Genomic DNA, 70,904 nt, shown 5'->3' on the forward strand with positions numbered 1-70,904 from the left:
CCTCCAATCATCCGGGACCTCACCTGACAGCCATGGTTAGATGGTTAGAAACTAGCCATGGTTCTGGGAACTCAGCAAGGGAGTAGCTTTCAGGATGATAACAACAAGCTGTTAAGATACTCCGGGATGGTATGTAATTGGGAACCAATGATGAGCTCCACTTTTGCAATATGTATGAGCTAATTATCCGTATTATAAATGTACACGCAGCCAAGGAATAAACGAGATTCGCTGATCATATGTCAATGACAGGTGTGATCGTTTGCTTTTCTCCCGCCGTTCTGCAACATCGTTGTTGTTTACTGTCACTGGGTTCGTTAAACTGCTGTTCATTCTCAGATCGTTGGGTTTTTTTCATTTTTTCCCTCCTAGACCCACTCGCAATCTTACTTCCCTTCCCCTCTCGGCCGCGCCACACCGCGCTGTTAGAGAGGGGAGGTTCTTTGTTCCTTTTCTCCCTGGGTTTGTTCCCACTGTCACCGAGTGAGCTCTAGAGAGAACTCTGTGACACAAACTCATTGCAAAGTCTAAGCTAGAAGAAGCGTCACCTCAGTGTATCCCAGAAAAAGAACAGCGTTGAGATTTTAATTGGTTTTGGTTTTTTGTTTTATTGGGGGTGGGTTGTTTTTTGTTGGTTTTTTAGGGTTTATTTTTGGTTTTTTTGTCTTTTTTTTTTGGGGGGGGGGGGGGGGGGGGAGGGGTGGAGGGGTGCGAGGGGAAGGGAGAGGGAGGGGACAGTTGTTTGGTTATTTTTAATATACAATAAAGCTATGCAGTTCCGCTGTCAGTCGCCTCAGAGAGTTCCCGAAGGAGCTCAACCACATTCTGCTCAACATCGAGTTGTTCCATTGAGTGGAGCAATGGTAGTCTTGCAGATGGAGCAGTGCAGGAATTCTGACAGGATCTCCAGGTGTATCCAGTTCATCATCTGAAAGCTCCACAACCAAATTGGAAGGGACCAGTCCTCTTGTGCCATCTGTCAGCTCTCCCTGAAACCAGCCATTCTCACCCACATCTCCAAAGACATTACGCATTGTCCGGCAGTCAGAGGAAGCTCGTTTTCTGGGTCCTCATTAGGACCCTCAACAGGAATGTAGCTGTGTCGAGCTAAGAATCTTCAAACTGCTGGTGATACCTGTCCTGGAGTATGCAGGATGAAGGACAAAAGCTCTGCTCTCACATTCAGGGCCATCCTCTGACAGAAGGCAGCACTCAGGACTGTTCCCAAGGATCTCTTTCATGGCTTTCAGTTCAAGCTCCTGGTCTTCCAGATGACCTTGAAGACTTCGGGCCTCTTCAATGGCAGAATGGAACGGACTGGAGCTATTACGGAGATTCTTGTTTGACTGGGTCAGAATCTGTCTCGTTGCCTTCCCCAGCTCCATCTGCTGCTTCTGCTGCTCTCTTTTCCCTCTTGCGCGCTCTGTGAGAATGAGTTTCAGAAAGCACTACTCAGTGACAGGAAATAAGGGGAAACTTGAAAGACTTCGCAACCTAAGTCCTGGCAGTGTACTGCCAGCGGCTGATTTGGCCGTCCAGGATCCTGGCACCACAAATGCTTCATTGCCAAATGCAGCAATAAGGTGTTCTGGGGAAAGGCCAACTCACAGGTAGTCTTTGAGCACCCATATCACAGTACCAACGGCCAGCACCAGCGCAGGCAGCAGCATCGCTGAGACCGCCACCGGAATGCGGCGCTTCCGCACAGATGTGTGAGCAGCAGCCTCTGTGCTTTTGCCTGTGTTCATCCCTGGAAGAAATGAGACAATGTCCCACGTTACCTTCAGCTGCGCTACAGATAATCTCTCAGTGTGCTTCATGGACCCAAGAGGTCATTTTGTCAGTGGGTGCCTCCGTCTCTGGTGCCGAAGCACCGGAGGACAAGAAGGATTGCTTCCACCTCTCGTTGGGTATGGAGAGGCTGCACAGGCACTACCCGTGTCCTCCTCTGGGCCGAGAGCTGGGGCTGTACTCTGGGGTCTGGGCTTGGTCCGTGGGGAGAGCTACAGAGCAGAATCCCTCACGCTTTTCCCGGCATGTGTGTCCTGAGCTCCCCCTGTGGGACGCCCCCCAGGCTGAAGGTCAGGCTTCAGCCAGCACAGGGCACAGCCAGAGCCAGCCCAGGGGAGAAACACTCCTGCTTCTTTTACATGTGCTCTATGCTCACACGCTCAGGTCTGGCTGCTGACCTGGTGTGCAAGAGCTGGCAGCAAGAGCCTGCAGGCACGCAGTGACTCTGGTTCGTGACACCGTATGATCATAGGACAGAAATTACCTGGCATGCCGGTTGGTGCTGCCTGCATTCCTCTGTCCGGGACGGGCAGTGTGGGATATCCGCCTTCCTGCAGCACATCCGGGACCGGCAGTGTAGGATATCCGCCTTCCTGGAGTGCATCCCTCTCACTTTGTTGGTCCGTTCCTTTAGAAAGAAAGCAGGGCAGTAGGATTGGGATGTCACGTGCCCTCATCGAAAACTGAGCTTCTCCAATCCCGAGCTCAGGTAAAGTCCAGGCCCCCCCCCAAGTACACTGTGAGCCCCTCTGTTACCCAAGGGCATTTGGGCCCTCCCAGCTATTGGACAATGCTGACTCTCTCACACCTCTTGAGAAATCAGCTCCTGTGCAAGGCCCTCACATACTGTGCTGTCACCAGCCCATCACAGCCAGGTAGCTGCAGGCTGAAATCCAAGCTCTAACACACAGTCCAAGCCCTCAGAATTAGCATCTCCACCTCATTTCCAGCATTAGCAAAGGCAGCCAACCCTGCTCGGGATGCTCCTCCTGCCTTGAACTTGCTCAGCTGCATGGAGGGCTTTGGATGAACAGAAGCACAGCGCTTGCCACTTTGCCACTTGCTGCCATCTGGGTGCCAATGACTGCACAAAGCAGCTCTGACAAGTAATGGTTGTGCTGGGGGAGCAGCTGCCTCTGGGTCTTGGCTGGATGCAGACCATCTGGCAGCAGACCAGCTCTGGTGCTTGACAGCACCTGCAAGGTGATACATGGAACACGGCTGCAGCACGGCTCTGACCCATCCCTTCCTGCTGTGCAGGCTACAGCCTGCCCACACCTGTATATCACACCTCAGCTTCCCAGGTCCCACAGTGAACAGACTGAAGTATACCCACCACGCTCTGCCTTCTCCATTTCCTTCAGCAGTCGCTTCAGGAGACGGGATGAGCCCTGAGAGTATTTTCCTCGATTGGATTCATCCTCTTCTCTTTCCAGACCTTAACAGAATGTATGAAGTTAAATATCATGTGCATGAAGATCTGAAGATCAGCGGCGAGTCAGCCAAGTCAGTGAAGACAGAGTACTCACTGCTGGGATTCCAGCTGGGCTCCAGCACAGGAGGAAACCGATGACCGGGCAAGGCCCACACTGGGGGCACTTCTGCAACCAAAGACCCATGAAAAGTTTTAGTCACACACTACAGCATCAACTGAGTAGCAGAGCATACAGGGGACAGGGCCTGCAGACACAAGTGTGATCAGACACAGGTGAGGAGAGCTTCCGGCACATGTGGGGGCCTCCTTTTCCCTGAGTGACCTGTAGGGTCTGGCGGTGGCTGGGGAATGCCACAGCCCGAATACAAAGGTCTGGGCTCCCTCAGCTGCAGAGGGGCAGCGGTAACCTTCCCACTGAAATGTTGCAGCTCTCCGAGAGAAAAAATACTCATGGCTCATCTGTGCAAACCCTTCCGGGCACAAACAGGCTTGGAAGACCTGGAGAGGATCTCCAGTAAAATTGCACCCAGGTAAACCATGAGAGCATGAACGTTTCAGCCTCCAAGGAAACAGACACTCACAACTTACCCCTGGGTTGTCCCCCAGGCACAGGCATGAAGTCCGGATCCAAAGGAGCATCCGGAAAGGGAGCACGAAGCTCATCATCTAGAATCAAGAACAGATGAGATAAGTTCCCACTATATGCACTATATGGTGTGATCTCCTTCTCCCTCAGTAACTGGATGTGGAGAATAACTCAGGTCATGATTTCCAAAATTGCAGGGTGGACGGGATGACCCGTAGGCTGGCACCTGGCAGCGTATGCAGTGCTCTCTCCGGGCCACGTGCCACATCTCTCACAGATTACGTGGAAGAAGATGCAGCCCCCCAGGGCTTTCTTACTGGGAGGCTCTGATGGACAGCAAGGTCACACTGAGGCAATGGAGGAAAGCACACCTGTCTCTTCCCCTGGGCTGTGGACTGGGGCTCTGGCTTGGAAACTGGGGAGTGCCATGAGCCTGAAGCAGAAATGCTTATGCACGCCCAGCACGCCTCTTCTGAACTCTCCCCGGGCATCTCCCAGGACGAAGGCTGTGCTCCAGCCAGCAATTAGCAGAGCTACAGCCTGGCATGGCTGGAGCCAGCCCTGGGGAGCAGCGCAGCCACGGGCTCTTGCCCGGCTCCTGCAGTGCTGCCCATCACCCCCTACCCAGCAACACCCCCATGGAAGGCAGGCCCCAGGCAAGTGTACTACAGGGCCGTGGGGACACAGCCTGATTTCTTGCTCCCAGCGCTGCTCAGTTTGGGTCCCATCTCTACCCACTCACCTGCTCCCCGTGCTCGCCACGGAGCAGCACAGCTCTCCTGAAAACTCATGGCCACCAATAGGAGGAAGAGGACAAGGCGGGCAGGGTCCATGGCCGCCCCCACACTTGCACCACGCTTCCAACACCACCGCTGCAGCCACAGTGAGTGTCGCACTGAGCCAAGCCTGCAGCCAGGCCTTGTGAGCTCATGACGCAGCTCAGCACAGTCATAGGATGGGGCATTGTGACCTCACATCTCTGTGATTCCGGGTGGTGGCTCCCCGCAGGCTTCTGCTCTTGTGATGCACTGCACCAGGGCTGTGTGGAGCTGGTGCTTACATCATAGAAATGCAGAATCATAGAATGGCTTGGCTTGCAAGGGACAGTGAAGAACTCAGAACCCCAGCCCCACTGCCTCGGGCAGAGATGCCACCCACAGAGTCTTGCTGCCCAGAGCTCCATCCAGCCTGGCCTTGAACACCTCCAGGGATGGAGCATCCACATCTTTGCTTGGCAAACTTTTGCAGAGCTTCAACAACCCCAAGAAGGCATTATTTCCAGCCTGGTGCACCACCTCAGGCCACAGAGGTAGTGACGCAATATGCACAGGTTATCCACGCGTGTGAAACGTGCTGCAATTAAGCAAGCCAAGCGGATAAATCCTCTCCAGTGTGGAGGATGATGGCTGAAATACAAACACGGAGAAGCTGACCTTCCCACAGACCCGCCAAGTCAAGTGTCACGTGCTTACATTTTTGTTGATAGATCTGCAGTTTCATCATTTTTTGATGGCTAAGGAAATCCCCTTTCCTGCACCAAGTGTATTTCCCACGTGTAACGTGCTTCCAAGCCTGATTTTAGTAGCAGATATTGAAGGCTTGCTAGTTGGCACCTCCCATCCCCAAAGTCCCAGTGAACTCACCCACTGCTGGCAACTGGATGCTTGGTGGCGAGAGAACCATCACCTATAGGATCCCACCTGGGTTTCCAGAAACTGTTGCACCTTTGGATACATGGCGATAAATACTGTGTCCATACAACACCCTCATTGAATCAGAGCCTGCCACCTTCCCTACAACCAGGCAAAGGGCACAAAGGAAGCTGAACTGCTGAACCAGGCACCAATGGGGCTTATGTGTTTGCATCAAAAGACAAAATACCAAGCAGAGAGCATGGGAATAAGATGTTGTTTCTGAAGCAGAATTAAGATTAAAAAAATTGATTTCACAGTCTGACATCAACCCTCCTCCACCCCTCCCATTCCCCCCCCAGAGCACCCCTCCCTTCCTTCCCTCTTTGTTTAACAAAGACTTTGAATAAAATCATCATATCAATACTACAATTGCTGGCCTGCGATTATTATCACCTCTTTCGGGTTCCTGGACAGGAGAGGTGCACCCCACTGATTTCAGCGGTCCTGCCTGGGTGGTGAGGTGACTTCACAGAATCACAGAATCACAGAATTGTAGGGGTTGGAAGGGACCTCTAGAGATCATCGAGTCCAACCCCCCTGCCAAAGCAGGCTCCCTACACCATGTTGCACAGCTGGGCGTCCAGGCGGGTCTTAAATATCTCCAGAGAAGGAGACTCCACCACCTCCCTGGGCAGCCTGTTCCAGTGCTCTGTCACCCTCACTGTAAAGAAGTTCTTGTACACATTCGTGTGGAACTTCCTATGCTGTACTTTCATCCCATTACCCCTAGTCCTATCCCCACGCACTACTGAAAAGAGACCAGCCTCACCACTATGGCTCCCACAACTCAAATATTTATAGACCTGGATCAAGTCCCCTCTCAGCCTTCTTTTTTCAAGGCTAAACAGACCCAGTTCCCTAAGTCTCTCCTCATAGGGGAGATGCTCCAGGCCCTTCACCATCTTAGTGGCCCTCCACTGGACTCTTTCCAAGAGATCCCTGCCTTTTTTGTACTGGGGAGCCCAGAACTGGACACAATATTCCAGATGAGGCCTCACCAGGGCAGAGTAGAGGGGGAGGATCACCGACTTTGACCTGCTGGACATGCTCTTTTTAATGCACCCCAGTATGCCATTGGCTTTTTTGGCTACAAGGGCACACTGCTGGCTCATGGTCAATCTATCGTCCACCAGGACGCCCAGGTCCCTCTCAGCAGAGCTCCTCTCCAGCAGCTCTTCCCCCAGCCTGTACTGGTGCATGCAATTATTTCTACCCAGGTGCAAGACTCTACACTTGCTTTTGTTAAACCTCATCCGGTTTCTTACTGCCCAGCTCTCCAGCCTGTCCAAGTCTCGCTGAATGGCAGCACAGCCTTCAGGCGCGTCAGCCAATCCTCCCAACTTCGTGTCATCAGCAAACTTGCTGAGGGTGGTCACTATCCCCTCATCAAGGTCGTTGATGAAGATGTTGAACAAGACCGGACCCAGCACAGACCCCTGGGGGATGCTGCTAGTTACAGGCCTCAAGCCAGACACCGCACCGCCAACGACAACCCTCTGCACTCTGCCAGTCAGCCAATTCTCGACCCACTTCACTGTCCGCTCATCTATCCCATACTTCCTCAGCTTTGTTATAAGGATGTCATGGGGGACAGTATCAAAAGCCTTACAGAAATCAAGGTAGACTACATCTACCACCCCGCCCCCTGTCCACCCAGCTAGTGACATCTTCATAAAAGGCCACCAGGTTGGTCGAGCATGACCTCCCCTTGGTGAACCCATGCTGAGGACTGCTGATAACCTCCTTATCACCCAGTTGTCTGGAGATGGCATCCAGAACAAGCTGTTCCATCACCTTCCCTGGGACAGAGGTGAGGCTGACCGGCCTATAGTTACCCGGGTCCTCCTTCTTGCCATTTTTGAAGACTGGACTGACACTGGCCGTCCTTCAGTCTTCAGGCACCTCCCCAGTTCTCCAAGACCTCTGATAGATTACAGAGAGTGGCTCAGCAACAACCTCCGCCAGCTCTCTCAGCACTCGCGGATGCACCCCATCAGGTCCCATGGATTTATGGACCTTAATGTTTCCTAGGCACTCACAGACCACCTCTTCCCCGACTAAAGGGAAATCTCCCATTCCCCGGACTCTCTCATCAACCTCCAGGGTCTGGGATTGCTGAGGGAGAGTCCTTTCACTAAAGACAGAAGCAGATGATCCTGCGGGGTAAAAGCCCACAAAAGGCAAACCACAATTAGTACCGAGACCCTGTTGCTTTTGTTGTAGAAAATACCGCGGTTTAAATGTGATAATGATCCAGATTAGAGAAACAATAGGGTTGTGTTACCTCCGCTTTAACATGTTAACTTTACAAAATTTGTTTTTGAACCATTGCTCCCCCTCCTCGTGTGTGTAGGAACATAAGGGAAAGAGATACCTAAGAAAATCTCTTAGGATGTATATTGGCATATCAGAGGGATATTGCTGGGGAACCGGGAGGGACTCTAAGCAAGAACACCCTCATCAAATAATGTAATCATTGGTGGTTAGTATATAAGTTGGAGGACGGGTTAAAATGATCCCCAAACTAGGAAAAAGGATAGGGAAAAGATGTTTAAATATTGTGTTAGATATGGCCTAGAGATCCACTACAGGGAAAATCAATATTTGGCCAAAATATGGATCTGATGAAGGTTGGGTTTGTCAGATCTCGAATTTATATGTAAAGAACAAAACCCCTTTTCAAAGGAGGAATCAGAATATGCTGCCTGTTGGATACAAGAAATCAGCCTGTTATTAGTAAAAAGAAAAAGGCCCGGACCAGGAAGGAGAGGAATTAGAAAAAGGAACTAATCAATGGGACCCTCCTGAGAATCTCCCCCCCATATAACCCCAATGTAGCACAAAGGGAGACAGGCACTGCCCCAGTAAGAGGAAATGGTAAAGCACACAGGGACATTTCACAGAAAAGAGGGGCATGCTGGGCTCAGGAGAGAATTAAAACAATGTAAAAGGGACATAAAAATTTCTCCTTTCCCAGACACTAGCTGTACCAGCACCTCAGTGTACCCCTTATGGGAGGTCCCATTGGGACAAGGACAAATATGCTATGTAAACTCCCCACTCACTAGTGGAGAAATTAGAAATTTTAAGAAGGAAATGAAATCTTTAATTGAAGATTCTATAAGAGTAGCAGAACAATTAGATCAATTTCTGGGGCTTTCAAAACTTTGGTCCCATCAGGACCCCCTGGTAAATATAAAAGTGGGACCTGAGGGGGAAGAAGTTGTGGTTTTAGTTGATACTGGGACAGCTCGTTCATCACTGGCCCGTAAGGTGTCAGGACTCAAATTAACAAATGAGGCCTTAAAGATAACAGGGGTAGAGAGAACCGGGATGACAGTACCACTTTTTGAGAATACTGTATTAAAACTAGGGGATAAAGATGAAATTGGGAATCAAGAAAAACATGAAATAAGGCCATAAAGATAAGGGTGGAACAGCCCAAGGAACTGAATGATATGGATTGCTAAGGGAAAGTTATGTGGTATTAAGGGTGTTTGTGGAAACTGAAAAATTGTACTGTTTGATCTGTGGGTTTTGAAGGGAATGGGACAAACTGCTTTGATGGTATAAGAAAGTGTAATTGCTATTGGTATACAGAAGCATAATTGAGGGTGTGTCAAAGTGTAACTGAAGGTACAAATAATGAAATTGTGTACAAAGGAAAAAGGGTTAAAGAGAAAGTGAGTTTATGTGTGCTGGTATGAGAGCAACCCCCTGTATTGTTTCCCCCCCCCTTGCAATAACTCTTGGAGTGAGAGAGAGCCGGGTACAGAGACTGTTGCTGTAAGCAGCAAAGGGGGGAGGTGGGGAGGAGGGGGCGATGGAAGTGAGAATAGCCTTCATGTGCAGAGATGTAGGAAACCTGAAATCCCAGTGTTAGCACTGGACACCTGGAGAGAAGGAGGTGAAACTGAAATAGGATGTTAGTAGTTTTTGTAATGATGAGAGTTTGGAAAGTGAGAGAGTTTGGGACAGACACAGGTTGGAGGACTAAGGACTGGCAAGGTATAACAGGGATGTCAGGACTGAAAAGAGGTGAACGATACGAAAACAAAACAAAACTGATTGACACACAGATAGTAAGGGAATTGGTGATAATAACAGCTGTTACTGTTGTGGTGCCAGAATAGGGCCGTAGGACCCAGAGATCCCCTCAGGGAGAGGTGGGGGGAGTGGGGGCTTGAAGTGCCCAGGGAGGGCTCCGCCCCACTGAAAGGAAAGCAGTGTGCAAACTGCAACGGGAAATTGCATCTAGGGAAGCAGGATAAAGAGATTTATTTTCTGGTGGATATGGGTGCTTCTTACTACTCATAGATGGTTTTGTAACAGTAATAGAAGCTACTGCCCAACAAGAAAAGGTTTACGTTTTTTTTGGATTAATTAAATATAAACTAAGTAGGAATACAGAAATTCTTGTACCTGCCAGGTTGCTCTGGCAAGAAATTTAATAAAACTGGAGCTAAGGGTCCAACAATATTGACTGTTTAAAAACTGTAAGTCTGACATTAGCACAAATGGGGAAAAACAATGTTGTACCCCAGGAGTCACAGCAATATCAAACATGATGCACTTAGGGGTGTGGGCATCAGGGCCAAACATGAAGCCCTGAATAGAAGTTAAAAGCAAGAGATTGCCCAGTCAGGGTAAAGTGGTACCCTATAAGGATACAGAACTGTAGAAGGATAGAAGACTTTCTGGAGTTTGGACTCCAATTTTGCAAAAATTTTTGATAGCAAGTGCTGTAGTTTGGTACAACACTTGAAGGCAAGTAATAGAATTGTTGAATGCATACACTCAGTGGTGGCAAATCCATGCACTTTATTAACCCAGTTAAGGAATGAATAGGTGGAGTTTACCTTCTGGATTTGAAGGATGTTTCTTCTGCCTGCTTTCTGTATCACGGCTTTACAAGTCGGTGTGCAGGTTTGGAGGAGCTATCCCCCTTGCACCCGGCGCTGCGCAACGCTGGAATAAACATACCTGCTTTACAACCCATCTCTGGATTATAGAGTTTGATTCCGCAAGTCAGCTAAACATTTGTGGTTGGTTTTTCTTTTCCCTAAACAAAGCAACCTGTTTTCTGCACTTGCTGTGCCTTACGAAAATGCACAGAAATTAGGCAAGCCTGAGACTCACCAAACACCACATGTGACATTTTGTAAAAGGTCAGTTTTGCAGCAGAGAACCACATATAATTATACCAAGTGTGCAACTACTTTTCCCATGCAGCAGCAGGCAGCAATGAGGCTGTTCTCATAATAAAAATACCATTTGAAAAGTAGTGTAATTAAGTGTATATCATGATGTACCCAGTAGCAATGAGAGCTATATTAACAGCTTCTGGAACAAGTAGATCACTCCCATCCCCTGCAATGACTTTGCCTCCAATATCGCATGGCTGATAAATTGCAGTCTTCTGGATATGAAATATTTGCAAGCAATTTTCAAACTGCAGCTAATCAGAACCGTCTTCCATATTGTCACCAACCACTTCAGGCAGCATTGTTCCATTTTGACATCTGGCTATGAGGCATTCATGCACGGCATTCACATACATAGGTCAATAAATAGGAGGGAGGGTGATTTCAAGTACTTATGCTTCCATCAGTTTCTTCTGTGTACCTGTGCAGTAGCTGCCCATCTCACCTGGTAGGTACGAATGCTGTTTTCTACTCCAGGTCAATAAAAGCCTCCATGTTGACATCCACATGCAGATTTGTCCAGCTAACACCATGGAGAAAAGCTTCTAAAAGTCAGTTCAAGTTTTTAATGAGATTGCTGAGCATAAAACCACATGATTCCCATGATTTTTCACAGATTGTTTTCTGCAAACCTGGATCTCACAAGCCTACAAGCAAGGAGAAAGCTTATCGGCACAGCAACAAATAGTACGATTGTGGGTTTTTTTAAATACAATCAGTATATTGTTCTATCACCAGCTGCTTTTAAGGCAATTCACTCCCATCAAACTCTCAAATATTCACCCAAGTCGGCTTTCATCCATGTTTTTACCTCCTGAGCAATTGAATCTATAGGAACTATTGGACTTGGAGACAACACAAGGACATACTGCCAGCTGAGAACCTTTCAGCTAATTCATCCAACAGCATCTAAAGGTTCGAAGCTCACTGAGGGGGAGAACAGTATTTGGGATATTAGAATTCCCCCCCAAATGTATTGGGTTTATTTTTCTAAGTTTATTAATTTAAAGCTGAATTTGCACAAGTGAGCGAAAGCACCTTTCTTCCACACTGAGGAATTGGCACCATCTTCTCTCCAAAGAAAATTCTTTAAAAAGGCCCAAAAATTAAGTATACATAAATATTAATGTGTATTCATGCTCTTCTCTCTGCCAGAGTTCTGCTAAGTACACCAGTCACGTGAAAAAAGCAAGCCAGGCCATCCTGAACAAGTACAGTTATTACTGCACAATGGGTAAATAGCAATCAGTCCTAGAGATACTGTTCCTATACAGGGGAGGCAAGACAAAAATAAATAAACCCTTAACCACAATAAAATCCAAACCCAGTTTAAGAAAGCTTGTATTTATTTCAGCCTCAATGGAGTCAGTTTGAAACTGTCAGAGAGACACGGTACACCTATATACAAATTTAAGAACACAACGGAGTAACTGTTACTGTTTATTAACAACCAGTTTTAATAATACGATAAAAGTATGTCCTGAGAAAGGGGAACAAACACGCTTCTTCAAGGTTTTTTAGCTGTTCTGGATCTCAGCCGTCGCTTGATGATCAGATGATCACTTTCCTTCTTTTGTTCCTCAGATTCCTGAAGAAAACATTTCAAAAGTTACTCATCTTTTCACACAAGACTGACAAGCTCTTCTTGACCCATGCAAACATATTTCTTCCCCTAAATGGATTTCAGAATGGCATTTGCTTATTATATTTTATTCAGAAAACTATGGGATACCGAGATCATTTTAATGCAGCTTAATCACAAGGAACAAATATGGAGAATGTACAAAATCCTGTTTATCTTAAAAAAGCACACACATCTGAGGAAAGCCTGAAGGCAGCTTTCATTTTGAAATACTTGTTTTCAAAAGAGTATTATAATACTTGTTTTGTGAAACATGAAGCGTTCAGAAAACATTTTTAGCCTCAATCCCTGTAGCTATGACTTGCCCAGAATTTCAGTTCTCGGTTCAGTTCCATGTTCTCAGAACTACAGTGAGAGAAGAAATTGTCTCATCTTCTTCATCCTCTAACAAAAAAAATATAACATTTTGGTTTCTGCCCCTATCATTCGTCAAATCATCAAAAAATTCAGAGGGATATTACAGTATGGGCAAATGATCACTATGCTGAACAGAAAAAGGACTCTAATATAATTAAAAGATGCAGTTCCAAGAGAGCAAGAATGTTCTTAGCACAATAGCTGCCGACAGAGTCATGAAACTGGCACATCAGATCCTTTGCAAGTTGGCTTAGACAGGAGATCATAGTTTAAGCATACCTAAAAAGCTGTCTAAGTTGTGCTCTAGAAAAGCGTGTAGTAGAATAATCCCACTCCGACACACTGAAATTATCTATGATTCCAAATTAGAAGACATCTCCGTGATTGCTACATCACCTACTTAGTAAACTGTAAGCCAGCCAAACACAGAGATCTTTGAGGACAAACTAAAACAGAACAGCAGGAAGACCAACAAGAATGACTTGGTACCTCAGTACTTTCAACCTCCTCCTGCAAACAGATGAAACCTCCAGTCTCTTTGGACTCCTTAGTAGTTTATTTTAAGCCAAGACTACAGTATAATCGCTTACCGAAGAAGCAGGTATATCTAGAGGGCCAGAAATGACAGTGGAATACAGCTTCCTTTTGGATCGTTTTGGCTTGGTCTCTCCTTCTTCGAGACTTTCAGGTTCGTTTGATTTAGGAGAACTTACTGCTGACATCAGCTTCTTGGCTAGAAGAAATTTGTTTTGATACATAAAACTTACTGGTTTTGTGAGTCTTTAAATCACTGAATGCAAAAAAAGCTTCGTAACAAACTTGGTTTATAAATGACACATAAAATTTAAGTGAAAATACTCAGAAATTGTATTTATTCATCGAGGCTCTTTATTGCTTCTATAGCTGAAACTGTTTATAGGTTCAGGTACGGCAGCTTAAAGCACGCATTAAAATGGAGTATGAAAGACAATCATGTCTCAGAAGTCGCTGGAAGTCAGAAACTTCAGCAGGAGTTAAACAACAGGCCTAACTTTCGTGCTGACAGAAGCACAAGACAGAACCAACTTTCTCTGTATACTTGTAGGTTTTCAGAAATGTAATAATGAATCTCTGAAGAGACGAATAAATGCATTTACTTCATAAATCAAAGGACAACTTAACATGGCAGACAAGTCTAAGAACACATACATTAATAGCCTACAGCAGAAACAAGCCATTCTACAATGTCTAGAAAACATGGAATAAAACTTATTCTACACCAACCTTTAGAGTGTATAATAGAAGGAGAGCTTTGAATAAAATCTCCAACTTTTTGCAGTGTTTCATCCTTCTTTTTAGTCAGTCTTGAAGCATGTACTCGCTTTCTCAGGAAGTAGTCTTTTCCGGATTTCTGTTCAACAGAGATGTGAACATGTGAAACAAGAGCATTGTTTAAACTTCATTTTAGTTCAACGTTATTTTAAGTTGACATTTTGAGCTTTACTACTGACACCTCTGTTCATTATGCTGATGATACCACAACGGCAAGTAATGTAGACAATTTTATACCCTTTAGGGAGTTGTCAAAATCTCAGCTATTTCAAGGCATACGTTTCTTAAAGTTTCTTAATAAGGCAGTAGTTTCTTTAAAAGTAGCTCCCAAGCTGTGGAGTTGTTTCTTACATAAGCTGTTCTAATTACATAAAATAAACAAACATACAAAACAGAAGACAACAGATGGGAAAAATCTACTACTCATACTCTGACCATGCCAAGGATACTGCTATCACATGTGAACGTCTGTTTTTAATAACTGCCATGCATATTAATGATATGAACCTTAGTTTAATACAAGGGCTTCACTTACAAAAGCACACGATAATACACTAAAGCTTCTCTTCCCAACTATTCAGTGTGCAATATCCTTCCCTCCAAATCATTACACAGTACAGCCATTACACGCTCTGGGGACAGACTGACTTGCCCTTTGGTTAGCTTATGGAATTTAATAGGAAGAGCTCATAAGCATGTAAGATTCCCATTCAGGTATACACATAAGGATAAGACACTGCTTCTTTCGTGTGACCACACAATTACAGGAAGTCTCAAGCTAGCTTCAAAACTAGAACAAAAACCAACCATTTTCTCGTCACTTGCAGAGGGTGAATTAAAAGCCATGACAGATTTTGTATTTTTCGTGTTCTCACTTTTCACAAAATCCTGGGAAAATAAGACAAGTTTCAGCCATGATTCTTTTGGAAAGAACAATTGATGTCACAAAAGTGAACACTTTAAACACTTTTGCTAATAGTAGGGAAGTATTTGCTAGTGGTAACTATTCCACTGTAAATCAAATAATAAATAAGCATTCAATTATAAAAACAGGACATTAAGATATCAGTATTAGACATCTCATGATGTCTAAAATGCTGATTTATGTCTACAGGTTTCAAAGAAAATACATAATGGAGTTAAGAGAAATTCCCTTCTCTTAAACCATTATCACTGAGCTTGGCTATTAGTTTTGTTCATTAAAGCAGTTCATTGATTAAATTCTTCAACTACTTTACTGAGGTAGAAATAGCATTTTTTTAATGCTTAAATGAGATTGGTAAAAAGGCATCAGATATTTTGTTTTCTGTTGGGTCTAGGTCATACCTCATCCATGTCATCACTTCTTTTCTTTTTTGCCTTACGCATTTTCACTCCTAAAGGTATCATGCTGCCGTGCTGCTTTATCTCCGTCTTATCAGGTTGCAGAGGTGTCAGTGGGATTTCCAGCTCTGGTTTTGGGAACTGACTAGTTTTGCCATTTTCTGTGGACACTCCAGAAGAGTCGAGGACAGTTTCCAAATGCTCCTGATAGCACAGAAGAATTTTAAGTGCAAGTGTTAAGGTAGCCATGAGATTAAAAAGCTATAAAGCATCTGGAAAAGGATATGTAAGCATTCGATTTTCCTGCTGTAAGAACACTTGTAACAGAAGGAGTCTATTTCAGTTACAGCAGAGTTTTACCCTTCTTTCCTAGAACTTGTTACATTTAAAATTATTTCCAATCTATGATCACAAAAAAGTTCTCCATGTTAAACTGAGCCTGATACTTTACAAGTCATTTTTTCTCAAGGGCACAGACAACTACACTTTTTTTTAATAGAGAATGGTGGTAGAACTGACACGATTTTCTTCATCTCAACTCTGCTGCGTCAGAACTGGGCAGGAACAGGAGCATTTGATTCAAGTGTTCAATTAACTTCCAGCTTAATCTTAGGGAATTTGCCCTTCCTCTTCTACACTAGAGATGTTATTTACATAAGTAAGGTCCAGCTGGCAAGGTGCAAGCCCAGTACAAGTCATTAAAGAACTCCATTGCTATCTTTTCCCTGGAGAGAATACAGACATTCAAGCAATGACACCGTACTTAAGCTGAAGGCTATCATGTACCTGCTCATGGTCAAATGGCAGCAAATGCACAGCTAAGTGACAGGGAAATGTCAGTATGCATTTCCCCAGCAGCACTTACTGTCCACAATCCACCCAATCCTGTTTTTCTCAACAGGAACAACAAAGTCAGAACTGAGATCACCTGGACTCCTCCCTCTCTATGGCAGGAATTCAGCTAGCATATCAAAAATGAGTTCAGATGCTGGTTGAACACATGGAAGACAGGCTGCTGGGGGCATCAGAAAATGGTAGATGGCTGCTTCTACTGCTGCTAGTAACTAGCAAACTCCAGTGTCCCAAACACAGACTAGCAGCTTTTACTACTTACACTGTTCCGACCCCCTGAGGGGAGTCTTCTTCCTCTCCAAAAGTTACCAAAGATTGTAGAAAGACAAAAAGTAGTCAGAGCCACTTTATCAGGCTCTGCTAAGAATCTGAATGGAGTATCACCACCCACTGTATTTCCAAGAATTAAGTTGGTTAATAAATACTTTGTTTTTAAAATATATGTAACTGCTATTTTATGAAAGTTAGCAATTAAAAACTTATATAGGAATGATTAACATCATCTGCTAACAAAACAATGTCCAGAAATCCTGCAGAGGAAGAAAATAAGTTCATTTTGCTGTGCCCGTTTCAGTGGCTCCATGAATTTTTTCCAAGTAACTTATCTAATCATGAGCCACTTCATAAGCATTAACATGAGGAGAGTTTTCAACAGCACCTGACAAAAATTCATCACACAATTGTTTCAACAGCTTTTATTCCTATCAAAGGCTATAAAAACAGGTGATCTGATCACCTTGAAAGGGATAAATAAATTAAAACTTGGGAATTGTTTAGAGAACATGAGATCTTTTCCTACTCATTCCTTATCAAAAGCAATACAATCACAACATTTTCAGATCTGAAGTTTCATACTAACCTCAGATTCATTTAATGAAGTGAGGCTCCTAGTACATCGATGTGACAAATAATTGTCTTCAGCTTTGCATCTTAATGGAATACTTTCTCCAGTTTTAGTTTTGCTTTGTTGTTTCCTAGGCTGTAAATATTTAAAAGGAGTAAAGATTAGGCTATGCATTAGACCTCCAAAATATCTCGAGTTTTCTAAAGTTACAGTGTAAAACCTCAAGCTCAGACGCCACATGAACACGTAAGCTGAAACACAGCACAAGTGTGGGAAGGTAGTAACATCTATTCATTGTGTGATCTTCAGATACACCCTACTGGGTCTCACTAACAGTCTCAGGCAGTATTCTGCCTCCAAAAGAGAGAAAGCGAGACATTATTTAGGGACAAAATCTGTAACGCTGGTCGTTTTGTCATCCATTCCCCCCATACTCTGCACGCTCACAGCTGCTATGTTAGAACACCAAAGGCTAAACCTCTGCCTAATCTTCAGCATCCACATACGAATACATGGAAAACTGCATGGAAAAGTTCCATAATGTACACAGAGAGATGGTGTTCTAGTAAATAAAATATTTTTGAGAAGATGAGAGCTCATGTTTGAGTGGAAGACAAAAAGAACCAACAAGTACTCATCACTGAATATGTAGTTAAAGGACTGTGTGCTAAGAAAAATGATTCTAGCTCCAGTATCTCCTAGGAAAACAGAAGAACAAAAAGGGGTTAACAAGATGTTAAGTACTGACTTTCTATAAATATAATCATACCTTTTCATTTACAGAGTCATTCCTTCTACTTTGTCTTTCTTCAAGTAAAGGTATTTCTGTCAAACACTGAGGGCTACTGTGGTTAATGCGTTGTTTTAATTCCTTTATAAAGTCATCTTTGTCAGCCAGATCTTTTCTTAACTCTTCTATCACAGTTGCATTATCCTAATAAACAGTAAAAACTGCTGAGTTGTGGGATTGGCAAAAGGAATTAACACACACAAGCAGTATTGCAATTACTTAGTAGCATCAGTTTTAGAATTGCAGGCTAGAACACTTAACTATTCAAGAACAGTAACATTTCATGGATTTGTACGGTCACTGTTACAAGTGCAGTAGTCACAGAATTGCCTGGGAAGTTGTAATACAATATATTTTGATTCTTCTATTTTACTTATGTGCTTCAGCCTTCATCTCCCTTAAGATATAATAACCCGAGCTTTTATTTGTTCCCAAATCCTCGGTACTGTGAGAAAGTCGGCAGTTGTAGGGGAAGTTTTGCTATGAGAACATCTTTCTTCTCAGAGAAAGTGAATCCAAACATTCTCAAAAGAGCACAACTCATTTAGTCTTCTGTTTAGCTTCTGAAATTCTATGCTACGGCTTAGATTGGCTATCCTGATTAAAAGCTGGATGTTGAAATAAGAAATGCAACTTCCAGAGATCATCCCCCCTCTGCTTTTTGATGCTTTCCTTAATCTCTCTCCACGTCCCCTTCTGTCTTTTCATGCCATTGTAGATACTACCTCTGAGAAAGCAAAGAAAGTAAGAAACCTGAGACAGAACTACCGTCTGAGTATTGAGCCTAGCTTGGGATCCGGAAATGCTGTGAATTATCTGAAAAAGCTACAGATGTCCAGTCTGACTGTAGGATCATAAGCATCAAACTGACATCTGCTTATCTGAACTACTGAAAAAATTGAAATTTTAGTAATTAACAGAAATTCTGTTTCTGAAGAACAAAAATAAAAGCTGGTGCTTTTTTTGGTTAGTTGCACATGATGTCAATATGACAGTGTTCAAGAACAGAACCACTCCCAGAATACAAAGAGCAGGTACAGGAGTCTTACAGAATTTATGGGTAGCTAATCAGGTAGGAGGAAAGGAGAGCTGACCTTGCTTGAATCCTTTAAGGCAGATTGTCTCAGTTCTGCTATTTCTGTCTCTTTTTGTATGGCAATAGAAGCCAAAGTTTTGAGCTGTTCTTCCAAAGCTTCTACTAACTGATCTCTCTCCTCACGCCAGTTTTGAAGATTATGGTCCCTTTCCTCCAGCTCCTATATTTCAGGTTGAAAGAAAAGCATACACAGTAGAAACAAGCAGAATCTTTAAGACAGCCTAGAATTAATAAGTTTTTCATATAGCATAAATAAGGACTCAAGCTGATAAAAAGAGTTTATGGTAAGACATTTCAATTAACATATCGTGATGTCACTCAACAAGATCAGGTTACATGCATGTATTACATATGTATTTACTATGCAGATTATTGTATTTAAAGCAATATGCCAGTGCTCTGTAGTGACTAATTATTTGAATATCTTTCATGGTCTACCGCTAATTTCAGTTGGCCACTTTCATTTTGCTCCAATTTTTTTTTTTTTTTTTTTTTTTTGACCTTTTTCCTGTTGCTTGGAAAACCTGCATCATTCATTTAATAAAAATTAAGAGCAAGAAAAATACCTGTTTAAGTTGTTGGATAGTATAGTCTTTATAATCCAGCTCATCCTTAAACTGGTTATTAATCCTTTCAAGTTCATCCATCCTGTTCCTGAGGGATTCCTCCACAGAACGCATCGTGGACACCTGTAATGTAAGCACAGCTCACGGTTCATTAAAAGACTTCTGTAATCCAACCTGGCCAAATACTTCTTTGTTAAATAAAGAGGAATTCACAAACAAGTGCTGAGTAGGAAAACGACAGCAAGTGCAAGGTTACCAAGGAAGACATGAATTCATTTTTAAGCTTCAATTTTCCACCCCAAGCACACCCAATAAACTTTCAGACTAAGATCCTGCAAAATGGGTTTTAAAATATCTTTTTGTTTAATAATTAAATTTTAACTATTAACATCACTGAAGCTGAAACTGAAGAAAAAAAATATACATGCTTATATTAAAGAGCCTCTGGAAATTAGTCTATTTCTCTTCAAGTAAATAGCATTCTTCTTCCCAGTTATCAGCGTTTTTTCACAAGACTTAGGTTTTAGGCTTTGGAGTTACCACGGATACCAATGGCAAGTCACCAGTAACTTAGAGATAATAACAAGTCCCCTCCAGAGGCAGATTAGCTATTCTCTTCACAAACCTTATTCCAGACTACCAACCAACTTTACTTTCCTCTGTTCACTATCTATGCGAAACCATGTTTTAACTTCTGGTCCCCTCTAGAGCTTCAATGGCAACTTTACCTAAGATTTGCTGCTAGCCACACTAGTGTGAAATTTCCAGCTTCGTAGTTAAAGTTTGAGAAGTTTTAACAGCAGAAAGCCAAGCATAATCTTACAGAAAAAAATAGCTCAGTTGACTACAAACCTCGCTTTGTACTTGCTGAATTTGTTTCTCGGCATCAGACTATTTGTCTTTTAGATCTGCATACTCTTCTTCTTTCCTCTGCAAATCTTTTTTCAAATTCAGTACAAGGGCAGAACTCTCAGAAAGAATATTTTCTAGCCTTATGATAAAAATAAAGAGACAAAGAACATTACTGTTACACATCTCATGGAAACAGGAATTACAGCTTAATCCATGCCCTGCCTGTTGGTTTCTATTTGTAAATAGACTCTTAAATCTATCTAGACCAGTGACAAGATTTAAACAATTACTTTTGAATTTCAGCTTGCTTCTCATAATCAGATGCTGAAGCAATAAATTATTCAGATGCTATTCTGAGGGATGGACAACAAAACCACCAGAAATCCCCATATTATTCTTTATTTCCTTGCACACTCCTGTTTTCCCTTGGAACTCAAGTAGCATACCAAAGCATCCTAAAGTAGTAGTTTGGCCATTGATAAGCATGCAGATGCATTAAGTCGAAGGGATGTTCCCATTAACTATTTTTAACTCTAGTTCATTCTCAAAGGGCTCTAAGTTAACTCAGTGGTTACTTACGATTCTATACGTTGCACTTTCTCCATTTCACTCTTTTCCTTTTCCCGAAGAGAGTGTTTCATCTGCTCCAAGCTGTTTTTAAGCTGCAGAACTTCTTGAATCAGATTTGCTTTTTTGCTACTTAACTCTTCAAACTTTTTGTCTGCATTTGCAGACTTCTCCTGCAGAGTTGCTGTAACTGTCTCCAGATTAACAATAATAGATTCTTTTTCTTTAAGTAATTTATTGAGTTTTGACACATTGTCCTCCATTGTCTTGGAAGCCTCCAGGCGATATTCAAGCTCTCTTATTTTTACCTCACAGTTGGCAACTTCCTCCTGAAATTGTGCAATCACTCTCTGATCTTCTGCAGTCTTTTCTTCAAACTCCAGAGTTTTCTTTTCTATTTGCTCATGTAACTGATTCACAAGATCATCTTCCTGACTAGTGTGAGTTGTAATCTCACATAGCTTCATTACATGTTGACGATTATGATTTTCAGCATTATTCATTCCCGCCTTTAGATTTTCATTGTCTTGAAGCAGTGCTTTGATGTGCTGACTTTTTTGTGAGGAAACATCAACAATACTTCTGCATACTTCCCAAATCCTTTCAAGACTATAGTTAAAGGAGAGGTCCTGCACAAGATCTGAGATGGAAGAAGTCTGTGACTGAATGCATGCAGAACTAATTTGAGATGTCCCTGGCTCATCTTTTTCAGAGTCTGAGGAATCCTTTACACTGACAAAGTCAGTACCGATGGCGTGAAACTCTACGTGACATTTGTATAATTCATCTAATTTGGTCCGCATTTCTTTTACTTGTGACACTTTATCAATTATATATTCTTTGGCAACTTCTATGTTGTTAGTTAGTTGGGCATTTTTGTTTTCAAGTGTCATATTTCTAGATTTCTGTTCATCCAGTTCAGAAGCAATTTCCCGATAGTCAGCTTGACCCTGCAGAATTTGTTCACGGAGGGCATCAGCTGTTTCTTCAGAAAAAGAAAGCTGAATACGCAGGCTTGTTACCTGCTTACTGAAATCTTCTTTTTTATTTTTTTCTCTTCTGCATTGTTCTTCAAGCACAGTTAAATGATGTTCCAAGATTTCAGTTCTTTCCCTCAGTGCTAGTACTTCCTTTCGGTACGCGGAGCACTTTTGTTTCATGTGTTCAATTGTCCTTTGCTCTACAGTGTTCTTTTTCTTTCTCTCATTTACAACTACTGTAAAACAAACAAACAAACAAAAAAAAAGGAACAGGAATGTAGCTCAGATTGATTAAAATCATTATTACATAGCAGTTCACAACACCAAGTAGCAACTTCTAAGTGAAAAACTGTCACAAATATGCAAGCCATACCCTCACATCACATAGTATTTGATACTAGTGAAGGAATTAAAGTCCTCTGGACACGTAATCAGGTGCCTCAGATTTCTATACAGAATTAACAGCAAAAGGTTTTCAGTCTGGAAGAACACTTTTACCATGGCACTACTCAAACCTTCCACTCCACACCAGTAGAAAATCTAATTAGATTTAAGAAACATGGGAACGAGATAGATAATTCACAGCTATATTCTTTCTATCTTCCGTGCTTCAGCAATCCCTATAAGGCAGCCAGGAATCACTCCATCTACATCTAAATGGTAGATAAACAGTTCTCTAAGAAATTTCATTCCAACTCACAGTCCTCTTACTTTCAAAAGAAAGATAAAACCCTGGACAAGTTGATCACTTAAGTGTTGATATCTGTCTCTCTTATTCAGTTGATCTCTAAACAAAATATGAGGATTCCTACTTCTGTCCACACTTACTCTTTTGCATATAAAGTTCAGTCATAAAGTTGTACAAATTTGCAGATTCAAGTTTCCATAAATATTCCATTAGCTTGGGGCTGTTTTTTTCTTTAACTGGTGAGCAATTAGCTAAAATCACATGCATTTTCTTTCTATCAAAAGCGACTTCTGCTGTATTTCATCATTGCTTTAGAATCCAGTTATGTCCATTCCATAATATGCATACTTTAAGTATTAGAAAAATAAATATAAGTCAAGACTTACTAGGGATTGGGTCACCACAACAATATATTCCATGGTGATTCTTGTACAGTCCTTTTATTACTACAACTACAGAAATGCAGAATTTTATAGCGCCCACGTGCAGCCTGCATTACATACAGATTCACATGTACTGCATGGAAACAGCCTCTTAACTCATCTAAGGAGTTTTATATACAGCCCTCAACTGATTTAAAAGTCATACTGAAGAAACAGCAGTGGCATATTCCACCCCAAACCAGGTTTTGGGTTTTGATTGCTGCTTCCAGCAACACTAGTGAGGGGAATACGATTTATAAGTAATCTAAACACTTTATGCTGAAAACAACAAGCAAGCACTAAAGCAAGATAAATAAGACTAGGGAGAAGATGTGTAATGTTCAGTCTAGAAGCTCCTTACACAGGAAGTAGGGAAAAAGCATTAATACAGAGCATAGGAAACAAGACATAAAAGCTCAGAGAATGGTGTAAATACCCTGAACTTTAAGCTGAGATAACCTAGCATCTCCTAAAACACTTTTGCTCGTGCTACTTATATAACTAATTCTACAAAAGAACCAGCACAACATACCTGTGCTCATTGTTCTACTGTGTATATTTAACATAGCTAAAGAATATATATTAAGTGTTTTTTGAAATTGGACGCTATTAATACTCACAAATAGAAGAAAATTTTAACATGATTGAATACTCAGTACTTCTTAACAGAAAACTTCATGCTGACATTGTGACTATCAGCTACCCATTTTAATTCCTATGTGGAGCATTGCTGTCATTAATTTTTAAATGAGAGCTTTGGTCATATGATTAGAACAAACCACTACTATTTGGAGTATGGAGGAGTCCACATCCCTCCCTCAGTCTCTGGTAAGATGCTTATATGTGATGCCATTCAGTGGTCACATTAGGATTCAATATTTATGCCAAATAAAGGCAGCAGGGACAAATCATCCAAGAACAGCATCTCATCCAAAGAAGGCCTTGACTTTCTCCCTTGCACATATTTTGCAAGAGGAATACAAGAAAGGAAGGGAATACAGCTAAGTTTTAGATTTTCCCTTCTACATTGTATATGCCTTCCGTAATTCTAGGAACACTGATGCTCAGCTGTGCCCAGAAGTGAAGTTAAATGCATCAGAGCTTATCCAAACCATTTTGCTCAAATATTGCCCATGAGCGAGCAATTAGCAGGTCGTCAACAATTTTGATAGTTGCTTCAGGAAAAACAAAACAAACAAACAAAAAAAAGCACTTGAACAGCTGATGCTACTCAGAAGATCAGCAACAGCAGTTGAAACAATCCTAAAGAAACTGCTTTAAAACTATTACCAAATCTGCAAGTGCATCAACAGATGAGGAAAAAGCAGCAAAAAGGAAAACAATAGTGCAAAAAACTTTTATTCTTAAGCATTCAAAAATGAACAGCATAGGACCTTCTGAAAAAGGGATATTTACATAACAGTTACTTCTATTTACAGTTTAACACAGTGGCTTTTCTCCTTATACCATAAGGTAACGTGCTTCACAGCCTTTTGCTTCCTATCCGGAATAGGAAGCAATTTATTGTTTTGGAAGACACCCTGTTCAACGATGGAAGAAACTGTACCTTTCTTTGGAGGTGGCTCTTCCACAGTAGGCTTATCTTCATCAGTACTGCGCTTTCTTCCCACTTCCAACTCAGTTTTATCTTGTTTCAGTGCTTTAACTGAAAGCACTGAAAATTGGCTGCTTTCAGTTCCTTTATTAGTGTTCTCTTCTGCCGGTTCTGCTTTAATGGTAGTTAAATGGTAGGTAGTCTTTTCCTGTATTGATATAAGATCAGTTACATTGAAGCTTAACAAAAGGAGCACTTAAGTCTCAGTAATCTTCTGTAGGCAAATATTTACACAAAACCATACAGCTAAAATATTTACCCGGTGACTCTATAGACATCAGTTACAAATCTCAATAGCAGACAGAACAAGTACACCTTCAGATAATGACAAGTGCAATACTCGGTAGAGTATACAAGGGAAAGCAAGAGCCTAGCAGGTCACAGAGTAAAAGACTTGCACACAATCAAGAGTTTACCAGTTTATCAAAGAATTTCCTGTTTCCAAGAAGTCAACGAAATTACAAACATGGTCAAAGAGCAAATGGTCAGCTCTCATACAAGTTCATCACATCACACTTCTGCTAAGCTGCTAAAATCACTTTCATCATGACAGATATAATCCAACCTTAAAGCTTAGTCAGCTCTGTCACGCATATTTTAGATTGTGTCCTTGACCACAAGTGAAGCTTCCTTACTTACAAGATGACGATTGTTAAGCCATGCTGGCACTGCCAAGGACTGATTATTCATCTTTAGTAACTTATGAAAAGAAAAGCCTCAGAAGTGTTCAGGCCACACAATCTCACAGATAGAGTTGGAGCCTTGTTCTTGGAAGAAGTAATAGGTGAGGACATGACTACTCATCACAGTCAGCTTTAATACCATGGAAATACTAAGTTGCAGTGATGCAGACAGTCAAAGATTAAGAAGGGTCAAGTTGCTAAGCTTACAAGGTTAGAGATCTGAGTGACAGAATTAACTATAAATGTTTTCAGAGCTACTTCAGGCTACCAAACATCAAAAAATGAACAAAACCACCAGAAGTGGTATGCACACATACTTAATCAAGCTAGTCTTCACATATTCAGTAGCTCGCAGTACATTAGTCAGGATAAAGTTTTATGGACTGCATAGAACGTGGAGATATCCTGACCATTCCTACTCGTACTTCCAACTCTACTCAACATACTTTTACTGTTGCTCTTCCTCTGATGTAGGAGTGTGAGGCAGGAGTTAGTGGAACACACTGATATTTTTGTTGTTTGTGTTAACAACAACTACCTTCAGATAAATTTGAATTGTTTACAATTTCAAGCGAGTTCCAGCTACATACAGAAAATCAGTTTTCCAAAAATGTGTTGATTACAAGCATAGAATTAGTGTTTTTCTTTTTTTGTATAAGGATACGGAGATGTGTAAAACTCACATAATCTTTTACTTTTTCTTCTAAATGAGATTTTAAGTCTTGTAGCTCTGTAATAATGTCATCTTTCTGCACCTTGATTGAGATTGGAAATAAAAAATAAAAAAAATTCAGTCATCAGTTTCTAATGTAGTGTTAAGTAGCTGAATTACACAATGCATTAAAGGCAAATTCAGTTAAGCTAAGCTCAGTAAGAAATCTATTAATTGAGCCTACTGGAATAGCATTTTAAGCTACCACAAGTTGGTATTAATTAAGTAATTAATTAAAACAATTTTACACAACATCTTGATAAAGTTACCTCAGTTGCTTCTATAAGTTGCTCAACAGACTCATCCAATTTAATCATCTGCATTTCAAAGTCTGTAACACACCGAAAAGGTTGTATTACATAAGTAGCCAATAGATAGTTTATTAAGTAATCAATTTTTCCAGATATTCTAATGTTTAGGTAGCTTTTGAACAGATTAATTAATTTGCATGTGGTCTTCTCTTATTGGGAGTGATTCAAAAGTTTTCTATATTTCTTGGAATGAAAACATTGCATCAACAAGACATAAAGAAGAGTAGAGATTACAATATAAAAGTAAAAATCAAGATATAGACATTTAACCCCATACTTACGAAAGCTGAGAATCTTAGCTTCAAACACAAACTCTCAGCACTTCAAAGTTTTCCATCAAGACTGTAGCACTGATCTGACAGCTTAACTTCTTCAGTGCTATATCATAGCGCTCACTCCTACCCATTCCGCTTAACCCCCACTTTCCCACTGAAGCATCTGATGGCCATAACACAGCTTTTCAAACTCTTTGCTGCTCCACTTCTTTTGTCAACACTTGAACTGGACAATATTCAAAATTACAACAGCAGCAACATATGGTGTAGCTGGATTTGCTTTCCTACATGGGATCATATTTTGAGAAGAGAGAAAAATTAAGTAAATAGCATAAAATCTCCTCCAGATGTAACAAGTTGCTTCTTGTTAGGTTGAATACTTTTTAGGAATGAGATTCTCAGAAGATGCTTCTGCCCTCACACCCCAAAGAAACACAAAGACCCCAGTAGATAGAAAACTCTGTAGGAAAATTAAGCTCAACTAAAACACTAAATTAAAAAACCTGACTGCTGTATGGAGACAAACACCCAGATTCACTACAGATACTACACAAATAGATTCATATTCTTAGAAGAACAGAATTTTTTCTTTAAATGCAAATCATAAGTACTGATCAACAAAATAGTCTACAACATACTCACTTTTTGTGCAATAGCTGAGAATCTTAGCACATTGAGTGTTTCTTCATAGGTTGAAGCACACTGGCTGATGTTTGCTAACATGTGTATCTTCCCTTTTCCACTGAAGAATCCCTGAAGAAAGTGTGTTAACTTACTTTCACCAAACGGTATGTGCTGCTGCACCCTTTGAAGACAAAAACCACAACAAATCCCATTAGCAGAAGTTAACAGCTTCATTTCAATGTGAGAGCTATCCAAGTGGAAGACAACACATTAATAACTGCACTAGTCTTTAAATCATTTTGAGTTGTGGGTTGTTTTGAATTTAATCTTTTTGCTAGTTTGCAGACAGGTTGTATGATTGTTCCAGCTACTATGCAGCCATTATCTTCTTAGACAACCCACGAGAACATTTAAAACAAAAAGTACATTCAACATCCAGCCTAAGATAGGTCATACAGCCCCACGTTAGCTTAAATTCTCTCTCACCTTTCTCTTTCCCTTACCACATCTGGCAAACTGACCTATCTACTTCTAAGAAAACAGTACCCAACAAAATCAGAGATAACCACTCTCTCAGTATATTGTCTCTAGGAAAGGACAATAGTAAATACTTTGGAAATAAAGAAGCATATACTTATCACAACATCTCTGGTGTTTCCTAAACCAAGGTTAAGTCACTGAATCAAACAGCTGGTGATGTACAGAAAATTAGGAGAGAACTCCTAAAGCGTGACTAAACACACTGTTCTCTAGTGAGGTTACCTGCTGGACTCTTTACAGCTACTGAATTCTGCCAACAGAGCTAAAAGCTTCACATAGCTACGCTCCTGTCACAACACACGTGACCCATAAGTAGCTTTAGTGCAGGAGTGGTAAATGAGTTCTTATTTTAAAGAAAATTACTATCAAAGTCATCACTACATTTCCCCCATATTGTTAAAATTTCAAGTGATCAGGACCAACAAATAAAACAGTTCTGAATAAATCAAAGCACTTTAAGCAGCAGCTAATTTTAAGGAATCCTTCTTCCCTAGAAAGGACAGACAGATAAGAGACTAATCCAGTAGCAAGGCCTATTTTCATCTACTTTTAAGCATAACAGAATTTGAATAGGCTACCAGGCACAGTGTGGCATTTCATGAACACAGAGCTCACCTCATCTTTGGGACAGAAAGACACCTTCAAATGAGAATCAGCAGAGAATTCTGCAATTATATCCAGCTGTGACTGTAAATAAATACTACATTGTTTAAAATACAGAAAGCTCTGTCTGCACTCATTTAGAGCACAACCTCAGACAGAAGTAGCAAGCAGGCTTTCTTCTCTCTGAATTTGGTTAGCTAGATCAGAAAGAATGATGAAGTTGCATCAAGGTTTGGAAAAAAATATATATATATGTATATATGTAATTATATATATCTATATGTATATATGTAATTATATATATCTATATATAATTTTTTCCAAATTTTATATATATATATACATATATATGTATGTGTATGTATATTATATATATATATTCTGACCATGTCTCTTGGCTAGGACAAAGCACAGCAATATCCCTGAGGAAAACTGTTACAGCAGAACTAAATGATAAATGCAACTAACTAACAAAGGAGGAAAAGGTCTAACATTTCACACATTTAAAGTGAAAATAGTGAAAACAAATTTTATAATCTGCCCCAGGACTTGTTTGAGAAGGCAAGGCCAGAAAAAAAAAACCAAAACACAACGCTAATTTGCTTAAGTCTATGATAACATATTCAGAAATTTAGAAATGGAATGGTTTTATTTGAAAAAACAAACAAACAAACAAACAAAAACAACAACAAAAAGAAGGCAAGTTTATAGATCACTTTCTTAGATCATTAAGTCTTCACACATCTGCAGAAGCCTACAGATAGTTTTCACTCATAACATAGTTTCGTACTCTGCATTTTAAACAATAGTTTAAACATTGTACATGATATCTGAAATCTACAACTAGTTTACAGTTTGTACAAGGACTTACTTTGACTGCTGACTGATCTTGAGTGCACTAATACACTTGCTTAGAGTTAGGAGAGATGCATTGATATTTCCACTCTCTTTCAGTCTGTCACCTTCATTGCACGTCTTGGTATTCCTTTCTGAACCAGCAAGATCACACAGTGATAATCTGAAGGCAGAAAAGGAAAATTAAGTTTTCTTGCCTTTGAATGTACATTGATTATTTATCATTTCCAACACAACCACTCCTCCTAGAGGAACAATTTCTTGAACCCTTTCATGCTTTTTAATGTTGCTTTCCTAGTGAAGTTGCACACTACTTCCTGCCAAACTCTTTTCCAACACAGCTTCCATTTTTCTGCCATATTCTTCCTTCTGAGGATTTACATTAGTTCAGAAGTTGAGTGAGAAGGATAAAGGAACACTGTGTGGAACAGTGGGCACAAGATATAGAACAGCATTACAACTTGATGGTTTAGTACTGCATAATGACAGGAAATGGGGAACCGCCACTCATACAGGAGGCTGTATCAGGGAACCTAGTGTCCGTAGCCTAATATCAATACATCAATACTGAAAGTAACTGACAATTTCATCCTAAAAGAAGAAGGGAACTCTGCTCTGAACTTACTCATTGACTCGTGTCACTCGTGGCATTTCAAGGTCTCCGATTCTTAGTACCTTAATTGTAAATATACTGTGGCTAAAAGGAGAAATGAAGCAAGGTCAATAGCCAGAAATACACACATTTTCTAAAATCTATAACATCTGTTCAAAACACTGCTGGATTTATTCCAGAACAATTCAATTAACAATAATTCTACTAGATGCATTAAACCTTTTAAAGACACATTCTTTCTTGGTTTATTTTGCTTTTCTTCCCCCTCATGAACCACCATTACTTACATGGAAGAAGGCTTAGTTGTTTTGTTGAGAGTTTTTTATAAAACACTTAGCTTTTGTATGTACTTATCTGCTTGAAGGACTAATCCTTCTAGTTTAAAGCACTAGAATCACAAACTGTCACAAAATTTCACATGGAACACCAGATATCAAGCCTTTTTAAAGCCTCTTCCCCGAAAAAAAGCCATAAACAATATTTTCATTCATCCCTCTTCCCCACACTATGTTACACCCAATGTTAGTGAAAGTTCCCACCTTCAGCTGGAGCAAGTATTTAGCTTTGTGCTTGCAAAACTCTGGTGTTTTTGTCCCAGTTTAAAAAGTCTGAAAGCTTCTTTAGAATCAGAAATCTGAACCCACTGCAAACCTTTCAAAAGAAGGAAAAGTGATTTTTGCAAGCTTCATTAGCAAAAGAGAAAGTGAACAAGAAATAAGGTATACAAACTAAGAACATTTAGTTAAGACAATAAAATACTTTATTAACTTTGCCTCAAACATACGACAAGCTGATGGCAGATAAGACTAGGATTCTTCCTCCCACAGAAAAGGGCAAGGTATAGTATAGCACAACAGTTTATCCTACCAGTATACTAAAGTATGCTCCATCCAAATTAAGCAAGCAGCCTTAGTACTGAAAGTACAAAAGCTAAGTTCTTAAACTACAGAAGCCCAAAGTTTGTATTCACTGGTGCAGAAGTCAATCTGAGAAGTTTTTTGTTTTAGCTTGTAGTTTTTATTGGGGATGGGTTATCTGGATTTTGTCTGCATTATAACGACTGTATGGCTCTCATTTTCAAGGATGATGAAGGCAGTGGAGTTCACACAGGCCTTATGGGCAAAGTACAGGAATAAGGAGAATACTGTACATGTAGCTTGTTGCCTTCGCATTCAGGCAGACACTTCTAGAGCTACACTGAACACATTTAAGAGTTTTCTATCTCAGAAGAAACATGTTACACTATTCCATGACAAGCTTGGCAGTTTGCAAAGTATTCTAGTTACCTTTTACGTAAGAATATCCCTTGATGTATTGAGCAAGGCGAAGTGTACTTTTTTTTCTGTCATTTGATAAAGGAGCCAGTAAATCATAAAAACATTCATTGTAAATCTCAAAAAATGAAACCCAGAGAACTTCACAAAATCATCTATAGATAATCTGCTAAGTTGGTCTGATCCTTCTGAGAGATTTTCTGCACCTGCAAAGTAGAAAATATTACAAGTCAATGTAGAGACAGCAAAACTAGCTGCATTTAAAAATAAGTAATAGTTAAGCTTACAGCTTAAAACTTTTCCCAGAACATAAACACAGAGAATCCCCACCTCTCATACAAACACCAAGTATCTGGAAGTCAAGACACTTGCCCTACACATTTGCAAAGACACGCCTGCTATAAAGCTTGCTTTTTCACTTCCAAAACCCAATCTAACATCTATAGTTGGGTTAGAATCAGAACTCTTCAGTCTTTACAATATAGAGAACTGAACTAGTAAGGACACTTCGTTCTGACTTTTTAGGGAAAAAAAAAGTATTTAGTGAGTTCTTAAGTGCCCTAAAGGCCTGTCGGAAAACCACTAGGGATCTTATCACAAATCATACTCTTTTTCTTTGTTTTACTTTCACCTCATAAAACCAGGTTATGATAGATGTCCCAGTAGTCTCCTAGCCATTTTATTCCTTCTGTTTTCTGCCCAGATGTCCTGCCCATTATTCCGTTCTGTTACAAATAAAAGCTAAATAATCCTTTTATTATCAGCATTAGCCAAAAAAGCCAGTCGTTGACCTTACAGAAGCTTTTCTAATTGCTACTGTTTAATATAAAACATACCCTTAGAATCAGCTGGGGATTTGTCATTAGTGCTGTTGTGATGGTCTACCTACGAAAGAAAACAGAGACTTTAGGATTTATTATTGATGTACAGCACCAATACACCACTGGTTGCTTTTATTTATTTATTTATTTATTTATTTATTTTAAAAGCAGCTGTATTGCTCTACCACAAAACAATACAGTATAGTTCCAAGGTGCCAACACAAAAATCCTGGCTACACATTTTGACTGGTTTCACCTTACTACTCATTTCTGACAATTCCTTTACTATAAGATCTGATGCACTTCAGCTTCCTGATTCAGAAAGAAAAAGAACAAATAGGGAGAGAATCCCCAACAGGAAAAGGAGTTATTTAATAAGATGATTTTCAATAGCCCATTTATAATCTGCATTTTACCCTTCATGAATCTTGGACTCCTGAAATATTTTTCTTATTGGGATTTTCTTAATTCAGGACTTCCATATCCTATGGCTTATTAGGTCAACTCTCAGAAAAGGAAGTTAAGGTAGAATACTCGATCACTTAATGTAGATAAGCAGCTTATTATTTCTTAACTCAGGCTATCAAAGTGTTACACAAATGAAGTTATGACTAAATTTTGTAAATATAATATTTTTAAGTAGTTTGGTCATAGAAAATACAGAATAGCTCCCAACATGTAGATCTCATGATGTTCATAGATGTATACTCAGTTCCCAGGCTTCAGGTTGTGTTGCTTTTTTATACAGCACAAAAGTAGAAAGAAATTCTCATCTACTGAAGAGGAGGAATCTCACCTACCAGATACAGTATGCTTAGAAGTAAAACTTTTAACATAGAAGTTTTCATCTACATGACACTCACCCAGATCTGGCTTTGTATAGTCAGCAAAGCTTGTACCTACTTAGCTTATAAGGTCAAGTATTTTACCTAGGAACACGGGTCTTGAAACTAGAGGAGGCACCTATATCGCACGATCACATCTTAACTCTCTAATGGAGTAGGATGAGATCAGCATATAGCTGTCCACTGCATTTTCTTTCCACATACTCACTAAACCTAGAACAGTTTTACACATCTTTGGTTCATGTAGAAGACAGGTGTTGTTTATCCCCGAAATACTTAAATATCATTGGAGCCAGACTTCATACTCAGCTGTGCTCTTGAAATAATTCAGAAGGAATTTTACTGCCACCTGCCTTTCACACTGTGAAGTCCACACTTAACCAACTCATTAGTAAGATCAAGTTAACATACTCCACAACTAAAATACCCCAGTGCAGTGTAGCACACCACTAATAAGATGCTTCATTCTTTTTCAGCAGGAACAGAAAGACAAATAGAAAACTGTGTGTAAATACAGAACCCTCTTTCATTACAGAATGGAAAGGATAACACTGAACTATCACAAGATGCATGTACTCATCATTTCTTTATAAAGTAGTTTCCTACCTCTTTTGTAGGTAGGCAACGAATTTTTAAGAGCAATTTCTTCTCTCACTTTGTCATTAGTCAGTTTTACGTAATCTCTCCACCGAATAGGTTTCAGATCCATTTTTGTGTATAGCCTTCCTCCAACAGTTTTAAACAACATATCAATCGTCCTTGGCAAAATACCAACATCATCTTCTGTCCCTGTAAGCAATACACAAAAGAAGGGCCAGGTTACTATTGTAAGCAACATATAAACATAAATGAAGACAAAGATAACTGATTCTAATCTCAAAGTATACACAAAGAACTTAGAGGCCAGTTACAGTCTGAAGCAATGTTTGCAGTGTTACTAGACTGTTCCCTGAAAAATACTGGCTTTAAGCAACAGCTCACATCCCATTCCTTAGACATTACAGGGCATCACTTTAAAACAGCCAGAATATTCTGCATAAGCTTAGCCTTAAGAAGAAAAAATAACCCACAGCAAACTCCCACATTTAACAGACGTGCAGATTTTCAACTGTTTATCAGACTCCCTTCCCGCTCTGAAACAACCCTGAAATAACAACCAGAGTGATGTCTCTGCTACAACATCCCGTTCGTCCCACAAACCCTATTTATAAATATCTACAAGTCTTCCCTCTAGCACATCAACAGCACCGCTCAGCTTGGTGTCATCTGCAAACTTGCTGAGGGTTCATTTGATTCCACTGTCCATGTTGCCTACAAAAATGTTAAATAACACTGGTCCCAACACCACCCTCCACCTGGACACTGAGCTATTGACTGCAGCTCTCTGAGTGTGACCATCCAGACAGTTCCCTATCCTGCAACTGGTCCATCCATCAAAACCATTTTTCTCCAGTTTGGTGACCAGGATGGCATGCAGGACGGGATCAAATGCTCTGCATAAGTCCAAGTAGATGATGTCAGTTGCTCTCCCATTATCCACTGATGCTGTTACTCCATCATGAAAGGCCACCAAGTTTGTCAGGCATGGCTTGAATTTGAGGAAGCCATATTGGTTACCACCAATCTCCTCATCTTCATTTTCCAAACTATGCCAAGGAGAACTAGACAGAACTCTACAATGTCGTGTCACTACAAACCTGTCTGAATCATTGGCTTCTCTGCATGCTCATCACTAGTCTCTCCTTAGCTTGTGTGCCCACAATGTATGGGGAATGTCAGCCACAAATCTTACCTAGGGGACATCTTTGCTTCAAAATCCCTTGAACATCACACAATCCCTTTTAACTCTCCAGGTCTGCACTTCTTTATGTCAGAATCAGACCATATTTCTGTGCTGCTATTTCCCTTTCCTTCTGAAGGGCCTGGATACAACTTAGATTAACCTCAGGAGCAGAGTTCCTGCATAAAACAGCCAGTACTGAAACAGCAACCCAACCTGGTTGCAGACTGAGAGAGAAAATGATAGTTCACCAAATTCATGGGACAGGACAGATGTTCATGTTCATGCTAACACTGAACCCAAGTGGCCACATGAGGACAGCATCTAGTAGGAAATCAGAAAAAAAGCATCCTTTCAGACGTCCCTTGGGAAGGTGGAATCTACCAGGGCACTGCAGACCTGTGTGTTCAGTAACCAGTCTGATGCTTCACCAGATGATGAAGCTTCGCCTGGTGATGAGCTACAAACTGGGGTTTAACCAATGCAACACATGGAGGGAAAATCTGTCTTGAGCATAAAGAAGAAAGAGAAAGGTATCCAAAAGGACTAACCAAGAAGTGCCCAAACTGCCCATGAAGCATTTCTTCCTGTGGTGCAAAATACCACAGTAGGATTTATTTGCTCTTTCAGTTAAACATACCATGAACCTTTAGGGTTGCTGATGTCTTGTCTTCAGCTGCTTGGCATGTGCATGTTCCCTGATTTTCATATTCTCACTAGTGAATAATAAGACTTCTTTTATTTCCTTGGGAAGTAATGCCCACTTCTTTTACTTTGACGGAGCTCCTTCCCATCCTAGAAAGTAAAATATCAAGTCAGATCTCCATGAGTCCTTCCATCTCTGCACTGAGCAAAGGGAGCTTTCAGATCTATGCTTAATTCACCCACTCCCCTAGAATTAATGGAACTGTGCTTACTGGCACATATGCTGAAGCTTAAGCACAGTGCAGTGTTTTCAACATGTAGGAATGGCTATAGAACTTGCATAAATTCTGGCTGACCTATGACAGCTTAAAGCACTGCGGAGGACTGTTAACAAGCCCGTTTGGACATCACCTTGAATAAATGACGTTATCCCCAAGTAAGGGAAGGAACAGCTGAGCACCGGGGAGGTACACAAAGGGCCAGAGCAAATTCTCACACTGTCAGGTGCAAAGAAAACTGAGATTTCACCCTAAAACCCAGTTCACAACAAGGCTACAAAATCCTGGCTGAGAATTTCTGTGTTAGAGTTGAAGCTCAAGACTGTACTCCAACCAACAATATTTTGTGCAGCATGACCTGAAGAGTTCACAGTAAACCCAAAACAAACTTCCATTTCTACTTGATAAATGAACTCAGGACATAATAACAAAGAGTGCTGATCTGGGCAAGTAAAAGAGCATAAAGAAAAGAGAGCAATGCAAAAGCTATCAAGCAAAAGCTCAGACTCGCATCCCTTGGAAGTGAAATTAAAGGCTCTCATTCATTTCCAGAGAAGTCAGAAAGGAAAATACCATTACATGCCATACCTTGAACCACTTGACGTCCACGTTGGGCCTGCACAGCTCACACTCAAATGTGACCTTGTCCTTCTGAGTGACGCTAATGTCTGCCAATGGCTTGCTGATTTTCACAGGCAATTCTGAGAAGGAGAAAGAACGATGTGGATTTAGTTGGGAATGAGGTCTCTAGGAGCATCTGGCATAAGGAATAATGAAAGGCAGTGCCTACTCTCCATGCTTACTAGAACTTGTAATTAGCAACAAAAAAACCTATTGTTTTGAGCACATTATCATTACTTGTGCTAGGGACAATAATGTTCCAACAATCCTCTTGATATTTGAGGGATACTCTAGTGGCAATGGCCCAGTGCAAAACATTCTTTGCAGCTGGAAGGGAAGCTGGTTCTGCTGTTCAAGTAATCTGGGACAGGAGCAGATAATGACACCTTGCACCAACCAATACCTGTCACAGTGAGCCTCCCCGAGGAATTCATGCCTTCTGTTTTAAAGGAAATGAGTCCTGCATCTTCAAGGGTCACAGAAGAAAGTGTCAAGGAATGTTTCTTCCCCTGGACACCCATCGTGATATTTGGTGCAGGCTTCAGCCGCACGCCGTCCTTCTGCCAAGTCCCTTCCACATCCTCATGGGACACCTCCACCGAAAAGGTGACAGTTCCCTTCTCAGGGAATTCCAGGGGCTGCAGACCTTTCACCAGCTTCATCTGCCACACTGAAAGACAACGGGGACAGGTTGGAGATCTCACACCAGCAGCTGCGAAATAGAATCATCAAAGGAATCAGAGAAAGGTTTAGGTTGGAAGGGACCTTTGAGATCACCCAGTTCCAAATCCCCTGCTGTAGGCAGGGATGCTTCCTTCTAGACCGGATTGCACAAAGCCCCATCCAGCCTGGCCTTGAATGCTTGAATAGCATCAGGACTTCCAAAACAATTTACTTCCCTCTTCCTCTCCCAGGTACAGTATCTGCTAATTAAGCAACAGCCTTTGCAAAGAAGAAAACTTGTTCATAACCAGGTCCATGGGTGCTCTTAAATGGATCCTTCCAGATGGAAAAAACATTTCAGGTGGCCTCCTAGATTTTACCCCTTTTTGTGTTGCACACAAGACTGAAAAAAAAAATTACTTTTGCAAAGTTCTTCTTGTTATAATGAAACAAACATTTGGGGAATGGCAGAACCAGGTAACATTTACCTTCACGTCAAGAAATTTGAAATATCACTCTCATGTTCTTGGTGTGGTGTTTCTGCTATAATTATTTGGACTAATTAAGCTTTTCCCTGATGAAAGCCTAGAAGTATATCACAAGAAGGACCAACTTACCCATGACCTTTTATTTGTCTTACTCAAGCATCTCCTCCTGACCATAACTGACAATAAAATATTCAGCCAGACTACAGGTTTGAGCAGCTGAGTTGTTTCTAGGATCTCCTGCAATCTCAAGCTTGGAACACACACTTGTCTTTTGACTAAGTGTCTTTTATAGTGCACTAAAACAACAGGTTTTCACATGGCTATTCCTCATTTACCTTGCTCTGAAATCATTCTCAAACCATGCAGGATCAGTCCAGGGAGAAGGGGAGGAGAGGGGAAGGGAAAGGGGAAGTCCATGGTCCTCTAAAATCAGGCTTCTTAGCCTAAAACTCAACAGCAAATAGCAGTCCACTTGCCCACATTGCTAGACTCCGAGCATTTAAAGAACATCAGCTGACCTCATTATGAGCTCTAACATAGCCAAAGGAATTCATATATTCAAATATTCTCTTGAGTGATGAGAAATATGGAGCATAACTTCAGACTTCTGCTGTTAAACTCTCATTTCTATCATAAACCAGGGTAAGAGTTCAATGCTGTTTTAGATGGAAGACTCATATTTTAAATAACTCATCTCATTAAGGCTTGGATTCCCTACTACAATTAGCTAAATTCCAGTTTGGATCATGCTTCACCTTGGATCACTTAGGGATTCAGCCACGTAATGGAACTAACTCAATTTGTCTACAGATAAGCTGTTTTCTATAGCAACAATAAGCTGTGATTGCAACTGGATGTCGGGAGAGCACAAATCCCGCAGTTATCCTGTACCAACATCCTCTCCTTCCATCAGAACAGCAAGTTTTTAAACCAGACTCATGCAAGCTTGCATGACACACCTTGTGCAAAACTGTTGGCAGCCATCAGGACAGCCAGTTGCTTCCTGTATAGACACTGTTCCATCAGTTTTGGTTTTTTGCCTCGCTAGAACAACAGCCAGTGGCTGAAAACTCCCACAACTGAAGCAACCACGCTGATATACCACAGTCACTGGAGGTGCTCAAGAGCCACGGGTATGTGGCACTGGGGACGTGGTTAGTAAGTCCAGTGAGGGTGGGCAGGGGTTGGACTCAGCTATCTCAGTGGTCTTTTCCAGCCTTGGGTCCAACTTGTAAGAGGGAATGAAGCAGCAAACTGCCCAGCGCTGAGCTGCATTCTTCTGACACATGGTATCAGTGAACTGCTGTATTTCCCTATCTTCTCTGGAACTATTATTCATCTAACCTAACTGAAACAGTAAGCCTGAACCTAGATATAAATCAGGATCATAGTCACCCGTGGTTCCTTCTATATTCAGAAAGACACTCTAGAGGGTAATTCAGTGCATCTAGAAATTAAAGTAGTCTCTGAAGGTCTATGTATTTTCCAATCTCTGTTGGCCGCAGAAGGATGTGAAGGGCTGCACATGGCCCAACGATCAGCACTGATAATCAGCTGCAAGTTAATATCTGCGGGTTGTTTGGTTTGTTTGCTTGTCTCTTTTATTTCCTACAACCATTCAGTTTGGAGAAAAGATGAGCAACTGCCAATAGAAGTGATAAGTGCACATTTTGGGACACAGAAGCAGAATTTTGTGACAACAGTCAGCCTGGAATATGTTGATGATGAAGTTGTCCTGACAGTGCATGCCAGTGATTTGACAAACCCTGCTCGGTATGACACAGTTTGTCTTTAATTTTTGGTATCTTTGATTCCCAGTTGGCTCTTAGGCAAAAAAAAAAAAAAGCCACCCAAACAACCTAGTCCTCATCTCACCCTTCCCATCCAGCTGCTGCCTCACAGAAGGGGTAAAATAAAAACTCTCTTGGACTAGCAGAGAGATTTACAATGGAGTAACTTAAGTAAGGATGGGAGACTGAAGGTGTTGGGGAAGACATCCAGGCTTTAGCTACAGGGCATGCATGCAGAATCACAAAACAAAGGCCAGTCAGAGAAATCAGAGCTTCGTCAGAATTAATGGGGTTGTTTCTACATGCCCACCCTATCTGCCAGTGTAAAACCTTCCAGTGAAAAAAAAGAAAGCTACAGATGGGTGGGGAGAATTGTTGGTGAAATTATTTGTGATATTTTTTGCTAATAATATGCTTAAAATCCTGGAGCAAGACTTAAAGTTAAGCAACTCATTCTGTGTAAGTAGACTTACAGAAGGGAACCATAAAGCTTATGGAAGGGAACTGTCAAGCTAATCCACAGCTAAAACAGAGTAGAGACGAATTGCAGGAACTTGTTTAGTTTGCAGAAGTGTGAGCTTTAACCACTGCTGAGCTCCTAGTACAAAAGTCTGAACCAATGCAACAAACCAACCCGTCCATGTTGTATGAAGGAATGTACTGACAACACCAGAACACAAAATTCTATGGCTGAAAATACCTGCAAAAATCATCCAGCCCTTCTCCATTGCTCCAGGACATGCTCAGCTCTTTGTGCCCCAGATATTTCACTAACCTTTTCTGAAACCCACCGTGAAGGCTTCAAAGCCCCTCCAAATGACTTATCCAGTCATCCAACCATTAAAAAGCTTTTCTGTTGTAGAACTTGCATCTTTGTCATTGCAATTGAAGTCCCTTATTTCTGCACAGAGAACAGATTGTTTGCTTCCACTTTCTAAGAGCCTTTTATATACTCAAAGCCTGCTATCATATTATATATGAGCACCTTCAAAGAGCCAACAGAGTCAATGATTTCATTGGAAGCATCAGATTTTATGACTCGCAGGAAGTGATCATCATAACTCACACTCACATCTCCTGCCTGTAGAGGAGATCCTCCTTGCATCTACAAAGATGCAAGAAGAAAAGAGGCAAAGAAGGGGTAATATAAATCCCATCTTACATTTGGGATGCTTAATTCCAGCCTTGAAGGCTGATTTGCCCACTTAACAGCTGTGCTCTTCAGAAGCAGTTGTTCCACAGTTATTTAGAGAGAAAGACAAGTTTTGTACTTGGTTGTTAACACAAAGAACAGCATAAACACACAAATGAACTCAGCTTTGCAGTGTTGTAATGGCTGATGAGGGAAGCCAAGGATCCTTCCACACTGTCAGCCTTCATTTCCAGAGACATACCTTTGGGGGTGATGGTAATGCTGCTCTTGTCATCTCTGGACTCACACAAGTACTCTCCCTCATCCTCAGCCCGGATCCCTCTTATTGTCAGGGTTCTTCTGACCCCTTCCTCATCAATCTGGAAACGTTTGCTGGGTTTGATCTCAACTGCATTCCTGCGCCACACCACCTTCCCTTTGGCATGGCTCACTTCACAGCTTAAAGTGACACTGCCTCCAATCTCAGCATTAACAGCTTCGAGCTTCTTGGTGAACTTCACTGGGATTTCTAAGATGCAGAGGAAAGAAAAGAACTATGAGAATGCACAAGTTAACAAACGTGTTCTACAAAACCAAATGAAAAACCCCATGAACAGACACACTCGGGGATCATGGCAGGCTGAAAGAAATCCAAAAGATAAAAATCTGGAGATATTATCAGCATGGAATTATATTATCATTCTATTTCTGCAATGTAAGAACAGCGCCTTAAAGAGACTTAAAGACTACCTTCCGGTGTCTCTAATCTTCAACCTAATGAGATGTGTGGAGGTTTTTTGCTGCTATTGTCGGTTGGTTGGGATTGTCTCTTGTTGCTGCTTTTATTGTTCTGTTTTTTAGCATCAGAGTCTAATTTGCCTGACTACCATTAAAAATCTGTACAGATGGAAGAACCCCAGCAGCCACAGTTGTATTTCATGTCACTGGAGACACAGCCAATGGAATCAGAGATCTGGAAATGTGACACATTCAACCTGTTGACATGACCTGCTAGCAACCACTCCCATGCAGTAACAGCCAAAGGGAGCTGGTGGGGTGCATGCCAGCTGCAGATTTCTCCAGTGTAGGTGTCTGAAGGGACACAAACCCCATGCTACATCCTCCTCATCAGCTTTGACATGCTTAGCAGAGTCAGGAAGAGCTGAGGCTCTGAACACACCCTACCAACTGCTTTAGGAAGAGATAGAAACTGGGTGATGACAGTGAAGAGCAAACACCAGAAAAGAACCCATCATAGTCCCTGAGCTCTCAAGTGGCCAGCAGAGGACAAACTTGGATCTCTGGAGGCAAGAAGGTCTTTTCTGGTCTATGCTGGGGATGCTACAGCAGCTGCAACAGCAAATCAAGAGTAAAGGTTGGAACAGCTTGTAGAATAGACCAATCTTCTTCACTTCATCCTCCCATAAGAAAAGAGCAGCTGTAAAAAAGGACACAACTTGCAGGCTTCTACCTCCTTACCTTTCACTTCTAGAATTCTAAAACTAACTGAGAAGTATTAATACGCTGAGTATGGCCTAAGTAAGGCATATTTTCTATTCATTCTACTCCCAATCTCTTGGCCTCTTCATCTTGTACAACACTTTGCCACAGAACTGGGCAGTTCTGGGACACACAGCAGCAGAGGGGATTGTCTTAATCACCTTCCTCCCTATCTCTTTCTCTGCTCTTCAGAACATCCCATGCCTGCTTTCAGCTTCTGCTCACTGACACAGATCAGGTGATGAGGTGCGCAAAGATGAACAAAATCTATATAGAAGTTCCTTAGTCAAAAATATTCCACAGCCACATTTTCACCTCACTACCACTACATTAAAAAGGAGAATCCAATTAGTGGTGTGGGTCATTGATGTTGTTCCAGGGGGAATTGTGGCTGTTCCATGCCCACAGGGTAGAAGACAGACAGTCCTCCTCTAAGCCACATAAACAGCTGCTTAGTGCTCCCAAAGCGAATATCAGCTCTTCTGTTGAAACAAAGTGTCAAATCTAGGCAAGAAAGAACCTAGGAACTGAAGGAACCAAGAGGGTCCTTGAACACCAGTCCCATGGTTGCAAGTCACTATGCAAACATATTGAACCCAAAAGAACATCTGTCCTGCAGGCAACCAAAACCTGAGTTCCTTTTACTTAAGACCCACTGTGAAACATCAAAACACATAAACATGTGATAGTCAAACCACTGGCTGCCTTTTCATGACCCAGAACAGTACTCCTGGCTTCCTGATGGAAGGTTGGGAACATGCAGCCAAAGGGACAGGATCAAAGGCCTCCCTGAAATCTAGAAAGATTACATCCTTTTCCTTCATACACTGAGTCGGTGGCCTTATCATAGAACAAGATTTGATGACCAAGACTGGTTGCACACATGCTCCCTCACCGATGTTTAGGCCACCAGACTGTTTACCCGGGCAGAGCTTCAGCACACAGAGGCATTTTGACCAGAACCTTGTGCTGAACTCTAAAACTTACCCCCAGGCTTCCTGACTGTGTGGTACTGGCACGTCCTGTTTGGGATGGAATTCTCAAGGGAATGTGCTTGCCACGAGCCTTCTTAGACTGAAGCAAGAGATAGGTTGCCACAACTGGTCGTAATTCTGCTAGAAAACAAGAGGATGTAGATCTCTTCAGAAACATTGTCAGTACAAAGAAAATTTCTGCATGTCTGCCATATTTTCCCCTTGATGTGCAACCTTCACGTTTGTTCACATTAGGGTAGTTTCAGGCCTCAGCTGATTCATGTTGGAAGTAACCGCGGGAGACAAGTCTCATGCTATCATGGTCAACAAGCCTCGTTTATTAGGTGTTACAGCATCTCATTTATACAATCAGTAATAAGTTCATGCATATTGCAAAAGTTAAGCTCAGGATTGGTGAATTAGACATTACTTCATCTGACCTTTGTGGTTAGTCTTATAGATACTTTTTCTTTGCAGCTTTGTCTACACCTTGCTACACATCTTGCTTTTCCCTTAGGCCGTCCTTGCTTCTAGATACATATTTCATCTTTAGCTACATACCCTGTCTTTTCACATCCTGATTTCTTCTCAGCTGCCTAGCCCGTGATCGGCCCTAGAATAGACCGTCTTTGTCTTTAGTCACGTTCATTCTTTTACAATTTAACTAGTGGAATCTCTTCATGTCCTTTCTCATGAAGCCATTCTGCATAAACACTCTCCACATTTCCCCCGTTTTCTTTTAAAATGAAAAGGCTCAGTTCAACGACCGATTAATCATATTTAACAAGCAATTCAGTTCAATTGTTCAATTAGTTCTCATGTAGTTTTATCCTGCTTCATAGCTGCTGCTCTGTGAACTTCTCATCTCGATCCATGGCTGCTGCTCTGTAGAATTCTTCTTACAATACTGCCTATAGAATAGCAACACTACTTAAATTAATAACATAACTATTATAACTCGATCAAGACCTCGATTGACAATACTCTAAAAGTGAAAAAAGAGACAAGTCAAATACAACACAACAACATTACTGTTAAACCTACTAAAAAGAACAAACATGTTTGTACTGCAACCTAAGTTTCTGCAACCTAAAAATAAATCCGTGAGGGTCCCATTGTGTTAATCTGTAACTGATCAGGAAAAGTCTTCAATTTTTGTATACTCTGATATATTGATTTTAATGACCACTAAAATTTGTGCAATAAATGCTTTTAAGATGTTCATAACCATGCTCTACCAACTGAGTTATCCGGGCTAATAATTGATTAATGATTGTGCAATTTTATGAAGTAGCATGTCAAATAGAACCAATTTTAGAGGACAAATGTACTAGAGTATCACTAGGGGCATTAATACTTATTGACCCTTGAGAAACAGCAAGCCATGTTGGTGGTGGATGTGACAGGTAGTGCCAGCAGGGCGTCCCCTGCTTCAAGGTGCACATTTCCTCTCTCACCCATCACAGATTCTCTCCTGCATTCAGGGTCTGAAGGATTTCTTCCAGTTGTACACCACATCCGCATGGCCAGTGCGTGATATAGAGCCCAAGTGGAACACCTGCTTGGAAAACAGAATAAACTATCAAATTTAGTTCTATTAGCGTGCACTTTTGTCTAAAATGATGCATGGTTATATTTTCAGATCCCAATTAATTGGATGTAAAATAGGTATCCATTATATGATACAGGGTCATCTCTTTGACTAGAATTCCTTTCCAGGTTTTGTCTTTGCAAATTAAGAAAAGCTAATTAATAGGCTAATAACATCATAACCAAACAGTACTAAAACATTAAAAGAGCTATTCCTGTAGATTCTAGCATTGATTACATCAAATCCTGTTTAATACACATCTGATCTATTACTAAAATAGAAGAAGCACACAACATCCTAGCTAATGCCTTAAACTCCAAATCTTGAGACTGCATTGGTAGAACAGAAAATCACACACTATGTCAAACTACTACTAATATTATCTATAACACAGCAAGTTACAAAGCAATACCACTAAGTAAGAAACACACAATTACAATTACTATAAAGGCTGGATGCTATTTTCTGCCTTCAGATGAGACCAAAGATATCATGCTGGAACCCACACAGGGCCAGTCCCTGTGGAAATATGAGCATATTCACGACCCCAAGTTGTCAGTGGTAGAGGACAGTCCCAAAGTCCTGTGGCCATATTCCAAACATTAACCATAGGCTGTTCCTTTAGCACCGGGGAAGCCTCAAAATGACGATCCACATAAGCTGTATCTCTATGAACACGATTCAAAAAATTCAGCACAAACAAAACAAGCAAAACCTTACATAATATTTCTTGTAGTGTGTCTCCCATATTCCCCCTTTTTTGTTTATTAATAAGAATGGATTTCAATGTTTGATAAATGTGATCAGTGATAGCTTGTCCAGTGGGAGAATGAGCAATGGCTGTAGTATGTCTAACACACCCTTCTTGGAGGAAAGTTTGAGTGGCCTTAGAGGTATATGCAGGCCCATTATCTGTTTTTGTAGTATGTGGGATTCCCATAGCAGCATAAGCAGATAACCAGTGTTTACGGGTGTCATGACTGCATTCACCTGTATGTGCTGTGGCAAATATGTAAGAAGAATGAATATCTATTGTTACATGTGCATATTTTAGACGGCCAAATTCAGGAACGTGAGTGACATTTGTCTGACACAGTTGAAGAGGTGCTGTGCCACATGGATTTGTCCGAGTCTGAGGCAAAGAGGTATCAGTCAAATTATGTAGCTGATATTCTGTCACAAACACGGTGTATTGCATAGGAGAGAGGATCATTCTTAACACAGTTTTCCAATCGTGAGGGGTCATAGCGTAAGTGTCACTGTTTGTAACCAAAAGATTGTATGTAAAGGCTGACTGAACTCTGTATGTTCTCACTGACTCCCTTAGCTCCTTCACTGCCTCATAAGGCAGGGATTCCAAATGGGGGACCTGATTAGGAAAGGTTTGCAACGTGTCAGCATCACCCCTTAATATTGTTTCTTCTCTGCATTGCTCTAAGACATCACAGTACGCTGTAGGGAAAATTGTCATTCCTGCTTCCTTCAAAGTATCATCAGGAGGAAATGCGTCCGATTCTCTTTCTGGATCTACTGGACCGGGGTCACAACAATCCCCTGGTTTCAGTCCATCCGTGTCTTTAACCACGTTACACACGGGCTGCAGAGACACAGCCGCGCAGGACGAGGGAGGGGCGGCATGGCGAGGTGCAGAGAACGACGTGGGCGAAGCAGAGGGCGGGGGTGCTGTAGAGACCGACAACGCGACGAGCGACGTGTGCGGGGGGCCAGGCGGCCGCTGGCTGGGAACGGCAGCTTGTATCGGAGCGCGGCCGCTGTTCTTTCGTGCGCTGCTTCTCACGTTTCCCGACTTCCTATAGCATACAGCAGCGTTGTGGGTGTTGGATTGACACTTGCTGCGCCAAATCCCAGCGGCTTGGCACTCGTGACGGATGTGGCCAGTTTTTTCACAACGGAAACATTTCATGAGGGAGCTGATCTGCGAGCGTGGGCTTGTAGCGACTGCAGCTTGGAGGGGTGCAAGGGCTGCTAACACTTGATTCTGAGAAGCCTCAGCCTGTGCCTTTAATCCTACCCCTAGCTCTTTAATAGCCTCAACTATGAAAGCCTGAGCCCCCATGGGCACGCTCGATAATCTGTCTAACGCCTCCTCTATTGTCCAGTTACTCCTCAAAGTACTTAGAATGCCACGAGCTGTAGCATTACAATTCTGAAGTGCACAATGTTTTAGCATTATTTCCCTCATGTACTCTGGTACTCCAGCCTTCTCTATGGCTCCAGCTACCTTATCTATGAACGCTCCAAAATCCTTATTTCTTCCCTGCCGGATTCCCATATGAGACGACAGCCCACCTGGTGCCTTGATCTTATCCATAGCCTGTCTGGCCAGATACATTGACTCCCTACATTTAGCTGGTCCTAATAAAGCCTGGGCCTCCGTCCGGATGAAAGGACCTACCCCTAAAAGTTCTTCAACGGTGACATTATACAAGGGATCTCCAGGCTGCCTAACTATCGGAACTCTCTGTTGGCACATCTCTTCCCAATAAGCATTAAATAGCAGTTGTTCGTGCTGCGAAAAAATCAACCTAGCTATAGCCCCACAATCAGATGGCAACAAAACCTGAGTACTCCAGATATAATCCAGTATCTGTATCGCTGGCTCACTTTTTACTCCAAACTGACTGACCATAGACCGCAATTGTGACAACAACTTCCAATCTAAAGCACTGATAGCAGCCTGTGTCCCGCCTGCAGGATCAGGTAAATACCCCACTGACAGCACCATCTGTTGCACCGCTTCCAACGCCTCACCGTCTCCCGCCTCTAAACAAGCCCGCGCCAGCGCAGCCCAAGCCCCCCCCCGCTCCCGCGCGACGGCCTCCGCCAGGTCACTCTGTGCCCCAGGGAGCGGCTCATTGCAAAGGGGGGTCGAGGGGGCCGGCTGTAGCGCCATGGTCGATGCAGGCGGCTCGTCTGATACAGACGTGCAGGGAGACGGAGACGGGGCACTCGGCTCCGCAGCCACTGGCAACGCAGGCTCGGCGGCCGGCGGCAACTTTACGGTGGACACTGCAGGGGGCCCCGGGCAATCTGACCATTCATTATAATTCTTATTCCTCCCCTGCACAGCACTAGCTTGTTCTGCCGCTTCCTTTTCTGCCTGATATTGCAACAAATCATTATAAACCACACGCCACCACTTCCCGCATTTTTTAACCATTTTCTCCCCATCTATCATTCCCTGAAAAATTGCATCCCCAAATTTACGCCACTCAGCAAGATCATGCACTAAATGCGGATTCTGAAATAACCCTTTAGCATACCCATACACTAATAACTTAGGGAGTTCCTTTCCCAAGTCTATCCCCTTAAACTGTCTCCGCTTAAGAAAAGCGGAAAATAAATTATATGCTGCTTGCCTGTCCATTTTTACTCACGTCGGTACCGTTGCAGCCCTCCAGGCTTCGGCAGCACGTGTCGGTCGAGCCCACCTGTCGTGGTCACTCGAGACGCGGAGCTCCAATTTTAGCTCTTTTCGTCGTCCGTCGAGCTGCGAAATCCGGACCCGAACCCAACGCAGTTCTTCACCCGTGGCACCCTTTTTTCCTTATCACGTCGGGGTCACCATTTGTTGGAAGTAACCGCGGGAGACAAGTCTCATGCTATCATGGTCAACAAGCCTCGTTTATTAGGTGTTACAGCATCTCATTTATACAATCAGTAATAAGTTCATGCATATTGCAAAAGTTAAGCTCAGGATTGGTGAATTAGACATTACTTCATCTGACCTTTGTGGTTAGTCTTATAGATACTTTTTCTTTGCAGCTTTGTCTACACCTTGCTACACATCTTGCTTTTCCCTTAGGCCGTCCTTGCTTCTAGATACATATTTCATCTTTAGCTACATACCCTGTCTTTTCACATCCTGATTTCTTCTCAGCTGCCTAGCCCGTGATCGGCCCTAGAATAGACCGTCTTTGTCTTTAGTCACGTTCATTCTTTTACAATTTAACTAGTGGAATCTCTTCATGTCCTTTCTCATGAAGCCATTCTGCATAAACACTCTCCACAGATTCACACAATATGTCTGAGATAAAGAAGCAGACTATTCTCGTTTTTGCTTGAAAGTTAGTGTATTGTACAATTGCTGGAAGTGAAATCTAAAGCTGGCGCCAGAATCTCTCTACTGAAGTGAATGGCAAAGCTCCTACTAATTCAGTTTGCACAGCATTTCAGCTGGACTCCCATTTCTGGGGGCAAGTTTCAGCCCAGCTCCAAGGAGCATCGACATTCAGCTGGACTTTCAGCAGCTTTTTGACTACTATGAGAACCGTGGGTACAATGCTTGACAGACTCAGTGTAGTATAATAAGCTTGAATTACTTATCAGGCATTAGAAGTCCTTTGAACTAAGACTGTGATAATATCACAGACTTGAACTGAAGAACTTTTTCCCCTTGTAGGTCGATCGTTCTCTTTATTCCCTGTACCTAAAAAAGAAGTAACAGTGACTCCACAATTTATCTTGCCTAGATAAAACATTTTACATCTAGTCTTACTAAGGTTATATGGAAATCTTAACAATCCTTCAAATTCTACCACTTTCTATTTAACAGAAAGACAACTCAATTTCAAGAGACAACTTTCAGATTCAGGTTAAAGCCAGAGTACCCATCATGTTTTAAATCTCTTCTACAGCTTGGAATGTCATTATTGACATTTATACAGCATCTCTAGAAGCACTCAGTTCAGCTTTTCTCATTTATTTTCTAAAGTTACTGGAATTAATTTATTTCCTGAAGTATTTGTGAACTGTAATTCCCCAAATTTGCTTGGTTGTCCTACCTGATGTGTTGATATTTTCCACCTATCAGTGAATCATTTCAAAGCAGGGAGTTAAGCCAGCATGTGACATCTGCTGTTCATCCATCAGTTTCTGTTTTGAGTCTGCCTGGACTTCCAGAGATTCATAAGGATTTCAGCATGGTAAAAAAATAACAAAAAGGCTGAGAAAACACAATTAAAGGAGAAAAAAGGAATAAATGTGAACTTCAGAAATGCAGTTATTAGGTAGACTATGAAGTTCTGCAGTGGTAACTTACCTCTGAAAGGTGTGAAATATTTCATGTTTGAGAATAAGTGAGTGTTAGAGTCTGTTAATACAGTAAGGTTATTTACTGTAGGAGTGGGCTTAAATACAGAGAATTACTGCCATACGTTTATTACCTCTGACGTTAATGCTGATCTACTCTCTCTTCACTTGTTGTGAAACACAGAAAGCTGTTACACAGTCTTCATCAAGGTGTCCCAGCTGCAAGAATAAGACCTATAGTGAGGAAACAGCTTTCAAGTCATCTCACAGCCCAGTCTCACTGTGGTAGTGTTCTGCTGTGCAGCAGTCAATAATTAGCCATGATTTCAGATTCTTTTTTAAATAGTGTTATGGCCACATATTACACGGAGTAAACAGAAAGAGTCATCCAACTTCAGCAACTAGTCCCTCTGTGGCAACAGGTCCTGAGTTCTGAATTCAAGTACAAAAGCCTGTCAGCAGATGAGACCTTTTACTAGAGCAGAAGTGACGCTTCTATCTCTTCTTGATTCCTAGTTCCATGGCGTGCACAGCATGCTGTGCTGCATGCACAGCACAGCTGTTCTTCAGAGCAACAGTGGCACCCAGTGACCAACAGCAGCCATTGTCTGCAAATACACAGCAACTTCCCAGGATCTGCAGCAACAATCTCCCCACACACTCCACTTCACACAGACACTATGACCCTGATTAGACTCAAGCAGCAGACTTAAAACAAGTCAGAGTTTTAGATTACAGAATATTTCAGGATCTATAATGTGTGAAATTCAGTTACACAACAGTGCCTAGGTGCCTGCGTTTCAAGCAACTTTCAGATCACAGCCATGTAAAATAAAAACAAATTCAGTGCAGAAATAGCAATCCTGTACCTTAATACCCATGAGATTATCCATTTTTTACTGCATTCTGACTAAGTTCTAAAACTTGCTTATCCCAGTTCACTTCAACAAGTTCCATCAGTTCAAGCAACGCAGTTCTAAGATCCTGTGTATGTTAGGCAGATAGAATTGAACAGTGCAGGAATAATCTCTGACAGCTTTAAGAGCTCCGTTCTGCTTACAAACTCTCAGTCCAAAACTATTCACAGTTTTAAGGCAATGAACACCTGAAGCAGTTGGATCATCTGCCATTTGCCGCATTCTGCTTCTTGGCATCATGATTAGCACAAAGGGTTTTCTGCTGTCCTGCAGAGATGGACAAAGTCCTGCTTACAAATGGACCAAGTTTCAGTGTACAGCAGAGTTTGTACCAGACTAAAAAGCCACGTCATTCAATTCATGTGCTCAGGTTGTTATGCACTCAGAAAGGAAACAGAACTAACTGTTGGATTCTGAAGTCAATCTGTGGGGTCCTACATTACCTCCTGATTCTGGAAGAGGAAATTCTAATAGCAAATGCAGAACTTTGATCTTTGTAGACATGAGAAGAGCTGGCATTTAGGAACATTCCTTTCTGGGAAATCAAATGATGTGTCTATATTTTTACTACAGATAGTATAGGGAGCAGCCAGTTGAAGAACCAGATACAAAAATATCTAGCCCATTGGCAAGAAAATACTTCTCCTTAAATTCTGTATGTTATCATGGTATAGAATCAGGCTACAGTGCCACATAGGCCAACCAAGTGTAGAACCAAATCCACAAAATACTGGTAGACAAAGCAGCAAAAACAGGGACAATATTCAGCAGACAGGCCTTTCTACCCACAGCTCAGCATGTTCTGCCATCCGAAAAGCAAGGCCTCTAGTCAAGCTCAGCTATTTCCCTTCTCAGTGTATTCTAGCACCACTGATACCCACTGGTATCCTCCTGTAGAGTGCCATCATATTGTCATCATCCAAAGGAAAATCCCACACAGCAGAGCATACAGCACTACACCCATGCTCCAAATATCCGCCTGAGAAACAAAAAGACAAGCTTACAAACCTGAAGCACCTCAAATGGCTTCCTGACAGACTGGATTGTCTGCCCTTGCCAAAGCCCACATATAGCCCATGAAAAGCTGGCTCTTTCCCTCAGGAAAAAAAACCTTATCATCCCAGAGAAAGCATATAACCCTAATTCAATTGCCCTTCCACTCAGCTTAGAGCACTACTAAAACCAGCATCTTCACCTTAGCTCATCACACTGCTGCAGTTCCTTTTACAAGGATTTCACTGGCAAAAATGAAATCAAAGCCGTCACAAGGGATTTAACACATTACGTGTTACTGGCTACGAGAGCTGTCAGCACAGTCACCTGTCAGGCTTTGCTGCTGTTCTCTTTATGTATAGGCACAAGGTTCAGACACCTCACAGTGCAGTTCTCACTTGGACTGTAAAGAAAAAGGAGGCTTGAAAAGCAGTGTGTGGAAAACAAAGAAACAAGAATTAGAACAACAGTGGGGCCATGGCACTTGTAGGAATTGCTCCGCCTTTAACAGCAATTCAAGAAGGATGAGGGCATTCCAAACCAGACCAGTTTGGACAGATTAACAACTGCAAGTAGTGGGTTCCAAAATTCCAGACATGAAATCAAAGCTGGAAAAACTCTTTGCATTTACATCTCTCAATTTTTAGTACATTGTGCATTACAACGGAAACAATTCTTCACATACAACTTGGAAGCTAAAGACAAGTCTGACAAAACAGACTACACAGAAATGATGGATAATTAACAGAGCAAATTGCTCTTTCAAACACTTAGTAATAGAAAGAGATCTCTGAAGTTGCTGTTCTGTAGAGCACAAAAGCAGTCGCTTGAGGCAGTTCAGGATTAGCCTGAGACAAACCAGCCAGCTGTGTGAACTGAGACCAATTGCACTTCTTCTATTTTACTTTCATTCTATGTGACCTCACTAAGCAAATATTGTCTAAGACCATGAGTATCACATAAATGTGCAGATCTCAAGCTGCTCACTTATCTAGTACCCTTGGCATGATGCTTTATTTTCCTCAGCTGATCATCTAGATTGTGCCTGTTGATTGTGCAACAACAGCCTGTTCGTCTCGATTACCTGTGAGAGGCTCTAAATTTGGCCAGGAAAAATCATTTGAGGATAAGTAATTCTCTTGGAATCATTAAGGCAGTTTTCCCATGCTTTCATAACAGCAGAGATACACACACACACAAACTCATGGAACCCCACTGCTTTGCACAATCCTGTGCACACTCACGTGTGTCATGCACTGATTTCCCAGCCAGTCCTTGTAGGGTCTCTTACTTAGGACGGGAGTGCAGGGGAGCAGCCAGAAGCTGTTTGCATTCCCTGCTGTCTGCTGGGCAGCTTTGCTGGAGATGCCTGTGTTGCTTTGTTTTTCCTTGGGAGGTGGGAAGGAGCTTTGGGTTGGAGGCACATCCCGTGCCAGAGCATCCCAATGGCACGTGTGGGGCACAGATCTGCAGCAGATGAAGGGGAGGAGGTCCCAGCACAGCTCTGCACCATGCTCTGCCACACTGGGCAGCTTGTTCCTGGCTCAGCAGCGTCATCAGACAAGAAGCAGGGAAGGAAATCAAGGATGGGGGGTACCATCAAACGCAGTTAGTGCATGCCTGTGCAAGACAAACAGACCCAGAGCTTGCAGGTTGTTCCTGCTTTTGTAGCATTTGTGTGCTGTAGCTGAGCAAAAGGTTCTGCTGCTTGAATCTTCTTCTGCAAGAGCCGCCTACCGGTAAATGTCTGCGGGGATGTACTCGGTGTGCACGTCTGAAGCCATTTGAGAACCTAGTCGTTCTTGCTGCAGGACCCCTGTCTTCTGTTAAAAGCTGAACGGTCCCCAGAGCACCTGTTTCCATCAGCTACCACCATCCAAAGCAGCCAGCCTTCTTACAGTCACCTGGCCCAAACATCCCTTTTGCTCTACACTTGATTCCTGCAAGAGATGGGAGCTTGGCACGCAGACCATCCTTCCAACACCCCATCCCAGCAGAAAGGGATCACAGCGCTGGCACAGCTGAAACAAAAAGGGTGTGCGAGTTTCCTGTTAGCACTCAGTGTGAACAAATCTACCACTGAGCAACACCGTAAGCCCCCACTTACCTCAGCACAGGTCAACCTGTAACCCCAGCCTTCCCCTATCCACGTGAAAACGCACACCCATTCACCACCCTGCCTACTTTGCACACCCCCATGCACGCACTGCATCGTGTGCCCTCCTTTGCATTCACAGACATGTGCCAACCACCCCTGGGAACACGTACGTGCCTACACCTTCCACAAACACCCCTTTGTGTGCACCTGTGTGCAACCCAACTCCTCAGCACACGCACGCGTTTGTGCCACCCTGTCCACGCACTCACCACGTGCCCTCCAGTACCCAAGGATTGCAGAGATGCTCCAGACTGTGCCAGAAATGGAATCTCAGAGTGCTGGGACATTATTGATCACTAAGAAAAACACTTGGAAGCATATTCAATCTGCAGAAGAAGCTGTAATTACTGGGCACAGTTAGCTTTCCTATGGCTCAGCTGGAGGAGGCGGGTGCTCTCATACATCTGAGACACTCGCACAATGTTGGGATCATTCTGATGGAAACTATGTCTTCAGATATCATGGTTAAAACCATCCAAGATGATCATGCAGAGCCTTAGCTCTTGAGCAGCACTTCTTCCCCACCCTTCACTACTCCAAGCAGCTCCAACAAACTTCTCAGAAGAAATCCAGGCCAGCACAGACCTGGCAGACCAGAACCAAGTGCAGCTTATGTGACGGCAGTGCCCACTCCTTGCTTCCACCCTGCTCCAGCAGGTTAAGGAGTCTGAGCCTCACTGGCCTTTGACAGCTCAAGACTTTCAGCACCTCATGCCAACATTTCTCACTAAGATACACCTAAGGCATTGAATTCTCTTCTCACTACCTCCTCCCAGTCCTTCCCTAGGAACAGAAACCATTCAGATTCTACAGCAAACTACAGCATCTGCACTGCAAGAGCACACTGAACCACCTGCAACAATGAAACATGGTTTTGGAGAGTGGGTATGAAAACACACCTTTAGACAGCTGTCTCCCTGTAGCCAAAAGGAAACCAAGAAGGAAAAGTCCAGCCTGAAACATGCCCATGCTACTAGCCCAGGTTTTTCACAGTCAGTGCAGAATCCATCCTGTTCATGAGGTAACAAATGAACAGTGAGTCTCCCGTTGCTCCACCCCTTCTCCTTCAAAGCCCGAAAAAGAAAAAATAAACAAGCAGAAGAAACCCAGATGTACCTTTCCACACACAGAGCAGAAAGTGGAACAGCAGTTGTCTCCTTCCTGAGACATGGTGGGGAGCATCCCAGAGGAAGCCCAAGTTCTTTGCTTCTCTCCACAGGGACTTCAAGCACTCTTGGCAAGAGCTGCTTTGGTTCTTTCTTCAATTGCTTCCATCACCAGAATCTCCTTTGGAAAAGGAACCCGAATGAAAGAATCAGCAAATGAAAAAGAATGAGCAATAGCCACTTTACCAGCTTTCTTCTGACACTCAATTTAGACTCTTGACTCGGGCAAGGTCTTAAAATCAGCTGGTTACAAGAACTGTCCCAAAATATATCCAGCATCTGTACTGCTGCTGTTATTTCTGACAGCGAGTGTAATCACAGAATCATAGAATGGCCCGGGTTGGAAGGGACCTCAAGGATCATGAAGATCAATCACCTCCCTGTCCCTGCTGGCCATCCCCTCTTCTGATGGAGCCCAGGGGACCAGTTGCTCTCTGAGCTGCAAGAGCACGCTGATGGCTCACGTTCTGTTTTTCATCCACCAGGACCCCCAGGTCCTTCTCTGCGGGGCTTCTCTTCAGGACTGCTCCTCCCAGTCTGTAGAAATGCCTGGGATTCCTCCAGCCCAAGTGCAAAACCTTGCACTTTGCTGTGTTGAACCTCATTAGATTCATGTAGGCCAACCTCTCAGTTGAGCTCCCTCTGAATGGCATCCCTTCCTTCCACTGCATCAGCCGCACCACTCAGCAAACAGCAGAGGGTGCACTCCATTGCATCATTGGTGTCTCTGATAACCATGTAAAAAAGCACTGGTCCCAAGACAGACTCCTGGATGACACCACTTGTTATCGGCCTCCACCTGGACATCAAACCATGAATCACCACCCTCTGTCCTCTACAAAACCTCTTTGTCTTCTACTCCTGCTGCAGCTGCAATGGCTGCACCAGCATGACTCACGTGTTTGACAATCCTCCAGCTCTGGCCTAGCCATGCACAGCAGCAGTCCGTCTCCCTCCCAGCTCACTCACCAGTGTGCTGCTGTGCCCCAAATTCAGTGCAGCAGCATTGAGAGCAGGCAGCACCCATCACCCTCCTCTAACTCTCTCTGCCAGCTGCGATGAGGACTGACATAGCACGCCCACCCCAGCCCAGCTTTTCTGCTGAGACACCTCCCAGCAACCACCCAGCACCAATCCCAGTTGCTGCAAGCTGTCTGAGAGCCTGCTGGAGTGCACTGACAATAACTTTGTGGGCCAAGCATTAAGCACACCAAGCAGAAGGGAAGCATTACTGGACATGGTGCACAGCAGGGGTTAAGACTGGAGGTGGTCAGGGCTGTAGTGACCATGCCCTCCTAGAGTTCCTCATCTCAAGGAATGCAGGCCTGGCAAAAAGCAAAGTCAGGACCCTGAGCTTCAGGAGAGTCAGCTGCAGGCTGTTCAAAGAATTCTTGCATGAGAGACACTGGAAAACTGTTTTTAGGGGTAAAGGAATGGAAAAGAGATGGTAACTTTCTCAGAAAACCTTTCTCAGAGCTGGAGCTCTGAGCTCCATCCCGACCACACGAAACACAGTAGAGGAGGCAGGAAAGCAGCATGGCTGAACCTGCTGGTTACAGGGAGCAACAAGAAGGAAATGGAGAAACAGCGGAAACGGAGACATGCAGCCTGGTCGCTTTGGTGGCCTTCTACAGTGGAGTGACAGCATCAGTAGGGAAAGGAAAAGCAACTGACATCACTCAGCCAGACTTTTGCAAGGCCTTCGATGTTGAGCAAGTTTCCTGTTAGAGCTCAGTGTGAACAAATCTACCACTGAGCAACACCCTGAGCCCCCACTCACCTCAGCAGAGGTCAGCCTGCACCCCAGTCTTCCGCCTATTCTGCTCCATTGATGGAAGCACACCGGGCATCATTGCTACTCACCCGACCAATGATGATAGGGGCAGAAAAGGGAATTCCTCTTTACCTTTCAGATGAAAAATTGATGACTGTGCGGAATCTTCTTTTGTCAACACTTGAACTGGACAATATTCAAAATTACAACAGCAGCAACATATGGGGTAGCTGGATTTGCTTTCCTACATGGGATCATATTTTGAGAAGAGAGAAAAATTAAGTAAATAGCATAAAATCTCCTCCAGATGTAACAAGTTGCTTCTTGTTAGGTTGAATACTTTTTAGGAATGAGATTCTCAGAAGATGCTTCTGCCCTCACACCCCAAAGAAACACAAAGACCCCAGTAGAGATTTTTAGAAAACTCTGTAGGAAAATTAAGCTCAACTAAAACACTAAATTAAAAAACCTGACTGCTGTATGGAGACAAACACCCAGATTCAGCCAAAAACCACAACAAATCCGATTAGCAGAAGTGAACAGCTTCATTTCAGTGTGAGAGCTATCCAAGTGGAAGACAACACATTAATAACTGCACTAGTCTTTAAATCATTTTGAGTTGTGGGTTGTTTTGAATTTAATCTTTTTGCTAGTTTGCAGTCAGGTTGTATGATTGTTCCAGCTACTATGCAGCCATTATCTTCTTAGACAACCCACGAGAACATTTAAAACAAAAAGTACATTCAACATCCAGCCTAAGATAGGTCATACAGCCTCACGTTAGCTTAAATTCTCTCTCACCTTTCTCTTTCCCTTACCACATCTGGCAAACTGACCTATCTACTTCTAAGAAAACAGTACCCAACAAAATCAGAGATAACCACTCTCTCAGTATATTGTCTCTAGGAAAGGACAATAGTAAATACTTTGGAAATAAAGAAGCATATACTTATCACAACATCTCTGGTGTTTCCTAAACCAAGGTTAAGCCACTGAATCAAACAGCTGGTGATGTACAGAAAATTAGGAGAGAACTCCTAAAGCGTGACTAAACACACTGTTCTCTAGTGAGGTTACCTGCTGGACTCTTTACAGCTACTGAATTCTGCCAACAGAGCTAAAAGCTTCACATAGCTACGCTCCTGTCACAACACACGTGACCCATAAGTAGCTTTAGTGCAGGAGTGGTAAATGAGTTCTTATTTTAAAGAAAATTACTATCAAAGTCATCACTACATTTCCCCCATATTGTTAAAATTTCAAGTGATCAGGACCAACAAATAAAACAGTTCTGAATAAATCAAAGCACTTTAAGCAGCAGCTAATTTTAAGGAATCCTTCTTCCCTAGAAAGGACAGACAGATAAGAGACTAATCCAGTAGCAAGGCCTATTTTCATCTACTTTTAAGCATAACAGAATTTGAATAGGCTACCAGGCACAGTGTGGCATTTCATGAACACAGAGCTCACCTCATCTTTGGGACAGAAAGACACCTTCAAATGAGAATCAGCAGAGAATTCTGCAATTATATCCAGCTGTGACTGTAAATAAATACTACATTGTTTAAAATACAGAAAGCTCTGTCTGCACTCATTTAGAGCACAACCTCAGACAGAAGTAGCAAGCAGGCTTTCTTCTCTCTGAATTTGGTTAGCTAGATCAGAAAGAATGATGAAGTTGCATCAAGGTTTGGAAAAATATATATATATATGTATATATGTAATTATATATATCTATATGTATATATGTAATTATATATATCTATATATAATTTTTTTCCAAATTTTATATATATATATACATATATATGTGTGTGTGTATATATATATATATATATATATATATATATTCTGACTATGTCTCTTGGCTAGGACAAAGCACAGCAATATCCCTGAGGAAAACTGTTACAGCAGAACTAAATGATAAATGCAACTAACTAACAAAGGAGGAAAAGGTCTAACATTTCACACATTTAAAGTGAAAATAGTGAAAACAAATTTTATAATCTGCCCCAGGACTTGTTTGAGAAGGCAAGGCCAGAAAAAAAAAAAACAAAAAAACCACAACGCTAATTTGCTTAAGTCTATGATAACACATTCAGAAATTTAGAACTGGAATGGTTTTATTTGAAAAAACAAACAAACAAACAAAAAACAACAACAAAAAGAAGGCAAGTTTATAGATCACTTTCTTAGATCATTAAGTCTTCACACATCTGCAGAAGCCTACAGATAGTTTTCACTCATAACATAGTTTCGTACTCTGCATTTTAAACAATAGTTTAAACATTGTACATGATATCTTAAATCTACAACTAGTTTACAGTTTGTACAAGGACTTACTTTGACTGCTGACTGATCTTGAGTGCACTAATACACTTGCTTAGAGTTAGGAGAGATGCATTGATATTTCCACTCTCTTTCAGTCTGTCACCTTCATTGCACGTCTTGGTATTCCTTTCTGAACCAGCAAGATCACACAGTGATAATCTGAAGGCAGATAAGGAAAATTAAGTTTTCTTGCCTTTGAATGTACATTGATTATTTATCATTTCCAACACAACCACTCCTCCTAGGGGAACAATTTCTTGAACCCTTTCATGCTTTTTAATGTTGCTTTCCTAGTGAAGTTGCACACTACTTCCTGCCAAACTCTTTTCCAACACAGCTTCCATTTTTCTGCCATATTCTTCCTTCTGAGGATTTACATTAGTTCAGAAGTTGAGTGAGAAGGATAAAGGAACACTGTGTGGAACAGTGGGCACAAGATATAGAACAGCATTACAACTTGATGGTTTAGTACTGCATAATGACAGGAAATGGGGAACCACCACTCATACAGGAGGCTGTATCAGGGAACCTAGTGTCCGTAGCCTAATATCAATACATCAATACTGAAAGTAACTGACAATTTCATCCTAAAAGAAGAAGGGAACTCTGCTCTGAACTTACTCATTGACTCGTGTCACTCGTGGCATTTCAAGGTCTTCAATTCTTAGTACCTTAATTGTAAATACACTGTGGCTAAAAGGAGAAATGAAGCAAGGTCAATAGCCAGAAATACACACATTTTCTAAAATCTGTAACATCTGTTCAAAACACTGCTGGATTTATTCCAGATTCAATTAACGATAATTCTACTAGATGCATTAAACCTTTTAAAGAGACATTCCGTCTTGGTTTATTTTGCTTTTCTTCCCCCTCATGAACCACCATTACTTACATGGAAGAAGGCTTAGTTGTTTTGTTGAGAGTTTTTGATAAAACACTTAGCTTTTGTATGCACTTATCTGCTTGAAGGACTAATCCTTCTAGTTCAAAGCACTAGAATCACAAACTGTCACAAAATATCACATGGAACACTAGATATCAAGCCTTTTTAAAGCCTCTTCCCCGAAAAAAAGCCATAAACAATATTTTCATTCATCCCTCTTCCCCACACTATGTTACACTCAATGTTAGTGAAAGTTTCCCACCTTCAGCTGGAGCAAGTATTTAGCTTTGTGCTTGCAAAACTCCGGTGTTTCTGTCCCAGTTTAAAAAGTCTGAAAGCTTCTTTAGAATCAGAAATCTGAACCCACTGCAAACCTTTCAAAAGAAGGAAAAGTGATTTTTGCAAGCTTCATTAGCAAAAGAGAAAGTGAACAAGAAATAAGGTATACAAACTAAGAACATTTAGTTAAGACAATAAAATACTTCATTAACTCTGCCTCAAACATATGACAAGCTGATGGCAGATAAGACTAAGATTCTTCCTCCCACAGAAAAGGGCAAGGTATAGTATAGCACAACAGTTTATCCTACCAGTATACTAAAGTATGCTCCATCCAAATTAAGCAAGCAGCCTTAGTACTGAAAGTACAAAAGCTAAGTTCTTAAACTACAGAAGCCCAAAGTTTGTATTCATTGGTGCAGAAGTCAATCTGAGAAGTTTTTTGTTTTAGCTTGTAGTTTTTATTGGGGATGGGTTATCTGGATTTTGTCTGCATTATAACGACTGTATGGCTCTCATTTTCAAGGATGATGAAGGCAGTGGAGTTCACACAGGCTTTATGGGCAAAGTACAGGAATAAGGAGAATACTGTTGAAGATGCAGATACGTACATGTAGCTTGTTGCCTTCACATTCAAGCAGACACTTCTAGAGCTACACTGAACACATTTAAGAGTTTTCTATCTCAGAAGAAATGTTGTTACACTATTCCATGACAAGCTTGGCAGTTTGCAAAGTATTCTAGTTACCTTTTACATAAGAATATCCCTTGGTGTCTTGAGCAAAGCAAAGTGTCCTTTTTTTTCTGTCATTTGATAAAGGAGCCAGTAAATCATAAAAACATTAATTGTAAATCTCAAAAAATGAAACCCAGAGAACTTCACAAAATCATCTATAGATAATCTGTTAAGTTGGTCTGATCCTTCTGAGAGATTTTCTGCACCTGCAAAGTAGAAAATATTACAAGTCAATGTAGAGACAGTAAAACTAGCTGCATTTAAAAATAAGTAATAGTTAAGCTTACAGCTTAAAACTTTTCCCAGAACATAAACACAGAGAATCCCCACCTCTCATACAAACACCAAGTATCTGGAAGTCAAGACGCTTGCCCTACACATTTGCAAAGACACACCTGCTATAAAGCTTGCTTTTTCACTTCCAAAACCCAATCTAACATCTATAGTTGGGTTAGAAATATTCAGAACTCTTCAGTCTTTACAATATAGAGAACTGAACTAGTAAGGACACTTCGTTCTGACTTTTTAGGGAAAAAAAAGTATTTAGTGAGTTCTTAAGTGCCCTAAAGGCCTGTCGGAAAACCACTAGGGATCTTATCAGAAATCATACTCTTTTTCTTTGTTTTACTTTCACCTCATAAAACCAGGTTATGATAGATGTCCCAGTAGTCTCCTAGCCATTTTATTCCTTCTGTTTTCTGCCCAGATGTCCTGCCCATTATTCCATTCTGTTACAAATAAAAGCTAAATAATCCTTTTATTATCAGCATTAGCCAAAAAAGCCAGTCGTTGACCTTACAGAAGCTTTTCTAATTGCTACTGTTTAATATAAAACATACCCTTAGAATCAGCTGGGGATTTGTCATTAGTGCTGTTGTGATGGTCTACCTACGAAAGAAAACAGAGACTTTAGGATTTATTATTGATGTACAGCACCAATACACCACTGGTTGCTTTTATTTATTTATTTATTTATTTATTTTAAAAGCAGCTGTATTGCTCTACCACAAAACAATACAGTATAGTTCCAAGGTGCCAACACAAAAATCCTGGCTACACATTTTGACTGGTTTCACCTTACTACTCATTTCTGACAATTCCTTTACTATAAGATCTGATGCACTTCAGCTTCCTGATTCAGAAAGAAAAAGAACAAATAGGGAGAGAATCCCCAACAGGAAAAGGAGTTATTTAATAAGATGATTTTCAATAGCCCATTTATAACCTGCATTTTACCCTTCATGAATCTTGGACTCCTGAAATATTTTTCTTATTGGGATTTTCTTAATTCAGGACTTCCATATCCTATGGCTTATTAGGTCAACTCTCAGAAAAGGAAGTTAAGGTAGAATACTTGATCACTTAATGTAGATAAGCAGCTTATTATTTCTTAACTCAGGCTATCAAAGTGTTACACAAATGAAGTTATGACTAAATTTTGTAAATATAATATTTTTAAGTAGTTTGGTCATAGAAAATACAGAATAGCTCCCAACATGTAGATCTCATGATGTTCATAGATGTATACTCAGTTCCCAGGCTTCAGGTTGTGTTGCTTTTTTATACAGCACAAAAGTAGAAAGAAATTCTCATCTACTGAAGAGGAGGAATCTCACCTACCAGATACAGTATGCTTAGAAGTAAAACTTTTAACATAGAAGTTTTCATCTACATGACACTCACCCAGATCTGGCTTTGTATAGTCAGCAAAGCTTGTACCTACTCAGCTTATAAGGTCAAGTATTTTACCTAGGAACACGGGTCTTGAAACTAGAGGAGGCACCTATATCGCACGATCACATCTTAACTCTCTAATGGAGTAGGATGAGATCAGCATATAGCTATCCACTGCATTTTCTTTCCACATACTCACTAAACCTAGAACAGTTTTACACATCTTTGGTTCATGTAGAAAACAGGTGTTGTTTTTCCCCGAAATACTTAAAGATCATTGGAGCCAGACTTCATACTCAGCTGTGCTCTTGAAATAATTCAGAAGGAATTTTACTGCCACCTGCCTTTCACACTGTGAAGTCCACACTTAACCAACTCATCAGTAAGATCAAGTTAACATATTCCACAACTAAAATACCCCAGTGCGGTGTAGCACACCACTAATAAGATGCTTCATTCTTTTTCAGCAGGAACAGAAAGACAAATAGAAAACTGTGTGTAAATACAGAACCCTCTTTCATTACAGAATGGAAAGGATAACACTGAACTATCACAAGATGCATGTACTCATCATTTCTTTATAAAGTAGTTTCCTACCTCTTTTGTCAGATGAAGCAACGAATTTTTAAGAGCAATTTCTTCTCTCACTTTGTCATTAGTGAGTTTTACGTAATCTCTCCACCGAATAGGTTTCAGATCCATTTTTGTGGATAGCCTTCCTCCAACAGTTTTAAACAACATATCCATCGTCCTTGGCAAAATACCAACATCATCTTCTGTCCCTGTAAGCAATACACAAAAGAAGGGCCAGGTTACTATTGTAAGCAACATATAAACATAAATGAAGACAAAGATAACTGATTCTAATCTCAAAGTATACACAAAGAATTTAGAGGCCAGTTACAGTCTGAAGCAATGTTTGCAGTGTTACTAGACTGTTCCCTGAAAAATACTGGCTTTAAGCAACAGCTCACATCCCATTCCCTAGACATTACAGGGCATCACTTTAAAACAGCCAGAATATTCTGCATAAGCTTAGCCTTAAGAAGAAAAAATAACCCACAGCAAACTCCCACATTTAACAGACGTGCAGATTTTCAACTGTTTACCAGGCTCCCTTCCCGCTCTGAAACATCCCTGAAATAACAACCAGAGTGATGTCTCTGCTACAACATTCTGTTCGTCCCACAAACCCTATTTATAAATATCTACAAGTCTCATAAAAACTGTTAAAGTAACTCAGCTCCTTTCCCATTGCCTTTTCTTGCAGCACACAACTACCTCCACATCTTGCCTACTTCACGCCTTAGTTTTTCCACTGTCACTAAATACCAAGCAAGCTTCAGTGTTTTAAAGTCAGTCATGAACACAAGAGAGGACAATACGCAGAAGAATTTCTATAGTGCTGTATGGAAGGTGCATAGAAAGATAATTTTTGAACATACTACCCTGTTGATTCTTAATATTTAAGTCCTAAAAAGGTATTACTGTGGGAAAGTCTTCAGCTCCACGCATATAAAACTATTGGAAATACATAGTAACAGAACACTAAATAACAGAAATAAGGGGAATTTGTTTCCTGTGAACCCAATCGTTTCATTTGTTATGACAATATTAAACATAAAAAACAACTGCTCCCAGCCAGAAAGGACATTGATGTATTATTTCTGTACTACTAAAGCTCAGGGAACACAATCTTCTATGCTGCTGTTATTACTAAAATCAGAAATTTGAAAAAAGATTGAAATACCTTGATCAAATGTTTCAGAATGTTTAATTTCTGCCTACAATAAATCAAACAAACTCAGACATACTTTGCCTTCAAATAAAGAACAGCATTTAAGATGCACGCATTTATAGTAGGAACAAAAACCAAAGCTATTGTAGTGTAGACTGTCTTACACACTTGTAAATTTAGTAATATTTGTTATGGAAGAAGACGACTTTTCAAGGCTACTAGTATTCAAAAGAAGGCAACGTACAAGGCCTGTTGAGTAACTAGGTAAGAAGTCATAACATCTCTCTCTTCTAGAAGTAGTTCTCACTTTAAGAAATTAATTCAAGGAAAAAGCATTTCTGCTCATACCTTGGAATGTGTAAGTTTTCCCAGCATTTGTAACGCCATACGTAAAAACAAGGCGATTACATCCTTCTAAGAACTCTTTCACTGGTTGCTTCACAGTACCTTCAAAGAATTCTTCTTGAGTTGCTTCAGGTCCAAACACCTGAATGTTACCAAGAAGCTGGTTAATCTCTTTATTTTGTTTAAGCAATATTTAGGTACTTGTAAGGAGTCAGATACACGTTGATAATTCTAAAGACAGTTAAGAAAAACTTGTTTGCTTTATATGAAGTAACAGAAGACAAGCAACTTTTTCCACAAATAACTTAATATCATTTAAAGACAATTAATTTACCCGTGAAAAGGTGAACTTCTGTGTTGTCTGTCCTAAAGTTTTATTGCTCATTCTTCCCAATGAGCTCTTAGGGGACTTCAGTATGATGCTTGTTGAGTCCTCAAGTGAAACACATCCCTATTACAAGGAAGCACAAGTAATGCAGGCATGAAAAAAGTTTTAAAAGGTCATCTTACAGGAAAGAAAACATATATACTTTAAGGGTTGTTTTTTTGTTTATGATTAAATAAATGCCTTACCTGCGATCCATTTGCTCTCTCCCGTGCCGTAAAGGGTTTAATACGCAGGCAAACTTGTATGCGTCCCCTAGGCTCCAAACTAGACCTCTAAAATTAAAGAGCTGGAAGTTAGAAATCTGACTAGATCCTCTGTTTGATGATTAGCACATTAAAGCAGTATTATTTTCATCATCCTATTGTAACAGACTCATTTGTTAACACAGGAAGTAATAATATTTTACTGTTTTCACAAGTGCTTTGGACCCTGCTAAACTTCTTTGTCAGAGCCTAGAATTTCAGAACAAGTACTACTGCAACACACTCCTGTACTGCATTCAGGCCAACTATGAACAAAAGTACTCCATTATTGTGCTTCTGAGACAATGTTAGCTTCATCCACTGATACCGGTGCTCCTCATAAGGTATCAAAGCAACACCACACATCTTGGTCTAGTCTATGTACAGTCTAAAAGCATAGTGAAGATGATTTTCATCTCCTCTGTAAGATTCTAATGCTTCTTATAAAGAAAAGAATTAAGTTTATTTATTTTTGGAGAAACAAGCTGCCTTTGTGGTCCTGAGGGCCCCTTTTTGTCACCTGTTGGGCATAGCAAGAGAGCTTTTCTTGTACAAATCTATGCCTTGTGTACCTTTCTCGATCCCAAAACCTAGAGTTGTGGTGCAGACACTGGATGCTGACCAGAGCAGTAAAAGAACAGAAGAGGGGAAAAGCAGATACAGGTAAGACACCTAAAAGAAAGGAAAAGAGCAGAAGAGAAGGAAGGATACGGTTAAGAACAAAGGACAGAAGATGGAAAGTGCTATAGAGGATTGGACTGGACATGAGCAGATCAGAGCTACACCAAGGTGTGGCTTCTCCCTGTGTCCCTGTCCACCACTGGCAACATCCCCCAATGACAGGGATGATGCTGCCCCAGCAGCTGATAGGGTTGTGGTCTGGGGTTACGTTCTATGCAGAGCCTCCAGAACCTGCTACAGACCTCCAGTTCCCTGACACTTCTTTTTTTCAGGTGTCTGCACACAAGGAACAGGTGTTCTCTATGCCCTGCATGCTGGTAATTAGTGTGGGCAATTACTGTGTGGGAATTGGGGGAAGGAAATTCAGGGGTGGGATAGTGAGGAGGAATTGGAGGGGGCTGGGAAATTGTTTGGGTGGGATTGTAGAGATCAGATATGACTGCTAGGATGGGGGATATTTGGTTGGAAATACTGTCATTTCTATTACTCATTGCTTTGTATGATAAGTTATTAAATGCTTTATGTTCCCTCTGCTACATCTCTGCTTGCAGTCATTTGTGCAGTGACAAAGGTCCTCAGCTCTACATGCCCACCTCCAAGGTAGGATGGAGCACCACAGATGGCAGTGTTCCACAGCTGCCACCAGCAGCCCCAGCTCATCCCTCCACACCTGAGGTGTGAGTGGCTGTGAGAGGAATGTCTCTGTGGAAGTGCAGCTCATTCCTCCCCTCTGATGGGGGCAGAAGGCATCTGCATTTCCCTCATGGCTCTTATTTCCTGTGTTACTGTGGGAAATGAGCTGAGCCACTGTGCCTCCCTACTATGGCAAGCTCTGCAGCTCTGCCACTGTCTTTAGACTCAGCTGTTCCTGTGTGTAATGCTCCACACTTGGACCCTGCAGAGCCCAAAGGCCTCCTTGGCTGCTGTTACTCACCTGGACATTGAGGGTGCTGGGTCTCCACTCTGTACCTGCTTCCAGGTGTCACTTGCAAGACACTGCGATTCCACCTGGTTGGAACTGCAGTCAACAAACACAAATGTGAAAGAAATAAGAAAGGATTCTTTCATTTCACAGGCTTTCATCTCCATTGAAAGATGTTCTGCTGTGCAGCACAGCTGGGAGCATTTCATATGTGCAAAAAAGGGGGATAGGCCCTGGCTGTGCCGGGCCCCCTTCCGGCCCAGGCCCCAAAGCAGCCCCGACTGTGCTGGGTTCCCCTCTCACCTGGGCCCTGCAGTGGCCTCAGCTGTGCCTGGTCCCCCTCTGCTCTGGGCCCTGAGCTGGCCCCAGCTGTGCCTGGTCCTCCTCCATCCTGGGCCCCAAGGCCCTGCCTCTGCCTGCTCCCCCTCTGCTCTGGGCCCTGAGCTGGCCCTAACTGTGCCAGGCCCCCCTCTGGCACAGGCCCTGCCTCAAGCCCCGCCCCCTGTGGGCAGCAGTGCTAGTGCCTGTTGGTTTTGCTCTCTTCCCTCTCCTTTCCCTGTTCTCTTCACAAATGCATTCAGATCCCCCAGGATGACGTGCACTGACACTGCTGCCTTCTTCCTGCACAAACTTTCTGGGCAGCTCAGCTTTTTCTACAGAGCAGCGTGCCTTTGGAAGTGCTTGGAGGATGTAAACTAACAGCAAGAGAACACTGAGCTCTTCTGGGTCTTCCTAGGCATGGCAAAGAGACAGGAGAGTGTGCTCAGCCTCGAGTGGTTGCTTGTATGCAGAAATCACAGTTGTCAACATCTGTGCTGTTTTGCTGTAGGCAGTAGTGTGTGACAAGAAGCCTACAATTATCAATTTAGCGAACGTAATTAATTGTAACAGTTCCCCTTTCTTCTTCCCTCGACACTTGGGTTATAGAGTTCTCCTATGCTATGTGCTGGTGTAATACCTCTGAGCCACAGCACTGTTTGTCTAGCAAAGTTCATGGCAACAGGCTTTGGCCAACCTCAGAGCTACGTAGATGATGAGAAGATATCCGATGATAGGAGAGAAAATGAACAAGCTCCAAGGTAAGTGTTGTTTTTTCCTTCTAGTCAGCACGCCATCGCTAAATCTTCCATGCTGTGACTTTTATCGTGACAGTGATGATCCCTTAACCTCACACCTTTAGCACAGCACTTTCTGTGGAGATTCCCACCAGTGACAAAGTATTAGTGCTGCTTTTCTGCCTGTTTCTTTTTTGTCTGTATTTTCCAGAATGTGGGTATTTCTAAATAGGGCTGCATGAAGGGGTGCGTGTGTGATGGAAGAGTGAAGGAAGTCCACTGCAGATCTGTGCTTACTGCAGAAATGGCACCATGCTGTAGCAGCAAAAAGGCAAGTGGTAGGAACTACACTTGAATAGTGGAAGTTGGTGGTTGGCTGCGCTCAAATCTTCCTCCCAGGAGATGCTCTTCAAGTATTGCTTGTTCCTTTCTGCCAGAAGCTGACACAAGCGGTCTTCCAGCCAAGCGCAGCCTTGCGGAAAGTCTGGGGAGGACTGCAGCCTGTGACGTGGCACCCAGGAGAGGTACAGATGCACAACAGGCATCAGGGTTTGATTCAATGTCTTTCTAGTTAGGCTTTCTGTCCATTCTTTCTTCATACTCCTTTTGCTGCGTGTTGCTTGAGGTCTTCATCCCTGGGATTTACAATTACCTTCCCTGTCCAGATTTGAAATGCAAACCCACCCTTCAGCTAAGATCCTAAGATCCGCTACTGTGAACACGCAAGATGAGATTTCCTAGTATTGTGGCCCATTTTGCTACAGAAATTAGCCTTGGTCACTCTTTAAATCTTACTGCTTCTCCTTTCTTGATTATAACAGATGTATGCCTGGAGCTAAATGGAAACATCTATGCGAAAGTGGTGCAGGAAGTGCTTTCAGAGAAAGCTCATCTTCAGGCTGGAGGGCTTCCTGTAACAGCAGGTCCCAGCTTTGTCTCCAAGACCCTGGCTGGGTGTAAACGCAAGGGTTTGGACAAAGAGAAACAGACTGCAGCGGAGTTGCCTGCTACCAAAAGAGCCAGAGGCCAGAACAGAGACAGTGTGCTGGCCCCAGCAGCACACCCTGGGCCTGCCCCAGCACTGAGCTCCAAGCAAAGAGGTAAGAAGGTGCTGCGGTACCATCCTGGTGAAGTGCAACACATTGAGTTTGCTTAGGGCTTGCTTTTTCCTGCTCTGTAGAGGGGATAAGAGTTGAAGGCTACAAAGTCCAAAGGCAGTGAGGTGCCAGAATACCTAAATGCATCTCTTTCTGTTAATTTCACAGTGGTCTTCTGTATGTCCCCCTGGAAATGTCTGAGAGGCTTCCTAGTCCCATTTGCTTTGTCATTGGACTGCCATTTGTTTTCACAGCACCCATGTTTCTGCAGTTTTGCTGTAAACAAAATGAATTCATTGGTATTCTTGCTTTATAGAAAGAAGACAACGACAAAAAGAAAGGAGAAGGGAATTGAAAAAGGCTTCTCAGAGAGCTGCACATATAGAGGTGAGTCCTTGGTGAACACAGACACGCATTCTCTTGTTGGTCTCAGTGCCTCCATCTGTCAGATATGAAAGAGATGGTAAAATCCTGAGGGAAGCAATGGAATAGAAAAGCAGCCAGCTGTGTGTTTGAGGAAATGACACTGTCAGTGAGAGCTGCCATGGGGAGCTTGGACGCCTTCCTCTGGCTTGAGAAGGATGTGGTTGGTAACAGCCAGAAGGTTTTGCTGTGATAAAGAAGCTTGCCATGTTGGGCACTGCAGCCTTTGAAACAGCCTTTCCACGACAGAGCATAGGCAGTGTGTCCTGGGAAGTAGTGTCAGTGACCTGAATGAAAGGAACATGCTGTTCCACACGGGGCCATTCTGGATGTTTACTGGTCAGAGTTTCTTCATGAGATCTCCCTAGATTGTTTCTGTCCGACTTCTACGCTTGCTTTGTTTCTTTCCAGTTCTCTGCAGCGATGAACAGCCTTGCAGAGATGATGCAGAAGCTGCAGCTGAAAGACTGAGAGGAGAAACATCACAAGGCAGCGGCTGCAGTGCGCGGTGTTTCAGTTGCTGCCCAACTCAGTACTTGTAGTTTGATTGCAGTCAATCAATAAACCATCACAATTAGAGATTCACAAAGAGCGCACGGCCTGATTTGTCCAGTGACACTCCATGAGCTGCTGCATGACTTTTGGTCCAGAGTTGCATCTACCATCTTCAGTCCACTATGCATCTTTGGCCCACCACAGCCCATCCCAGCACTGTTCTTCCTTTGCACACCCATGTGCCCACACAACACTGCATGCCCTTGTACTGATAATTGCTGCTATTCCTTCCCAGATTCAAGACTCTGCACTTGCTTTTGTTAAACCACTTCTTGTTTATTAGTGCCCAGCTCTCCAGTCTGTCCAGGTCTTGCTGAATGGCAGCACAGACTTCAGGTGTGTCAGCCATTCCTCCCAGCTTTGTATCATAGGTGTACTTACTGAGCGTGGACACTATCCCCTCATCAAGGTCATCAGTGAAGATACTGAACAAGACCAGACACATCAACAAACCCCGGGGAACACAGGTCTATAACTGGACTCTGTGCTGGTGATCAAAACCCTCTGAGCTCGGCTAGTCAGACAGTTCTCAGCCCAGCTTACCATCCACTCATCTATCCCACACTTTCTCAGCTTTGTTACCAGGATGTCATGTGAGACAGTATCAAAAGCCTTGCTGAAGTCAAGGTAGATGACATGCACTGCTCTCCCCACATCTACCCAGCTGGTGATGCCATCACAGAAGGCTGCAGGGTTGGCTGAGCATGACATTTCCCCGGTGAATCCAAGCTGTCTACTGCTGGTAAACTTCTTCCCTTCCAGTTGCCTGGAGATGGCATCCAGACCAAGCTGTTCCACCACCTTTCCAGGGAGAGGTGAGACTGACTGCCCTGCAGTTTACCGGATCCTCCTCCTTGCCCTTTCTGAAGACTGCAGTGTCACAGGCTCTCCTCCAGTTTTCAGGCACTTCTCCAAGACCTGTCAAAGATGATAAAGAGTTTGACAATCACCTCTGCCAGCTCCCTCCACACATGTGGATGCATCCCATCAGAGTCCATGGATTGTGCACGCTGATCCCAACCAGATGCTCTCAGATCACCCCCTCCTCACCCAGAGGGAAGCTCTCCATTTCTCAAGCTCTCTCTCTTCCCTCCAGGGCCCAGGAGTCCCAAGGGGCAGTCACTGAAGTGAAAACCAAAGTAAAGAAGGTGTTCAACATCTTCACCATCTCAGCATCACCCATTTCCAGAACACCCCCCTTCCCTATTTCCTTCTCTTAGGGATGCACCAATCCTGAGCTCCGAAGAAGCGCTATTTAAATG

The 70,904-nt window shown here is 42.0% G+C and overlaps 4 protein-coding genes and 1 long non-coding RNA gene across 8 annotated transcripts; all 5 read right to left on the reverse strand.

The window, feature by feature from the left end:
- Nucleotides 1–697: 697 nt before the first annotated feature.
- LOC146753029 (uncharacterized) lies at nt 698–4,823 on the reverse strand. Its single transcript, XM_085531196.1, has 7 exons — nt 4,555–4,823; nt 3,815–3,892; nt 3,321–3,392; nt 3,128–3,229; nt 2,276–2,419; nt 1,609–1,750; nt 698–1,423 (listed from the first exon to the last, which is right to left on the reverse strand). The coding sequence occupies exons 1-7, from the start codon at nt 4,643–4,645 to the stop codon at nt 1,327–1,329; spliced, it is 726 nt and encodes a 241-aa protein (XP_085387322.1). The 5' UTR covers nt 4,646–4,823; the 3' UTR covers nt 698–1,326.
- A 7,215-nt stretch (nt 4,824–12,038) lies between these two features.
- LOC146753030 (kinesin-like protein KIF20B) lies at nt 12,039–20,471 on the reverse strand. 4 transcript variants are annotated; one of them, XM_085531175.1, is made up of 9 exons: nt 20,344–20,471; nt 19,492–19,614; nt 18,924–19,085; nt 17,809–17,973; nt 17,055–17,174; nt 14,828–14,908; nt 13,973–14,099; nt 13,300–13,442; nt 12,039–12,298 (listed from the first exon to the last, which is right to left on the reverse strand). In XM_085531175.1, exons 2-9 carry the CDS (start codon nt 19,603–19,605, stop codon nt 12,218–12,220), a joined length of 993 nt encoding a protein of 330 aa, XP_085387301.1. In that variant the 5' UTR covers nt 19,606–19,614; nt 20,344–20,471; the 3' UTR covers nt 12,039–12,217. The 4 variants fall into 4 exon arrangements, with proteins under 4 accessions (XP_085387301.1, XP_085387304.1, XP_085387302.1 ...); XM_085531178.1 differs by lacking the exon at nt 17,809–17,973; XM_085531176.1 differs by lacking the exon at nt 14,828–14,908.
- A 6,772-nt stretch (nt 20,472–27,243) lies between these two features.
- On the reverse strand, nt 27,244–31,166 carry LOC146753031 (uncharacterized). The gene is made up of 5 exons (XR_014940328.1): nt 31,118–31,166; nt 30,371–30,482; nt 29,844–29,915; nt 29,235–29,381; nt 27,244–27,401 (listed from the first exon to the last, which is right to left on the reverse strand). It is a non-coding gene; the product is annotated as an uncharacterized LOC146753031 (long non-coding RNA).
- A 4,675-nt stretch (nt 31,167–35,841) lies between these two features.
- On the reverse strand, nt 35,842–42,874 carry LOC146753032 (obscurin-like protein 1). Its single transcript, XM_085531071.1, has 5 exons — nt 42,656–42,874; nt 40,431–40,697; nt 36,499–36,765; nt 36,063–36,175; nt 35,842–35,871 (listed from the first exon to the last, which is right to left on the reverse strand). Exons 3-5 carry the CDS (start codon nt 36,755–36,757, stop codon nt 35,842–35,844), a joined length of 402 nt encoding a protein of 133 aa, XP_085387197.1. The 5' UTR covers nt 36,758–36,765; nt 40,431–40,697; nt 42,656–42,874.
- Nucleotides 42,875–61,338: 18,464 nt separating this feature from the next.
- Nucleotides 61,339–68,373, reverse strand: LOC146753033 (kinesin-like protein KIF20B). Its single transcript, XM_085531072.1, has 7 exons — nt 66,816–68,373; nt 66,525–66,608; nt 64,853–64,939; nt 64,614–64,730; nt 64,283–64,421; nt 62,794–62,978; nt 61,339–61,410 (listed from the first exon to the last, which is right to left on the reverse strand). The coding sequence occupies exons 4-7, from the start codon at nt 64,662–64,664 to the stop codon at nt 61,339–61,341; spliced, it is 447 nt and encodes a 148-aa protein (XP_085387198.1). The 5' UTR covers nt 64,665–64,730; nt 64,853–64,939; nt 66,525–66,608; nt 66,816–68,373.
- Nucleotides 68,374–70,904: the final 2,531 nt, after the last annotated feature.

This window comes from Coturnix japonica, unplaced genomic scaffold (genome assembly GCF_054131305.1).
Source record: "Coturnix japonica strain WE unplaced genomic scaffold, WE-NBRP24 Scf040, whole genome shotgun sequence".
Lineage (NCBI taxonomy): Eukaryota > Metazoa > Chordata > Aves > Galliformes > Phasianidae > Coturnix > Coturnix japonica.

Excerpts from the sequence above, each read along its gene's own strand:
- LOC146753029 (XM_085531196.1), bottom strand. The coding sequence starts at position 4,645 with ATGGACCCTGCCCGCCTTGTCCTCTTCCTCCTATTGGTGGCCATGAGT. Across the intron at positions 3,393-3,814 it reads GCCTGGGGGACAACCCAGGG|AAGTGCCCCCAGTGTGGGCC; the intron begins GTAAGTTGTGAG and ends CTTTGGTTGCAG. Across the intron at positions 1,424-1,608 it reads TGGGTGCTCAAAGACTACCT|AGCGCGCAAGAGGGAAAAGA; the intron begins GTGAGTTGGCCT and ends TCATTCTCACAG.
- LOC146753033 (XM_085531072.1), bottom strand. The coding sequence starts at position 64,664 with ATGAGCAATAAAACTTTAGGACAGACAACACAGAAGTTCACCTTTTCA. Across the intron at positions 62,979-64,282 it reads GAAAACTTACACATTCCAAG|GGACAGAAGATGATGTTGGT; the intron begins GTATGAGCAGAA and ends TATTGCTTACAG. Across the intron at positions 61,411-62,793 it reads TGCTTCATCTGACAAAAGAG|GTAGACCATCACAACAGCAC; the intron begins GTAGGAAACTAC and ends TTTCTTTCGTAG.
- LOC146753032 (XM_085531071.1), bottom strand. The coding sequence starts at position 36,757 with ATGAAGCTGGTGAAAGGTCTGCAGCCCCTGGAATTCCCTGAGAAGGGA. Across the intron at positions 36,176-36,498 it reads GGGGAGGCTCACTGTGACAG|AATTGCCTGTGAAAATCAGC; the intron begins GTATTGGTTGGT and ends TCTCCTTCTCAG. Across the intron at positions 35,872-36,062 it reads TGGACGTCAAGTGGTTCAAG|AAATGGAAGTTTGTTTTGGG; the intron begins GTATGGCATGTA and ends TTTATCAAGTAG.
- LOC146753030 (XM_085531175.1), bottom strand. The coding sequence starts at position 19,605 with ATGCGTTCTGTGGAGGAATCCCTCAGGAACAGGATGGATGAACTTGAA. Across the intron at positions 14,100-14,827 it reads CTGCAAGTGACGAGAAAATG|AAATCCGGAAAAGACTACTT; the intron begins GTTGGTTTTTGT and ends TCTGTTGAACAG. Across the intron at positions 12,299-13,299 it reads TAGATATACCTGCTTCTTCG|GAATCTGAGGAACAAAAGAA; the intron begins GTAAGCGATTAT and ends TGTTTTCTTCAG.